We start from the raw sequence: 72,089 nt of genomic DNA on the forward strand, positions 1-72,089 counted from the left end.
GTCATTCACCTTGAAGCTGTTTCTCAGACAGTGCATTGCTTTGTTCTGTGTTTAAAATCCTCTGTTTTGTATTCAAAGCCCTTCATACCCCGCCTGCTCCCACCTTTCCATTCTTCTTATACTTTCCATCTCCTCTGTCCCCATATGCTCTGTGATCTAGTGACACTGGCCTCTTTGATGTTGGAGATGACACTCTATCTCCCAAATCTAGGCATTTTCATTGGCTGTCTCCTCATCCCCAGTGGATACTCTTTTCTTATTTCTGCTTCCTGGCTTTCCTGGCTTTCCCTGGAGTTCCAGCTAACCTCCCACCTTCTACAGAAAGCTTTTCCCAATCCCCCTTAATTTTTATGCCTTCAAAATTTTTTTTCTTTTATGCCTTCTAAAAAAAAATTCTTTTATGCCTTCTATCTGTTGATTATTTCTGAATATATATATTTGCTGAGGCAATTGGGTTAAGTGACTTGCCCAGGGTCATACAGCTAGGAAGTGTTAAGATTATATTTTGCATATATCTTGTTTGTACATTTCTCCCCGATTAGACAACTATATTTCTTTGTATTTCTAGTGCGGAGAATAGTGACTGACACATAGTAGATGTTTAATAAGTGTTTGACTCATTGGACCGAAGTGCCTGAAATTAGTGCTTACCCCTCCCTTCATTAAAAATCACTTTGTATTTGCTTTAGATATAATTATTTATGTATACATGCTCCCTTGATAGAATGTAAGCTCCTTGAGGGTAGATACTGTTTCATTTTTTTGGTCATTATATTCCCAGCATCTAGGAAATAGCAAGTGGAAAAAAGCATCCCCTCCAAACTGAAGATTTCAATAAGTATTTACCACTTTGGTCCCTAGGAAGGGTGGGCTCAAACTTAAATTGTTTCTAGTAAACATTTACCCAACCAAATTCATATTTGGGTGTGCTGGAGCTGTTGGACAAATCATTGCCTTGCTTATAAAACAGTATCTTGGTTGCTTGGTCAAACCGTTGCTGGAATGGGTCAAGGAGATTACTTACTCTTCAGAGTTGTAGTGATTACAGCTACTGGCAAATTCTGCTAGTTTTTCAAATCATTCCTCACACTGCCCATACCAAAAGAAAGATGATAAACCATCTTAGACACAGGCTGAGAGGCCATGTACCCAAAGACCAACTCAATAGGGATGGGGTGGTAGGGAAAGGTCGCCTAGAGCTCAGAGAGTCATCCTTATACCCTGTGGCCAGCACAGAGAAATGAGAACATTTTTTTTTCCTTCAGAACTGTTTATGTAAACTCTTTGCTCTAACTCAATAGCTAATCAAAAGTCTTCTCTTTATCACACATTAAGTGGACAGGAAATAATCAAAGAATACCTGCCCATGCTCTGAGATAGATTACAAAACCCCCAGTGCATCTCATTCTTCCTGAACCAAAGTCATCAAATATCTATGTGGGTTGTCAGTGGGCAAAATCTAGTACATATGTCCCCCGAACTAGGCACTCATTGGCAAGTGCCCTGATACACTCTGAAAGACAGTGTGATATAAAGAAAAATTTAGGAAATCTGGATTTTAATCTTAGCTTTATCATCCATTAGCTTTATGACTTGTGGCAAGTCATGTAAATTCTCTTGGACTCAATTAATTAATATTTAAAATGAGGGAATTGTATTAGAAAATGTCTCAAGTTTTCCTCAGTAAAGTTTTGTAGATAAATGATATAGATAATGTGCTTTGTAAACCTTGAAGTTCTATATAAATGTTAGCTACTCTTTCATGTGGTAGTCATTATTATTTAATTAACCGTAATTTTGCTTGCTTTTTTAAATTTTAGAAGCATTTAAAGAATATGATTTGGATGTTCCTCTCTCTTAAAAGTGCTGTCCAGGGAAATCTGAACTGATGCTTTCTTTTGCTCTTTACAATTTCTCTGGAGCAAGCAGAGGTATTTGAAATCATTGCATTGATCATTTCCCCCAAAGTACTCATTGCAGCAGCTAAATATTTGAAGTCCTCACTAAAGGCTCCTTATGGCTATATATACCTCTCTCAAGCTGAACACACACATACACAGGCTTCCTGATCATTATGTTTTAGTGTAGCAAGGGGAAATGATAATACTTTGTGATACTCAATTTCAAATGGCACTAGAACACTTGCCAAAAAAAAAAAAAAAAAAAAAAAAAAAAAAAAAAAAAAAGCAATCTTGCCTGGGTAGAGGAATAAACTGGATGAATAAAATAATGTTTCCCTCTAGACAAAAGGCTTAAGTATCCATGGCAGAAAAAGGGGTAAATTAAAAGAAATCTTGACTGGTGCCACTGACTTTGAAAAAGGGAGGGGATATTTGGTCAGTTTTCATTCCTTTATACCCACCTAACTACATGCTAATCTCTTTCCCTTCTCATCTTAATCATTATTCTATATTTTCCTGTGGAAAGGACTCAAGTAATGCTGTGGTTTTTCTTCCTCTGGACCAAAGTCTAATACTTGAAAGAAATTGGAGATGCTAATTCAAAATTCCACTTTTTAGTCACTTAAAAAAATGCTCTCTTTATTTTTCTCTTCTCTCCTGAATATAGAAGATATATAAGACTTACTTAAACTAAACTTCCATATTTATCAGTGTCTGAAAAAAGAAGAAATATTAAGAGATTTAGATTAATTGTGCCAGTGACTTTATTATACTATTTATTTACAGTATTTTATTATACAGTATTTTTTTTTAAAACATTAATAATGACTTCTCTATTTCTAGTAAATGCAAATGAGAATTTCAAAGAGGATAAGACAGTTAAATAAAATTCTAATAATTCAAAACCTTCATATTGCTACATTCCATTTTACATGCATAGAATAATTTTATACACATACATATGCATATATGTGTGTGTGTGTGTGTGTGTGTGTGTGTGTGTATACATACTCACAGAGGTAGTGATGAAATGATGGGAAGAGAAGGATGGAAGACAGAAATGATGTAAACAAAAAAGATTTTTATTAAGACTTCTGACAATGGCCACAGGGTAAGTGGAATAAACAGTTGAGATTTAACACTAAAATAGACTCTAGGAAAATAAATTGCAGGTTTGATGGAATGAGAATATAGGGAGTTGGATTTTAATGGAGAAAATATATTACTCTTTGAGAAACCAGATAGTGGAGTAAGTAGAGTAATGGATTTGGAGTCAGGAAGACCTGATTTCAAATTTTACCTTAGCCCCTTGATATGTGTGTCATACTGAGCAAGTCACTTAAACTTTTCCCTTCATTCAGTTTTCTCAAATATGTATAGAATAATTTAATACACACACACATAAACATATTTGTGAAGGTCAAATAAGATAATATTTATAAAATGCTTAGCACCATGTCTGGTGCATAGCAAGTACTCAATAAATGCTTGTAAATTACTTATCCTGTCAATGCCTTGAATTGACTTTCTAAGATTAAAAGTTGCAAAGAAGATTCCAATTTTAATTGGTAGAGAAAAATGTCACTGGCAGTTCCCTATACCAAACATCACAGATATAATAATAATAACAGTAACAGCAGTTAGTTCATAGGATTGTTGTGAGAATCAAATGAAATAGTATATTAGGTGCTTTTAAAACCTTAAAAGTTCAATTTAAATGTGACCTATTATTAATATTAACAATCTGTTAATATACTATGATATAATTCTATTAATACTATTTAATAATACCAATTATTTTTATAATGACCAATAGTCATTATGTGGCATGTGTTACCAAAAACACCCACAAAGACTGATTTTTGAACTTATGCCTTCAAGACAAAATATTTTAAGTTTTACTATCCGTCAGGGGCCCAACAAGGACTTGGGGTTATATGTTAAAAGTCCCTGTTGTGAAGAAGTTTATACTTTAACAGATGAACCAAAAGAAATACACATACAGTGTTCACCTGTATGTATATCATTGAACATCTGAAATCATTAAAAGTATTATTCTGCCCTTTCTACATATGGAGCTTCACCTATTCCTCAGCTCTAATCTTTTTTTAAAAATGCATTTACTTAATATTGTTCTCCAGTTATATTTAAAACCATTTTTTACATTTAAATTTTTTTTGAGTTCTAGGTTCTCTCCCTTATCTTCACCCCTAATTGAGAAACCACATGTGAATTTGTGCAAAACATTCCCATAAAAGTTATGTTGTGAGAGAAGACATAGATTTCTGTGTAATGAAAAAAAAAAAAGCCTTCAAAAAATAAAGTTAAAGAGAGAGAGAAAGAGAGAGAGAGAGAGAGAGAGAGAGAGAGAGAGAGAGAGAGAGAGAGAGAGAGAGTCTGTGCTTTCAAGAATTCATATTCTACTGGGGAAGGCAATACCAAAAAAACTATGTACAATCAAGTTATATATTGGATTAAGTTGGAAATAATCAATAGAGGGAAAGCATTAAGGTTAAGGAGGACTGGGAAAGACTTCTCATAAAAAGATGAGAGTAGTTGAAACTTGAGGAAGCTAGGGAAGACAGTCAGATGAGGAGGGAGAGTTCTTGGCACAGGGGACAGCCACTGAAAATACCTGAGTTTGAGAGATAGTATGTCTTGTGGGAGGAATAAGTTTCACTGATTGTAGAATCTATGTAGGGTACTGAGGTATAAGGGGAATGATTTTCTCCTTAGCTCTTAGAAATATTCATAATATCCTCATATATACTTACAGTACTGTTCCTCTCAGCCTCAGGAGTCGAATTGAATATTTTAGATATATTGGAATTACATTTGAATAATTTGGATATATGTTTTGTAAGAATCAAAGGTTCTGGTCAATCTTCAAAGAAAGTTTCTGGTCCCATTTTTTTTTTCTTTTCTCTTTTCTTTTCTTTTTTTTAAATTAAAACTTTTATTTTTAAGATATATGCATAGATACTTTTTCAACATTGACTCTTACAAAACCTTGTGTTCCAAATTTTTCCCTCCTTTCCCCATTTTGTTTTTCTATTATCTGTCCTCTTTTGTGCCTCAGCATCTCTATGTATAAAATGGGATTAATGATATATTCACCTCTGTACCCCAAAGATTTGCAATTAAGTCTGATTACATGATGAAAGAAAATAATTCGGATTTTTTAAATCATTTATTCAATAAACATTTCAGAAGCACTTTCAGGGAGGTGGGGTGGGGAGGTATGTTTATATATTTATTTTCTAAATAAATTATATAACATATAATTTTCTAATTTTCTAAATAAATGGCATACATTATTTATTTATTTTTAATTGAAAATTTAGAATAAGATCTTCATCTTATTCATGGTATTTAATAAGGAAATAGATAGTCATTCCATGACATTCATGTTAACATTATTACCTATATCATGTCAGATTTTGATTAAAGATGAAGGTGAGATGGCAATGATTATAGTAACCCTGAAAATAAAATGAGATTTCCAAAACCAAGCATTTTTTTTTCATTTAAATGAGATTTTAAAAAATCAAAAGCAATTTTGCTTTTAAAGGTTAATCCACTTACAGGGGACATAGGGAACAGAAAATAATTGTGTATAACTATGTTTCCATTGATTTTCTAGCTGTAATTTTATCTTTCACACCCCCTACTGGCTCGCCTTATGGTTCTAATGTTATCACCTTAAACATAAAAATGAAAAACAAACCAAAAAAAGAGAAGATAGAGATTTGTGATTTGATTAAAAGTCTGTTCCCTTCCCTACAAAGTGAGGAAGAAATTTGTAAAAGACAGCAGGATTCTATCTCAATTACTGCTTGACTTCCTAATTTTTTCCTTGCAAATGAAAAACTGAAATAAGGCATCTCATGGTTAATGGATTCAAGACTTACCCATTCAACATATTCATTTTAAAGAATCTTTCTGTTCTCAGAATTGAGCATCACTAATTTAACCTGGGTGGAATCAGTGTATCAAAATCTAGGTGGGGTCATCTGAAGATTGTCTTAATGTTTTATGTAGAATGTAATATGTAGATGGCCTTACTTATGTATACATATATGTAATGTCTTAATATGTAGAGGCCTTCAGCCTCCTTCTCTTGCCCACCGCTGGAAGATTGGGATGAGGAAATGGGTTGCCCCCCCCCCTTTTTTTTTTTGGTATGCTTGTAGGTCAGACTGTCTTTACTGGGAGGGAGCATGTATCATTCTGTATCATCTGAATCTGTCCAAATATCTAGATTTCTTGGCTATATTTCTGTCCTGGTGCTCTGCCTAGCTTTGGCATATTTACATTACCTTTCTGACCAAGATCTCTTAGTAGGCTTTTAGCATTTTCTTCTAGAATGCCTGTCCTCCTATGGCATATCTCTACCCTTTATGTCCTTCCTAACCAGACCTTCTCTTACCTCTGTTTTTTGAAGCCTTTCTCAATCTCACCAATTTCCTCCATGAAATGATGTAAGTGATAGAGTGCCAAGTCTGGAGTCAGAAAAACTCATCTTCCTGAGCCCCAATCTGGCCTCAGACACTAGTTCTCATCTTGGGCAGGTCAATAAATCCTATTTAGTTTCCTTATCTGAAGCTGAAGAGGAAATGGCAAACTACTCTAGTATCTTTGCCAAGAAAACTCCAAAACAGGTCATGAAGAGTTGGACATGACTGAAAGGACTACAACTGAATTCCTGATATTAAGACTCTTCAACCTTTTATCTATTCCTGCTATTAACTTATTCAGATGAAAACCAACTAAAGATTTATTTCATAAAAGCTGTCTAACTCTGCCTTTTCTGTCTTCCATTGTGAAATGGAATTTTAAGCCCAATTGTAAAATTTTACATTTATCCCTATTCTATTTATTTTATTTACTCATTTGTTGGAAGCAATTGGGCTTAAGTTACTTGCTCAGAGTCACATAGTTAGGGTCTGAGACTAGATTTAAACTCAGGTCCTCCTGACTCCAGAGCCAGTGCTCTAACCCAAATTGCACTTAACTGCCTCTCAGTTTTAATCTTATTAGATTCTATCCAATATTGATTCATTATATTAGCCTCTTCTCCAACATCCTCCTTCTAGGGTTTGCCCTTTAAGATTATTGCCCATTTCACTGATGATATTGTGTGGTGTTCTCTTCTTTTGTATAATATATGATGGTTCTCTGGGAGCAGATTTCTTGGGGAGGTTTTCTGGAGGCAGCCTTAGTTTCAGTTCAAAGTAATAATCACTTCAAATGCATCCAGGAATTAAAATTCAGTCCTTTATTGTGTCCTTCAAAGTCCTGAGCTTCAGCCCCTAGCTCCCTCCGAATGTCTCCAGCCAACACAAAGGTAGAATATGGAATGACTCTTGTCTCCACCTCCGAGAATGGGCTTCTGGCCCTGAGAGCTTCTTGATTATATGCTGTACACTGAGTACACACCAATCATTATATCACTGGGAAACCATTATTTGTTGTAGGATTAAATCAATTCTAAACTAGATTTAAACATTGTCTCCTCAATTCCACTTAGTACATTGTTTCAAGTTCTGGCCCATAACATCTCCTTGTAGGATCAGATCAATCATACTGAACTATGCTAAATTAGATAATTATTGTCTCTATCAATTCTAATGACTTAACACTTTGTAAGGATTCCAACAATATTGTATATGTATGTAACTGTTGTTTCCCCTGCTGAAATGTAAGCTTGAAGGGAGAAACCAATTTTTTTCTTTCTTTCATTGTATTTTCAGCAATTAGCACAATGGTCGTTTGACATAGGAGGCATTTACTACATATTTATAGATCTACTGTTTAGTACATAATACATACTTAGAAAAATGCTTGTTGATTTGCTGTTCTGTGGAAATAAAAAAGTCTCTACTCTCAATAATCTTATATTCTAATGAGGAAAACAAGGTAAAAAACTAGGTACATCCAAGATATGTACGGGATAGGTGAAAAGGGCTCTGAGAGAAGAAGGGATTAACTGCTGAGGAGGACCAAGAAAATCCTCTAGAGTAGGTAGAATTTGATCTTTTATATATATGTGTGTGTGTGTGTGTGTGTGTGTGTGTGTGTATACATACATACATACATATATATATATATATATATATAATTTATTTATTTTTACTTATTTAAAAAAAAATTTAGTTACACATTTTCTCTATACCTTAATATCCTTCTTTAGCCATTAAAAAAGCAAGCAACATGATATCAGTTATACAAGTGAAATCATGCAAACCATATTTTCATATTAGCCATGGTGCAAAAGGAAAAAAAAAACAAGAGAAATAAAGAAATTTTTTAAAATGATACTTGATTTTCTCTCAGAGATCATCTCTTCTCTCTCTGGAGGTGGTTTGCTTTTTTCATCAGGACCCCTTTGAAACTGCCTTAGGTTACTGTATCTATCAGAATTGGAGCTCAGTCTTGAAAGAAGGCAGGAAAATTCAGGTGTGGGGATAAGGATGGAGAGCATTCCAGGCAGCAGTAATAACTAGTGAAAAATCACAGAGAAGGGAGATAGAGTGTTGAGTTGGAGGAACTGCAAGTTGATTAGAATTGAAGGAATGAAGAGTACGGGGAGGGGAATGAATCATAAAAAGACCAGAAAGGAAAGGAGGTTAAGTGTCAAACAGACCTGGAACCCATTGAGTATGGGAGTGACATAGTCAAAGCTATGCCTTATAAGTTTTTTTTTTTTTTTTTATCTCGAGTAGATGATGGATCAAAATAGAGGAGAAACCTGACTCAAAGGAGCTAACAAAAAGCTATTGCAGTAGTCCAGGTGTGAGATAAGGAAAGCTTGTTTGCTCTAGGGTATTGACTGTGTAAGTGGAGATAAGTGGAGAAAAATAAGGATGAGAGAGAAATAGTGAAGTTAGAAATGACAACACTTGGCAACAGAATAACATATCGGGGTTGAAAATGAATATTTGAGAAGAAATGGGATAGAATGGATAGAAAAATAGCTATTAAGTCAAGAAGATCTGGCTTCAAATTCCAGAATTCTGACAAGGCATTTAATGTGTTTCACTATTCTTAGACAACTCAGGTAATGATCTCCATTGGTAAAGGGAATTTCCTCATTGGGAGTTCCTAAACACAGGAGGTCTTAGAAGGTCCAGTAAAAACAACAACAATAACAAAAGCCAAAAAAACCAAACTCTGAATATATTTCAATTTTTTCAAAGTTAGACAAACAGCATGAAATTAGTATTCCCAGATTATGGTTGCTTGATGACTCCTTATGAATCTCATTACACCTTTCTTTTATTCAGATCATTATTATACTCCTTAACCTGGGGCATCTCATTACTGCTCTTTCATATACAGATCTCATTATATGTTTTAAATATGCACATTTTCTTACACCTTTCATTTCACAGCTCATTACTTTCTTAAACACACATCTCATTACTTTGATTTATGTAACTCACTACAACCTTTAAACATGCTCATCTTTTTACAGCCTTCCATTTCTCATTACACCACCCATTTAAGCATGTTATTATGATTCTTGAAACATGCACATCTCATTTTAGCTTTCTTTTTACACATCTCATTTTGAAATTCTTCTTATGCATATCATTATACTCTTTAATATACACAGTCCATTACACCCTCCTATTAAGAAATCTTAGTATCTCCTTTCTTTACATAGCTCATGATTCTCTTCCATACATGTCACTGTGCCTTTGTTCTAGTACTTCCAAAGATCTGTGATTTGAATAGCAAGTCTTCCTCTCCATAGAAGTTTCCTCATTGTGTGGTCACTGGTGTGTGGAGTTAAAAATATCATTGAATGGAAATAGACTCGTATCAAAATAGCTTTATATTTTGGTAGGAAATCTGACAAAGTTTGCATTCTATCCATAAAGCTTTCAAGAGCTCAGAGTAATTTCAGTTCTTCCACTGGAGAAGAGTTTCATAAAGTAAACTTTTCCCCATAAGTTGCTAGATAGATGGATGGATGGATGGATGATGGATAGATAGCTAAAGAGAACATTTATTAAGAGCTTTTTATGTTTCAGGCACTATGCTAAGTACTAGGGATATAAACCCAAACAACAACAACAAAAATAGTCCAGTAAGAAGCTGCTTTAGGAGCTTAAGTTTTTTTTTTTTTTTTTGGGGGGGGGACTTTTTTTTCAACTTCTCTCTCTCTCTCTCTCTCTCTCTCTTTTTTTAAAAAATAATTTTTTATTGATAGAACGCATGCCAGGGTAATTTTTTACAGCATTATCCCTTGCATTCATTTCTACATGTTGAATGGGTTGCAGTATATGCTAGATACAATATATGTGTGCAGAACCAAACAGTTTTCTTGTTGCACAGGGAGAATTGAATTCAGAAGATATAAATAACCCGGGAGGAAAAACATAAATGCAAGCAGTTTATATTCATTTCCAGTGTTCTTTCTCTGGGTGTAGCTGCTTCTGTCCATCTTTGATCAATTAAGGCTCTCTTTATCAAAGAGGTCCACTTCCATCAGAATACATCCTCAAACAGTATCATTGTTGAGGTATATAATGATCTAGGAGCTTAAGTTTTAATAAGGGAAGAGAATACAGTAGAGATGGAAGATTCTGGCAGAGAAGTAGAGAGAACCAGAGAGTGAGGAATGAAGTAGGGAATAAAGAGAGATTGGTTTGAAAGATATGGGCCGGACTCATCAATCAGGAGAGCCTTAGAACAGAAGTATCTCCAGAGTGGTAAAGTTGATTTTTGGTTAGGAGGGGAAGAAGTCCAGAGAGTGAGAAGTGGAGCTAGTAGGAGTATATTCATGTTATTCCTTTTTCTATCCTTTAAACTTTACCAAAAATGACTCTATAAGAATCATATATAAATTTTACCAAAAATGATCAAATGAGACTCCACTTGAAGGCCTCCCTGTAATGAGAAACCCCGACATTTAGAGAGTACTTGTTATATACTGAGAAGTTAACATGTAAAGGACATAATTGTCAGGAAGTTAACGTGTGTATTACTTGATACTGTCCATATAAACATGGGATTATACAGATGATATTTTTTATCCTTTCTTCTTTAAGAGGACCAATGACATCAGGAAGCTGAGGTCTCTGCTTCAGAGTTATGAGTCCAATGGCAAGATAAAAGTTAAGATGACTGGTGATTGCCCCAGTTCAAAGAAAATATATGGAATAATAATAGTTAACGAAGTCATTGACAAAACTATGAATGAGATAGCTAAGAATAGAGTAATATAACAAACACCCTCCAAATATAGGGGTTTCTCACTACAGAGAGGGGGGTCTTCAAGTGGAGTCTCATTGGCCAGGCACACAATTGTAAAGGTGATTTCTGATCAAGTCCATTAGGAGGTCTCTCCTAACTCTGAGATTCAGTCACTTTTAGTAAGGTTTAAAGGGTAGAAAAAGGAATAATTCCTTCTGGCTACACATTTCACTCTTTGGACTTCTTCCCCTCCTAACCAAAAATCAGTGTAACCACTCTGGAGATAGTTAACATTTAGATAACACTTGAAAGTTTGCAAGGCACTTTATAGGTAGGTATTCCTATTATTCACATTTAACTGATAAGGAAAATGTCTTAGTAAAGATAAATTTTGTGTCACACAGTGGCTAAGTATTTGAGGTAGGAATCAAAACTCTAGTATTCCCCATTGCTTACCAGCACTAGCTGCTAACCACCTAGTTACTTCCTACATCTCACATAATATCCCTTAAAGGGGATATTATCTATAATCCAATCAAAATTGATTTTTTTTAAACTCTCATTGTGATCTATGCTACATATCTTATCAATTTAACAAGTGAGTGTTTTCAAATATTGTTGTGAACAAGAAAAAGGAGCATGAATTATATGGTACAGTGAGCTGGGTTCTCTAAAGTTTGAGCTATTCACAAAGAATGTTGACTATTGAACCTGTTTAGTTCTAGCCTAGTAAGAGATCTCTAGTCCTATGCAGCAGTACGCTATTGTTGGCTCTGTCTCATTCTTAGTTTTGTCAATGACTTGGTTGAAGACACAGATGGCATGCTTATCTGATCTGCCTATGACATAAAGTTGGAAGGCAAAATTAACACATTGGATGATAGAATTTGGATGAAAGATTTTGACATGCTGGCTATGGGCCAGTTTAGAGATTTAGAAGTAAAATTATAATATAAATTAAAATTCAGGGCAGCTGGATGGGCTCACTAGATAGAGTGTCAGGTCTAAAATCAAGAAGGTACAGCTTTCTGAGTTCAAATATGGCCTTGGATATTTATCAGCTGAACCAGTTATTTCATCCTTTTTGCCTCATTTTCCTGATCTGTAAAGTGAAGAAGAAAATGGCAAATGACTCCAGTATCTCTATCAAGAAAACTCCAAATGGGGCAAAGAATTGGACCCAATTGAAAAACAACAAAATTAAAATGTGAAATTTAGAATGATCGTTGTGAAAATGTGAAAAAACTATACTTAGAATAAAACAATCATTTGCATAAATATAGGATGGAGTAAATATGGCTATCCAGTAATTCATGTGGGAAAATACTCAGGTTTTTTTCCAGCTAGAATTACATTCCCACAGGAATTTTCTAGGAGGTGATAGGATGATCTATCCTTCTATATATTGATAAGATAACATCTGCACATTGAGGTTTCCTCTGGCCACTTTTAAGAGGAATTTTGACCTTGTCACATGAGATTCAACTGATTAAATTGTGAATATTTATTTTAGGAAAAAGATTACTTGAGGTGGAGTTGAGGGGCAAGATAGTTGTCTTCAAGTATTAGAAAGGCTGCCTAGTGGAAATGAGATTAAATTTCTTATTATTATTGTTTCTTATTTTCAGTAGAATACAAGCTGCTTGAGGTCAGGGACTATATATATATTGATGTTTGTATTTCCAGTGCCTAAAACATTGTAAATATTTAATAAATTAAAAAAAAAAACAATTGAACAAAAGTTCCAAAAAAGAAAAATTTGTTTCCATATAAAGGAAGAACTTTTTGACAATCTGAGTTGTTCAGAAATGATATGGGATTGTCTTGTGATATAGTGAGCTCTGACAGGAATAACACAGAAGGGATTTCTGCATATCAGGAGCTTGTCATGATTGTTAAGGTCTCTCCTATCCTAAGATTTTTTGTGGTTTTGTTTCTTAGTCATATTATGAACTACATAAAACCAGTATCCCTCTCTTACTTTACTGTTCCCAAAGCAAGGACCAAGTACTTAGTACTGATGGACAGTTGCCACTTAAATAAACTTGATAACAAATATCATTGTCCAAGGCAAAGGCTGGCCTCCTCATAAGTTAGTTCTCCCTTCTCTCCCACAACTTTTCTTACATTGTCAAGAAACCTGGGTACCAATTTGGACTTTAGCACTAACTCACTCATGTGTGACCAATCAAATGCATTCCTCTAAATTTCCAGGGGAAACACACACACACACACACATACACACACACACACACACACACACGGTATGTGTGTATACATACATATATACATTACAATACTCATGCATTATATAACACACTATATATTAATGTATGGTATATTAATATTAATTAAATATTATTTATATATTATAATACAGAGCAGAAATATCATAAAGTGATATAAATTATACATTTATACATGTACACATACATGTATACTACATACACATATGGTTATTTTGGGGAGATTGATTTGTAACACAACATAGATGTATTATTATTAATAATAATTATCAGTTGATGTTTTCTTTCTTGGTCAAAGTCTATACCCTTCTGCTAGATTAAGGAGTTCTTAACCTGAGGTACATGAAGTTGTTTTTTAATTTTTAATTTTTGATAAATATTTCAGTGTAATTCTACATATTTTATGCATTTAAAAACTTTTTTTTTTGATCATAAGATGGCCATTGGCTTTATAGATAAAATAGGTTAAGAACCCTTGGACTTAGGAGCATTGCTTTTGTCTTTTAAAATACTCTGGGAGTTTGACTTTGTATAAAAAGATTGGATTAAAAATATGGAAAGAGCCAAACAAAGGAGCTGAAATATCACTCATTTATTTTTGGTTCTTGGAATTAGGAGAAAGGGCTAAATCCCTTAGGGTGGGGAAATTACTGGAGTAGGCATGTTTTGTTTACCTGGGAAGCTGAGTTCACTGCAGGCGAAAGGATTCCCTCTATCATCTCAGCTTTGATCTAGGAATCTTAATCTGTAAGTGTTAATTCATAACTTTGACTATTTAAAGTGGTCCTATTTCTTGAATTTTAGAGACAAAATGAAAACAAAATTTTATAGAAGGACTTAGGGTTGGTTGGGTCTCTCCTGTCACTAACTGAATTAGAGCTGAAAAAATCTTTAGAGATACTTTTTTTTTTAAATCCCTTCTGTGGAGTTCTTGTTCTTCTTCTTTAATATAACAATTCTCTCTGCGAGAGAAGGTTTCTTGGGGAGGTTTTCTGGAGGCAGCCTTAGTTTCAGTTCAAATCAATAATCACCCCAAATGCAGCCAGCTGGTAAAAATACAAATGTTTATTTCTCCTTCCAAGTCTTGTCTCTTTACTTGGGTCCGGATAGCTAGATTCTTAGAGGCCTATCTCTGTGCTTGATTCCAAGAGCTCCCTCCGAATGTCTCCAAATTTTGTCCTTCAGCCTCTGCCTCTGCTTTCTTCAGCCTCCAGCCAGTTCCACTCTTCATGTAATTCTGCTGAAATCTGTCCGAGAGCCTCTGTCTATTTCTTTTATATGAGAGAGAGGAATTGTGGCCCTAAGAGCTTCAAGGGAGGTGTGAATTCACAAAGTTACACAGTTAACTTTGTGAATCTCTCATACTTGTAAACTCCAATGAGTAAAGGTGTGAACACAAGCATTGTATCAATTAGTTCTACTTAGTACCTTGTTTCAGGTTTTGGCCCAAAACATCTTCTTGTAAGATCAGATCAATAATCTATCAACTCTAATGAGTTAGCAGTTTGTAAAGATTCCAACACCTTCATTTTACAAAAGAGGAAACTAAGGCAAAGGATGTTATTATAAAGTTTATTTGGCATTGATTGTAGGAACAATTCTAGAGCATGTTATTAAATAGATGACTTGCCCTACAAAGAAAATGGTGATCATTAGGAGCCCCAATGAGTTCACTAAGTCATGCCAATTCAATCACATTTCATTTTTTGATTAATCTGATAGATCAAGGAAAGCTATAGATCTGTTATAGTTAAATATTAGCAGAGCTTTTGAAAAATAATTCATGATATCTTGTGGACAAAGTAGAGGATAGGTGATGATATAGCATAGCATATTCACAGCTCTCTGAACAGTTATGCCAAAGGAATGTTAATTAATGGATTAATATTACCCTAGAGGAAGATCTTTTATCCCATGCAGCAGGATTCTGTCTTTAGTCTTAATTTGTTTGACATTTTTATTAATGACTAGGAGGAAGACATAGATAGTTTGTCAAATTGACAAATGATGCACTCTTGGGAAGGATAGCTAATGTATTTGAAATAAAATCAATATTTAAAAAAATCCCAATAGGCTGGAGAAATGGGCTAAAATGAATTAAGTTGAATAGAAATGTCTAGAAAGTTTTGCCTTCAGCTTAAAATAAATTCTATACATATTAATTGTTTGAGGGTCTTGCTTTAAAAAGTGTTTACACACACACACAAAAAATGAGTTTTTATTTGACTATTACTCAAATTAGATTGGATACTTGACTGTGGAAGAGGCTAGTCAGATTTGATTAGATTGAAGAACTCCTTTGTTCTATCCTTATAACTGCTTATAAGAAGGAAAACTAGAGAAAGTATTGTCTGTCCAGAATCTGGGCAAGCATATCATCATGAAATTGATGTCCTATACTGATGAAATTCTTTGGGCAACCTAATTTTGGCATAATTTTCCATAAACTCTCATGACTGACAGTATCAAAAGCCTTGGTCAGATTTAGAAATGTTGTATAGAGACCTCTGTTCTGCTTCTGGAATCTCTCTTGGAGTTGTTGGGCAACAAACACCACATCGACTGTTCTTCAGCCCCTTCTGAAGCTACATTGGCTCTCAGGTTGACCTTCTTCTGAAGGTAAGATCTGCCTATTACGGAGGACTCTGAAAAAATCTTTCCCAGCAATGACTAAAAGAGAGATATCCTTGTAATTGTCACAAGACAATCTTTTTTCCTTTTCAGATTCAGTTTCCTCATCTGTAATATGGGGGTAATAATAGCATTATTGGAAGTTGTTTTATTTATTCCTTTTTTTTGAGGGAGGGGGAGGAAGGGGACTGAGGCAATTGGGGTTAAGTGAGTTGCCCAGGGTCACACAGCTAGAAAGTGTTAAATGTCTGAGTTCAGATTTGAACTCAGCTCCTCCTGACTTCAGGGCTGGTGCTCTATCCACTGTGCCACCTAGTTGCCCCTCTCCCAGAGTTGTTTTAAGACTCAAAAGAGGTAATATACATAAAGCACTTGGCAAACTTTAAATTACTATATAAATGTTAGCATAGGTATGTCTATGTATTTTGCACATAGGTTATTTGTATTCATTCACATAGATTGTCTAAGTGGAGAGACTTTGATCAGCTATCTCAGGAATCTTACCCATATCTCTCCAAGGAATACTTTGATTTCTGTATGAAAAAGAAGAGAAAAAGCCACTGTTCTCTATTTGGAGATGGAATATCAGACTAAAATTGTATCTATTTGCATATTATATTACTGGTTTAGGGGATTTTTATTTATTTAATTATTATATTATTTTTTGTTAGGTTCATGCTACTTTCCTGGTCATTATTCCCTTAAAGAGGAAAGATCACTTATAAAGATTATCCTAAAGCTTAGTTTTTTTCAACCCATTTGATCCAAAAGGTTGTAAAATTCATAATAGAGTTCATAAGAGAGAGGGATAGGAACTGAATTTGTGTATGGGAAATGAAGGAGGAAAATTCCCAATTCAAGCAAGTATCTTTTTTTTTTTTTTTTTTTGGCACCTTATAATCTTAGAGAATTGCTTAGAGTACTGTGAGAAATGATTATAGCAAGTATGTATCTGAGGCAGAATTTGAATCCAGGTCTTCCTATTTTCCACACTGATTTCATAAAATGGAAACTGCCAAGAATTTCACATCATACTGAAGACATTTCTTTCTTTTTTCTTTTTAAAATTTTAAATTAAATTTTTTTAGTAATTTAGTATTTTCAAAATATATACAAAGATAATTTTCAATGCTGATTCCTGCAAAACCTTGTGTTCCAATTTTTTCCTCCTCTGTACTCCACTCTCCTCCCCTAGAGAGCAAGTATTCCAAGATAAATTAAACATGTGCAATCTGAAGACATTTCTTGATACTTGTTCTTGGCTGGCCTAAATACTGTCTTCTATTAATCTTCCTCATACTTCTAAGTTAGGTGGTAATAATAAAAATGATGATGATGACGACTAACATTTATATAAGTACTTACCATGTATGATCCTCATAACATCCCTAGGAAGTAGGTATTATTATTATTCTCATTTTACAGATTAGAAAACTGAGATAGACAAAGGTTAAATGTTTTAACCCAGGATCAAAAAGATAGGTGTTTGACACTGAATTTGAACTCAGCTCTCAGGATACAGGAGAAAAGTTTAGCTTTAAAGGAAACTCATCAATTCCCCTCCCTCTTTTTTTTTTAATCTGTCACCCTTTTAGACACAAGTTCGGGGAATTCTAATTATTACTGTGGCCTGCTGACAGAAAGTAGAAGAAAAACATGGCTCCATTAGACTGCTGTCAGTTCTGGTTTAGGTTCTCCTAAATGGCATGGACTTTTCAAGACTGAGAGACAGCTGAAAGGGAAGACTTTGGAACTGGAAGACCAATTGCACCCATCTCATAGTGAAAGTAGAGCTAAGGGTAACTCACATTGATAGAAGTAGCATGAAAGAGCACTAGGTTTGGGATGAAAGAATCTCTGCCACTTACTACCTGTCTGATCTTGGTATCTCACTTAGTTTCTGGGCACCTTGCTTTCTTTGTAAAGTTGGGGCACTACTGGATTAGAACTAGTGTAGCCAATCAGTCAATAACTATTTATTAAGTTCCTACTATGGTTATCTTTTACTGGAAGTTAGTCAAGAACAATTTATTAAGCACCTACTATGGGTATATTTTACTGGTGTAGACCACCAGTCAATAACTATTTATTAAGCTCTTACTATGGGTATATTTTACTGGAAGTTAGTCAAGAATAATTTTTTAAGCATTTATAATATATTTCACTTGTGTAGATAGTCAAGAACAATTTAGTAAGCATCTACTATATGAATATTTCATTAGTGTAGCCAGTCAGTCAGTAACTATTTATTAAACTCCTACTTTGGGTAAATTTCACTGGTGAAGCCAGCGAGTCAAGAACAATTTAGTAAGCATCTATTATGTGAATATTTCACAGCTGTAGCCAGTTACTCAATAACTATTTATTAAGCTCCTATTTTGGGTAAATTTCACTGGTGTAGCCAGAGAGTCAATAACAATTTAGTAAGCATCTATTATGTGAATATTTCACTGCTTGTAGCCAGTCAGTCAGTAACTATTAAGCTCCTACTTTGGGTAAATTTCACTGGTGTAGCCAGTAAGTCAAGAACAATTTAGTAAGCATCTACTATGTGAATATTTCACTGCTGTAGCCAGTTACTCGATAACTATTTATTAAGCTCCTACTTTGGGTAAATTTCACTGGTGTAGCCAGCGAGTCAATAACAATTTAGTAAGCATCTACTATGTGAATATTTCACTGCTGTAGCCAGTCAGACAATAACTATTTATTAAACTCCTACTTTGGGTAAATTTCACTGGTGTAGCCAGCAAGTTAATAACTATTTATTAAGCACCTACTATGGGTAAATTTCACTGGTATAACCCAGTCAGCCAATAACTGTTTATTAAGTACCTACTATGGGTATATTTCACTGGTGTGGTCAGTCAAGAAAATTTAGTAAGCATATACAATGTGACTATTTCACTGGTGTTGCCAATCAGTCAATAACTATTAAGTACCTACTATGAATATATTTCACTGGTATAGACGGTTAGTCAAGAACAATTTATCGTGTTTACTATGTGTCAGGCACTGTGTAGAGCTCCCTAGTAAGGAAATTCCTTCTGTCAAAGTGGGATCAGCACCTTCTTTCAACTCAGAGTCCTAAGAACTCCTGATTATTGTTGTGCTTTGTTCTTGAAGAGGACCAAAATGACAAAACTGTGTTTGAGTCAAGTTAGTGTGTCTAACTGTTGCTGGTCAGACTAATATGAGTTCAGAATGTTCTGTCACAGGTTGGACCTGTGAACATTTTGGGGGATAGCCTCTCTAACTTTGTACATCTTGAGTTTCTTCTGAACTAATTCTGCTTTGTTCATAGAGCACAGCACCTTCTCTGATGAGGGCACACCATGCTGGGCAGGCCTGTGCCAATTTCTCCCATATTCTACAATCAATTCTAAAGTTCTTAAGAGAGACCTTGAGAGTGTCCTTGTATCACTTTTTCTAACCACCTTGTGAGCACTTGTCCTAGGTGAGTTCTCCATATAATAGTCTCTTTGGCAAGTATAAATTTGGCATTCCAACAATGTGGCCAGCCCAATGGAGGTATGCTTTCTGCAGTAGAATTTAAATGCTTGGCAGTTTAGTTTGAGAAAGAACCTCAGTATCTGATGCTTTATCCTGCCACGTGATCTTTAGAATCTTCCTAAGACAATTCAAATGGAAGCCATTTCATTTGCTGGCATGACACCGGTACACGTTCAGTTTCACAGGCATACAACCATGAGGTCAGCACAATAAATAACTCTGGAGTTTCAGTCTGGCAATCTGTCTAATACCTCTCCTCACCTACACTTTCCTTTGCAGCTTTCCAACCTCATTATCAATGTGTATGTCCCTGGAAAGTATTTTGCCAAGGTAAGTGAACTTATTCACAGCATTCACAACTTCTCCATTTGCTATAACCGACGGTTGCACATGTAGTCCTGGTGTGGTGCTGGCAGAGGCAAAAGTTTAAAAAGAGCTCACATTTATGTCTCATGCATATGAAGGTCTGCTTAGGTCTCACACATATTATGTTTGATCCAGAATATGGGGATATAGAGATTAAACTAAATTAGCCCTATGCCCTCAAGGAGTTTATATTCTACGGGGGAGAGAGAGGAGGGGACATCTATACATAAAAGTTAATATGAATTATATACAAATTAAATAGAAAATACAAAGTAATTTGAATGGGAAGATTATTAATGGAAAGGGGGAATAGGGCAACATGAAGAGAGCAGAGATGATTTGAGCTCTACAAAGATTTCATATAAATTCATCATGTGAGAAGTATGAGAACATGGGTCAAAACAGGATGAAGGGAGAGGTAAAGTATTTTGTTAAGATATCTCCAACCACTTACTGTGTGAGTCAAGGAACTGGCCAAACAGCAAAGTTCCTGAAAAGGGGCCTAGGCTTAAACCATCCCAAATTAAGATCAATGACAGGGCACAAGCCTTTTGACATATGGAATGGGGAAATAAAAGGGATTATAAATCTGACCAATTGTAACTAGCTCTGACTGTAAATCCAACCAATCTGAACCTTGAAGGCAGGAGTAAGGAAAGAAACTAATAGGATTAAGCTTGCTCCCATTTTAGTATTTGGTTTATGTCATCCATGACTTCCTTCTTGCCATTCATCTTGCTTCTCATGAGAATTGCTGAATAAAGGATTCTTCTTTTACCCTAAAAGAGTATTGGTTGTAATATTACTCTTGTTGTAACTATTCCTAGACTAGGTTGGGGAAGCATTGAACAGTGGCAGCTCCTCCCAGGCTTATTTCCCAATCTTGCTGAATTCCACAGAGCCTTTTGATAATAATTATTTCCCATAAAAATTAGCCTGGCATGGGTTCTGTCAACAAAAAGTTATTATAATAAAAAATTATTATTATTATTATTTCCCCTAGGTATGTGTTTTTTTTTTTAATTTAAAAAAATTATTTAAAATTTTTTATTATTTTTTATTTTAAAGCTTTTTATTTTCAAAATATATGCATAAATAGTTTTCAACATTCATCCTTGCAAAACTTTATATTCCAAATTTTTTCTCCCTTCCTCCCACCCAGTCATCTAGATGGCAAGTAATCCAGTATGTTATATATTTCCACAATTATTAACATGCTGCACAAGAAGAAACAGGTCAAAAAGGGAAAAAAATATTCCATAACATTCACATAACAATCATCATAACTTATTCAGCCATTTCCCAACTGAAGGGAATCCACTCAGTTTCCAGTTCCTTGCCATTACAAAAAGGGTGGCTGCAAACCCTCTTGCATATATGTGAATTCTTTTCCCTTTTTTTATAACCTCTTTGGAATATAAGCCCAGTAGAAACACTGCTGGATCAAAGGGTATGCAGGGTTTGATAGCCCTTTGAGATAATTCCATACCAGTCTCCAGAATGGTTGGATCAGTTCACAACTCCATCAACAATGTATTAGTGTCCCATTTTTCCCACATCCCCTCCAACATTCATCATTATTTTTGCCTGTCATCTTAGCCAGTCTGAGGAATATGTAGTGGTTAGATATGTGTTTTTATATCCAACCTCTGATCCCATCTTCCAGAATCCCCTAACTTGGTCATAGATAGCTAGATCTGCTGGTGCTATTGCTCTCTAAGGAAATGGTTATTTCTAAGTAGGGCTAGGCAGGTAATAGGTGAAAATCACCCAAAATATAGAATAGTAGGAATCTAGATGCCTCATTTCACTGTGTATGGCTAAGATGGGGGAAGCTGTGGGATTAATAGAGGGGAAAGAATGCTGGGCTAAAAGCAAGAGAACCTGGGTTCAAATCCTGCCCTTCCCACTTACCATATGACTTTATATTTTGAATCCTCAATTTTATCATCTATAAAATCCTCAGTTTTTCCTGGCTCTAAATCTATGATCCTATGAGTTGTAGGTGGGAAAGTCAGGGACTAACACTGAATGGTAGAGTTGTGGATGGAGAAGCATTTCTTAAATGCTTTATTGTGTGCCAGGTATTATGCCAAATACTTGGGATACAAAGAGACAAAAAAAAAAGTCCTTTTCCTTGAAAAGTTCACATTTTAATGGGGGAATGATATGCAAATAACTGGGCACATAGAGGATGTATACAAAATAGATGGAAAGTGATTTCAGAGAGGAAGACATTTGCATCTGGGAGTGATTGGAGAAGGTCCAGAAAAGAACTTCTATAGAGCACAGTAAACAATGTGGCTTTGTGAGCTCTGGTTTTCTAGAGTTGTGTGTGTGTGTGTGTGTGTGTGTGTGTGTGTGTGTGTGTGTGTGTGTGTGTGTTTTAAGGGCATATTTAGCTCTTTTCATATCTTGGACCTAAAAGCCCAGAAGGGCCAGGAAGGATGACTCTGTGTTATGAAATCAGGAATAGTTGATCTAGGATGCTAAAACTTGACAAAATCTTCAGAGTCTCCCTCTACTCTCACTATAAGTTTGGCTGTATTAATCAGTAATCAGGAGATGCTGGCAGTCAGAAGTAGGGGATCCTTAAAATTCTGTCTGAATTCTGCCATGGGATGCTTGTTTCAAAAATTCTCTCTGAACTCCATGTATATGAGGAGGAGTAGGAAGCCAGTTCTAACAGAGTTTTTGAGTTTTTGGAGATATTGTTAGTGGTGTCCCCATTTGTGGTTTTCTCTGCAAAGATACTGGGGTGGTTTGCCATTTCTTTCTCCAGCCTATTTAACAAATAAGGAAACTGAGGCAAATAGGTTAAGCAATTTGTCTAGGGTCTTATAACTATTAAGTGACTGGGATCAGATTTGAACTCAAGAAAATGAGTTTTCCTGACTCTAGGTTCAGCACTCTATCCACTGTACCATTTAGCTGCCCCTAGTGGGGTCCTTGGGGATGGATATATGTTTTTATTCTCAGAAATAAAAATGGAAATGATCCTCACCATTCTCTGATCTCCTCCCACCTCTTAGTATCTACCAGGACACTATATTAAACTATTTGTATCCTTGATCTGAGTAGAACTTCCTAACTTCTTCATTAGCATGGATTCACTGCCTCTCCTTTGGTGTAATGGAGATCAAGCTGGTAACTAGACAGAGAAAGACTATTTATGCCTCCTTCTCCCTCTTTACATGTGATTTCCCAGTGGTCAACATGCAGGAAGTGTGTGCAAATTGGGTAGCATGCTGCTGTACAACATGTTGCAAATTCTGGGGGAAACATGGAGGATGCTGGCTGTGGAACGGGAATCTGGTGGATTCTGTGCTCCGCATCCCATCATTTCCCAGTGTGGCTCCATTTATACTTGGTGGAAGGTGAAATGGCTCTTATTTGCTGCCCCCATCAAGCATTGGTAATATCTCTTCCCCATTTGTGTCTAAGACACCAGCTGTATTTGATAGCTACTGAAGGAAGCATTCTGAAATAGAACTCCATGATAACTTTGGTGTTCCAAAGCTGGTTCATATACAGATCCTTAGATATACATAGAGGTACAGCAGAAGGGTGCCCATATTTAAGCCCAGGAGAAACATCATTTGATCTGCAATATCCCTGAATTCATAAGGCAACTAATGATTCAGTAAATAGAATATTAGGTCTGGAGTCAGAAGAGTAGCCATGTGACCCTTGGCAAGTCATTTAACCATGTCTGCCATAGTTTCCTCATCTGTAAAAAATAAGCTGGAGAAGGAAATGGCCAGCCACTCCAATATCTCTGCCAAGAAAACCCAAATGGGGTCATGAAGGATTGGACATGACTGAAAAATGACTGAACAATAAAAAATTATTATGGAGCCCATGGTCTTTTGAAATTCTTTAGCTAGGAGTGGGGATAGGATATGTGATTTTATTCATAATAGCAAAGTCTCAGGCAGTCAATCAACCAGGCTTTTATTTATTAAGTGCTCATTCCTTGCCAAGCACTGCTCTGGGGAAACAAGAAAGGCAAAGACACAGACCATGACCTCAAAGACCTTATATTTTAAAGAATGGTGTGTGTGTGGGGGAGAGGAAAACAACACAAAAATAGCTCTGTACATATAAGAAATAAATAGTGTATAAATGGAAGGTAGTATTAGGAGGAAAGTGCTAATAGTGAGAGGAAGTAGGGGACAAAGCTTCTTGTAGAAGGTAAGATTCGGGCTGAGTCTCTGATGAATGATTAAAAGTCATGATCATGTATTATTGAATGGGTCAGTAACTAATAGCTTATCATAAACTAACTGTTTAAATTAATTCAGAGTTATTAATCTGACTAACTTCCTTTACAAAAACAGGTCAGCACCTTCCTCTGCTGCAATTTATAGTATTAGAGAATCCCTTATTACACTGAGATATTAAGGGATGTATCCAGCTCCCACAGCCAATATTTGTCAGAGTCTGGATGTCCTGGCTCTGAGGTCAACTCTCTATTCATAATACCATGTTCCTATTATGGGGACCATGCATCTCTGCTTTTTTCAAAGCTTATCTTACATACACATAGATTCATGAGATACATGTGGGGTTTGATTAGTGAAAGTTTACCTTAAATATTTTGGCTCTCAGTAAAAAACAGACGGTATAAAAGTGCAAAAGTTCTAATCCTTGATTAAAAAGTAGGACAAGTCTTTTCCAATTTCTTTTCAAGAATACTATCTCCAAGTCAATCTGAAGAGTCAAATTCTGATAAAGTATCACACAGTTATTAGTCCATTCGATGATATACATAAACTTTCGAGTTTTAATTATTCATCAGAGGTTGACCCTAATGTGGGTTATTGGTCCAAGATATTTGGAAGCAGATTAACTCTTACCTCCTCAATGGCTCTCTAGTGTCTCCAAGGTCAAATATAAAATCTTCTTTTTGGTTTTAAACTCCCTTATGATCTGCTCCCCTCCTACCTTTTCAGACTTTTAAAACTTTACTTCCCTTCACAATCCAGTGACATTGTTCTCCTGGAGATTCTTTCCACAAGACATTCTATCTTTTTAATAAAACTCTCTCCTCCTCTCTGCCTTCTGTCTTCCCTGGTTCCTTTCAAGTCTCAGCTCTACCTTCTGTAAGAAGCCTTTCCCAATCTCCCTTAATGTTAGTGCATCTCTGAGATTAACTCCAATCCTGATTGTACCCTATAGTTTCTTGTCTTACCCAATAGAGCTGTCTGATAGTAGGAACTGTATTTTTGCCTTTCTTTGTATCCCCAGCATTTAGCACAGATCCTGGGACATAATAGACCAATGATATTTGGCTATCTCTCAGAAATGACAAAGAGTAATTCACTCTAGAGCAATAAATAAATACTCAATGATGTTAAAAAGAAGTTTTAGGGCCTGGAGTGACTAGAGGAATCACCTAGTTCAAACCCTTTTACATATGAGTAAACTGAGATCCAGAAAAGTAAAATTACTCACCCAAAGTTACACAGGTAATAAATTGAAACGTTGGTATTTGAACTCAGGTCCTCTAATGCCAAATCCAGTAATAAGAATAATAAACATTTCCAATAACAACAACAATAATAATAAGCAAGTAGCATTGATATAGTGCTTTAAGATTTATAAAACACTTTACAAAAATCATCTCATTTGATCCTCACAATAGCTGTGAGAGGTAGGTGCTGTTATTTTGCCCATTTTTACAAATGAAGAAACTGAGACAAATAGAAGTTGATTTGCTTAGTCAGTATCCTAATCAGGTTCTTCTGACTCAAGTCCAGTACTCTAGTTGTCTCTAAGCCCTCATAAGTGTTGCTGCTATCCAAGTAGACCTTTGTCCATCTTAAGAGATCCTGGAAGGTAAGAAGAGCCATGAAATTAACCTGAAGTCGCATCGGTATAATTGGTAGACTCTGCCCTGCTTCCAGAAGCTACTAAATATAGTAAATTATATTTCTATTGTTATCAGGGACTTCCAGGAAAGCATAAAATCCTACACTTACCTAAACCTGCCCAAGGGCTAATCCTTTAAATTTTTAGTTTCCAGCTGAATTCATGGTCAATTTACTGCTTTGTCTTCTCCAGGACCAATCAGGGAGAAGATTGGAAGTTGGAGAATTCCATAGACTGTATGGGAGGGATGTGATATGCTTGGGATTGAGGGGACAGAAATAAAACTTCTGTCTTAAATTTAGAACCAAGAAGGGATGACAGAGACTGTTAAATCTAACTCATTTTATAGATGAGGAATCAGAGGAAGCATCTTTCTGGGGGTCTTAAAAGCCTCAGGTTTTCCTGACTTTCAGTCTAGCCACTGCATTGTTTCATCCAGCATCACAGGAAGAAGGTAGACAAGAGAGTAAGAACCATTAGACATGTCCAAGATCTGGAAATCCAGTTTGACCATTTGTTGCCCAATACCTGCCTGGCAGGTGTGCTGGAGGGTTCGTCACAAATACAAGGGCCAAGATATTCATGATGTATTTGAATTCCTCCCAAAATCAGGCATCTTGATTTGAATCTTCTGCTTCAGTGATGCAGCCCTAGCCCCTGGCTCTAGCCCCAACTCTTATCATATTCTCCTACTCCAGCCCCAGTTGTATATAGGTCCCTGTCCCTGCTAGCATTTTCTATATGGAAATAGCTAGCAGCAGCTTATCCTATTAAGGATTAATTACTTTTTCCGCTTCAGCTTAGAGAAAGTATAAAGGGAAGTGGCGATCAAATTAGGGTCAGTGAGAATAATTGACTTATTTTAATTTATTAATTTTTGAGGCAGAGTAATGAAGAGGAGAGAGTGTCTGACTTGGATTTGTATCTTCAACTGAAAAATGGGCCATTCCCATTCTAGATCTATGATCCTTTGAAGTTCAGAGGGGGATAGAATGTCAGGCTTGGAGCCCTTCAAGAAGACCTGAGTTCAAATGTCACTTCTGATACTTAGTAGCTACTTAGTAGCTATGTGATCCTTAGCAAGTGACTTAACTTCAATTTGTCTCAGTCTCCTCATCTGTAAAATGGGGCTAAACATAGTACCAACCTTCCAGGATTCTTGTGAGTATAAAATGAGGTAGTATTTGTAAAAGGAGGACAGCTAGATGACATAGTGTGTACAGTGTCTGGCCTAGAATCAGGAAGACTTTTCCAGCGTTCACATCTAGCCTCAGCAAATCTGGGCTAATCATTTAACCCTGTGTGCCTCAGTTCCTGTAAAATGAATGAGCAAAGGAAAGAGCAAACCATTGCAATGTCTCTGCCAACAAAACCCCAAATGAAGTCACAAAGAGTCGGACATAACTGGAATGACTGAGCAACAACAAAAATTATTATTGTTTATATTATCAGTAGTAGTAGTAATGATGGTAGTTGTAGTTGAAGTCGTCGTAGTAGTAATTGTAGTAGTAGTAGCAGGGTAGTAGTAGTAGTGGTAGTAATAATTGTAGTAATGGTGGTGATAGTAGTGTAGTAGTAGTAATGGTGGTGGTAGTAATAGTAGTAATTATAGTGGTAGTAGTAGTTGTAGTAAAGGTGATGGTAATAATGTAGTAGTAGTAGTAGTAGCAGTAGTAATAATTGTAGTAGTAGTAGTAGTAATAATTGTAGTAGTAATGGTGGTGGTAGTAGTAGTAGTAGTAGTAGTGGGAGTATTTAGTTCCTTTAAGGGGTGTAAGGTACTTTCAAGAAAGACTAACACCTCCAGTGGGAGGGCTGCTGAGCCTTTTTCAGAGCTGCTTTCACCCATGACTCCAAGAAGTTGAGTGTGCACAAAGGCTACATACACACCAGTAAATCATTTCGGCACACGGGCTAACCCCCAGGGTAAGTGAGGGGTCCCAAACCCTTCACTGAGTTAAGGGAATGCCCATTCCATACATGTGAAGACTCCCCCCAGCAGAATGGACAGATGAGAACAAATTGCTCAACAGCTGGGAAGGTGAGGGCTGATGCCTTTGCACAACTCTATCTCACTTAAATCCAACTTATGATTGAGTCAAAAGACAGCACCTGAACTTATATTGAGGTGAGCAACCACAGCTGGCCAGACTTTACTTCGACCCCAAGATAATGGGGTCATTTTGCTCCTCTTCTCCTCTTCTAAAAGGAAGGACAACTACCAACCAGTTGAGAATTTTGTTATATAATTTATCCAATGGAATTACATATATATATGTAATTCCATTGGATAAATTATATATATATATATATATATATATATATATATATATATATAATATATATATATATATATATATATATATACACACACACACATATATAGTGTTCTTTTTGGCCCTTTTTTATTATTATTAAAGCTTTTTATTTTTAAAATATATGCATGGATAATTTTGTAACATTAACCTTGCAAAACCTTGTGTTCCAATTTTCCCCCTTTCCCCCACCCCTCCCCTAGATGGCAAGTAATGCAATATATGTTAAACATGGTAAAAAAAAAGTTAAATCTAACATATGCATACATATTTTTACAATTATCTTGCTGCACAAGAAAAAATCCGATCAAAAAGGGAAAAAAATGAGAAAAAAATGCAAGTAAACAACAGGAAAAAGAGTAAAAATGCTATGTTGTGATCCACAATCGGTTCCCACAATCCTCTCTCTGGTTGTAGATGATTCTCTTTATCACAAGATCATTGGAAATGAGTTCAATCATCTCATTGTTGAGAAGAGCCACATCTATCAGAATTAATCATTGTATAATCTTGCTGTTGCTATGTACAATGATCTTCTTGTTTTCTCATTTCACTTAGTATCAGTTCATGTAAGTCTCTCCAGACCTTTCTAAAACAATCCTGCTGACTGTTTCTTATAGAACAATAATATTCCATAACATTCATATGCCATAATTTATCCTGCCATTCTCCAACTGATGAGCATCCACTCAGTTTCCATTTTCTTGCCACTATAAAAAGGGCTTCCACAAACTTTCCTTCCTTTAAGATCTTTTTGGTTTATAAGCCCAGGAGAGACACTGTGGGATCAAAGGGTATGCACAGTTTTATGGCCCATTGGGCATAGTTCCAGATTGCTCTCCAGAATGGTTGAATAAGTTTACAACTCCATCAACAATGTATTAGTGTCCCAGTTTTCCCACATTCCTTCCAATATTCATCATTATCTTTTCCTGTCATCTCAGCCAATCTGAGAGGTGTGTAGTAGTACCTCAGAATTGTCTTAATTTGCATTTCTCTAATCAATAAATGATCTTTTCATATGACTAGAAATACTTTCAATTTCTTCATCTGAAAATTGTTCGTATCTTTTGACCATTTATCAATTGGATAATGGCTTGAATTCTTACAAATTTGAGTCAATTCTCTATATATTTTAGAAATGAGACCTTTATCAGAACCTTTGAATGTGAAAATGTTTTCCTAGTTTATTGCTTTCCTTCTAATCTTGTCTGCATTAGTTTTGTTTATACAAACCTTTTTAACTTAATATAATCAAAATTATCTATTTTGTGTTCAATAATGATGTCCAGTTCTTCTTTAGCCACAAATTCCTTCTTTCCCCACAGATTTGAGAAGTAAACTATCATTTGTTCTTCTATTTGCTTATAATGTCACTCTTTATGTCTAAATCATGACAATTTTATCTTGGTATAGGGTATTAGGTATGGGTTAGTGCCTGGTTTCTGCCATACTAGTTTCCAATGTTCCCAGTAGTTTTTGTCAAATAATGAGTTCTTATCCCAAAAGCTGGGGTCTTTAGATTTGTCAAACACTAGATTACTATAGTCATTGTCTATTTTGTTCTGTGAACCTAACCTATTGCACTGATTGACTACTCTGTTTCTTAGCCACTACCAAATGGTTTTGATGACCATTGCTTTATAATATAGTTTTAGGTCTGGTACAGCTAGACCTCCTTCATTTGCATGAAATTATATTTGTAAAAAATACTTTATACAATATTTGGTACAAAATAAATGCTATGCAATAAATGCTTATTCCTTTTCCTCTTCATTCTTATAAAAAAAACTGTGAGATGAATGCCTCAGGTATTATTACTCTCATCTTACAGTTGAGAAAACTGCAGCTGAGGGACGTGTTCAGGGTCATACAAACAATAAATGTCTGAAGTCATTATTCGAACCCACATCACTGCCTCCAGCTTTAGTGTTTGGCCCTCTGGGTTAAGTTCCATTTCCCTTCCCAGCTTCTGCTGAACTTACTAAGGCTCCAAGTACTGCTTCCCCCTTCCACTTTTTTTCCCCCGTATGCAATTGTGCCTTAGGAAATGTTGTTTTTAAGCACGGAGTTAAAACTTCAACATTCCTAGCAGTAATAACAAACTAGAACATATCCTCTGAGAAAGTTCACTGTACAGCACTTGAGAATAGTATGTTCCAGGCCAAAGTGCTTAAGTGCTATGGGACTGTGGCTCCTGGCGATACCCACAGGTGTTTACCAAATCCTGGGCTGTTCGCTCCTGGAGAGAGGAAGACTTTCTCCCTCCCTTCTGTCCCCACCCCATGGCAGTTCTGTCTGATTAAACAGTCTAGTGGTTTTAGGTTTGAGTCCACCCCTTACTGCTCTTGTTAAACTACTCCAGTTCCAATAAAGGCAGCTCTATTGAGGTCAGATTTCCATCTTTAGAAAGTGCTTTCTTTCATTGTGCTTAACCCTTTCATGTGTTTCCCTTCCAATAATGTCCACAAAATCATGTTATTCATTCCAGCCTCTGAGAGCTAGACCAGGATAGTATTTTTTCCCCTTCCTTTCTCTTTCCCTCTCTCCCTCCCTTTTTTCCTTCATTCCTCCTTCCCTCCTTTCTTCCCTCCATTCCTTTCTCCCTCCTTCCCTCCCTTCCTTCTTTCCTATCTTCCTTTCTTTTTTCCTCCCTTCTCTCCTCTCCTTCCTTCCCTCTTCTCTCCCTTCCTTTTCCTTCTTTCCCTTTCCCTTCCCTCTTCTCTCTTCTTTCCTTCCCTTTGTTTCCCTCTTCTCTCCCCTTCCCTTCATTTCCCCTTCCTCTCATTCCTTTTCTTTTCTTTCCCTTTTCTCTCCCATTTCTTTCCCTTTTCTTCTTTCTCAAAACTCATAAAGTTCTGTTCCCAAGGAGATTTTTTTTCTGAAGGGAGATCCAAAGTTCTGTCTGATTAAACAATTTAGTGGATGAATAGGAACAATTTGATAGTGGCTTTAGTTTGTGAGGAAGAACAATTTTCCAAGTTGGCATTTTAGTAGATAGAATTTTTACCCATTAAAGTTATATTTCATATTAAGCATGGGAGCTGGCTGTTTGACCTGGGGCATTTTGCCTTACTTTCATACAGGTCATATCTCTTCCCAATGTCTCTAATAGACCATAAACTCCTTTTGTTGTTCATTTATATCTTACTTCATACAGTTTTGGTTTTTTCTTGGAAGTGTTTTGCCATTTCCTTCTTCAGCTCATTTTACAGATAAGGAAATTGAGCCAAACAGGATTAAGTCTCTTATCCAGGGTCCCACAGCTAGTAAGTGTCTGAGGCAAGATTTGAACTCAGGAAGATGAATCTTCCTGATTCCAGCTCCAGCTCTCTATCTACTGTGCACTGTGTCACCTACCTGTCCCGTAAATTCCTAGAAAGCAGAAACTATTATTAATTTTTCATTAAAAGCTGCTAGGTGACTCAGTGGATAAATTGCTAGGCTCAGAGTCAGGAAAACCTGAGTTCCACTCTAATCCCAGACACTAGTGTGGCCCTTAGCAAGTCATTTAATACTCTGCCTCAGTTTCTTTATTTGTAAAATGGAAATAACAATAGCATTTATCTCCCAGGGTTGTTGTAAGATAAACAAATGAGATAATATTTATAAAGTGCTTTGTAAACATTAAAATGATATATAAATGTTAGCTATCATTATTATTAATTATATTTGTATCCTTAATATATTTATAAATCGCTTGTATGCCTCTCTAACTCCTTTAATTTAGAGATAAAGATACTAAAGCCTTGAGAGATTTAGCAAGGAACTCAAAGTCTGTTTGCCTCAGTTGCCTCATTTGTAAAATGAGACAGCGGAGGAAATGGCAAAGTACTCCAGTATCTTTACCAGGAAAATTCCAAGTTAGGGCACAAAGTTTCAATTTCATGACTGAAAAATGAGTCAACAACAAAATGAAGAGATTTCCCAGGTGATTTCTACTATCCGTTCCAACTCAGAATCTATGGTGCTATGATTCTACACAAGGGATCCTTTATCTATATCTCAGTTTTCTGTGAGAAAGGTTATAAGTTAAAGGTTATAGAAGGCATCATAGAGATCATTTATTCTGATAGGCCGCAGTCCTTAGAAAGGATGTAGCAATAGCCTTAAGGCCACCTGGCTTTAGGGGTGATGTAGTTACAAATGATATATTTCTTCCCCTAGGTTATCCTGCCTCAGTTTACTCTATATGACCAGGATGAGCCCATAGATAGTGTTGGCTGTCAGATAACAGTCTGTTGGTCAGTGATAATGGGTTTTCTGAGACTAAGGAGCAGCAATAATGAGGTGCTTAAAATTGATGCAAGCTTGGAATAAAATTGGGTGTCTGCCATTTGACCTAATGATGTTTCAAGCCTAAAACACACCTCAGGAAGGTTCCTTCTGTCTCTTACCCCAGTTCTGCCCAGGGAATTATGGATATTGCACCTGCGTACAAAGTCAGAACCAGATCACTTCTCAACTGCACCTTGAAGTATACCTATCATCTCTGGAAGTGTCGTAGTCTCTTTCTAGATAGCTCTAATTATTAGGAAGTTTTTGTTTTTTTTTTCCTTCTGAAATTAAGCTTAAATTTTCTCTATAGTAGCTTCCTCCTGTTGTTCCTGGCTTTGCCCTCTGTATCTAAGCAGAAGAGGTTGGTCAATAAGTTGCTACTTTTTTATTGGTTTTGAACTGATGTCCTGCTGACTAAACACTTCTTGTTCTTTCAGTTATATTATGTGTGCTCTTTTTGCTCACTGGTGAGACATCAAAAAGTTAAAGTAATAACTGACATTTACATAGTACTCTAAGATTTAAAAGGCGCTTTCATTACCATAGCCCTGGGAAGGCCATGTTAGTCAGTCAATAAACATTTGTTAAGTACCTGTTTTATCCCAAGCACTAGGCTAAGCCCTGGAGACATAAATACAAAATCAATTTGATATTAAGCACTACCGTGCCAGGCACTGTGCTAAGTGCTATAAATACAGAAAGAGGCAAAAAAAAAAAAAACCCAAAAAGCAAAAAAAACAGTTCCTGTCCTTAAGGAGCTCACAATATAATGGAAAACATACAAAAGGCTTTAAAAAGTGAAGGGGACAGCTGAGGAAAATACCTTAATCTAAGGTCCCAAAATAGTGTAACCATTGAGAAAGATGTTCTGAGCCAAACTTTCTCCAAAGATAAGTTTTAGAGTCCGTACCGCTGTCCTTCAATCAGAGGTCCAAAGAGTCTCAAGTCTGATGGAATTTGCAAGATAATGATGTTTTCCCAATAATGAGTTTCTTGGGGCATTGATAGAAAAACCAAAAGGCTCAAGAAGTGTAGCCAGATGAGAAATGAGAGGATGTCCTGAACTTTAGTTCCTTTCTGAAATGGAATGATGGGAGTGCCCCAAGACTGGTCACAGAAAGAGCTTTGAGTTCAGAGGTGGGAGATATCACAACTGGTTAGACCAGCCTATCAAGAGCTTCCCAGAGGAAATGTGACCCCAGACTCTCAGTAAGGAAGAAGTCACATAATTCTGCTGATTGGGTCCACTACAAATTGTTATTTGAGCTCATGTGGGCTCTTGCTTCAGCAAGACAATTCTTCTACTCCTTAGATGATTTCCTTTTGGTCCCCCATCAGCTGTTCCATTCCTTTTCTTTTTTCCTCAAGCTTCCCATAGCACCCTCTGAGCAGAGGCCTTTACCTCAACCTTTAGTAAAAGTAGAAATTATTAACCATCAACCCTCTCTTCTTCCCTATCATGCATCTTAAACTACTTTGACATCACCTGCCGTTCTCATCTCCTTTGCTATAGTCTCTAATAAAGGCCCTTCTCCCAAAGGTCAACTTGAGCCATTGGTCCTATCCACTTTGATCTCCTCATCATATTTGCCCCATAATTATCCGCTCTCTAATTTTCAACTACTGACTGCTTCTTTACTGACTACAAAGATGCCATTCTTCTTCACCCTCATCTTCCCAAAGCATCATCCTGAGCCTCTCCTTCCTTTCTCAGCCAAACTTCTTAGAATCGAGTTTTATCATTTCTACTTTCTCTCACTTCTCAACCTCTTTCAACATGGCTTCTGATCAACAACTTCTGGGGGCTACCTGTTTCACATACATGTCACCCCTTCCTCCACCCTCTCCAGGAAATCCTCCTACCTGTCTGGATGTCCCTCAGTCTCCTTTGCAATATGGCATCCTGTCCCACTCTTGTGTTTAGTTATAAGGCAAGACTCCGCCTTGGTTCCTCTTGATCTCTGTATTCTCTCAATGATCTCATCAGTTCTTAAGAGTTCAAATGCCTCTCTGCACATGAATGACTCCCAGATCTAGATATCTGTTCCTTAGAATCTCTCCTGAGTTCTAATCCTGTACCATCAATTTCTACCAGATATTTCCCATGGGATATCCCATAAGTATCTCAAACTTAAGACATCCAAAAAAAGTCTTCATGTTTATCCCCCCAAACCCATCTCCTTCCCTAACTTCCTTAATCATGTTTAAGGTACCACTATTACTTCCCAGTGGAATCCTCAGCTTCATTCTACCTTGTGCTCCCTCATCAGATGACAAACTGTCGATTCCATCTCCATGTCTGTTGCATCTACCCCCTTCTCTTTACTCATATGACCCTACACCTCCCATCACTTAACACTATTCCATTGACCTCTTAACAGGTTTCCCTGTAAATAGTCTCCTTTCTCTCTAAAGAAGCTGTCAAAAAGGTATTCTAAAAGCACAATTCTGACCTTCTTTGCTCAATGACTTTTGTCTTGTCTTTGGACTTCAGTGACTCAGGAAAAGAGAATGCTTAGCTTGGTCTCCCCTTCTACCCAGTTCATGTGCAAGTCACAGCATTCCCAGGGAAGTCCTCTTCAAAAACAAAGGATGAACAACAAAACAACAGCCTCCAGCTTCCAATGTAGATTCCTCTATTCAGCGTTAAAGCCTTTCCCAACTGGCTCTCACCTGCCTTCCGACGTTTATGGATCCTGATTGTTCCAAATGATGGCAGGTCAGCTTGCTATTCTTCCTAGACAACATTCCACCTCATGTCATTGCACAGTGAGCCCTCAGGCTTCTGCAGCAGCTAAAGCCTCCTTTCCAACTTACTTTGTAACTTAAAACAAAAAAAAAAACTTACTTTGTTAATATTTTGTATTTACTCATCTACACACACACTCATACACACACACATACACAATGTTTACTTCAACAGAATGTAAGCTTCTTGAGAGTAGGATCGCCTCTCTTTGTTTCTCTTCCCCTTTCTCTCTCCTTCCCCTTTTCCTCTCTTCCCTCCTTTCTCTCCTTTCTTCGCTTTCTCCCCTTCCTTTCCTCCTCTCTCTCCTCCCTCCCTCTCTCTCTCTCTTTCTCTCTCTATCTTTCTGTCTTTCTCTCCCTCTCTCTCTCTTCCCATATCTCTTTGTCTGTGTCTGTGTGTCTGTGTGTCTGTGTGTGTGTGTGTCCTTGTCTGTCTCTCTCATCTCTCTCTCCCCCTCATCTCTCTGTTTCTCTCATCTCTCTCTCCCCCATCTTTGTCTGTCTGTTTCTGTTTCGCTGTCTTTCAGTCTTTGTCTGTTTTCTGTCTCGCTGTCTTTCAGTCTTTGCCCCTCTGTCTCTATCTTTGTCTTTCTCCCCTTTCTCTACCCCCACTTTCTCTCTTTCCCCCACTTTCACTGTCTCCCTCCCTTTCTTTTTCTCTCTCTCTCTGTCTGTCCCTGTCTCTCTCTCTTTCTGTCTATCTCCCTCTGTCTCTGTGTCTGTTTCTTTTTCTCATCATCTCTCTCCATCTCTCTCTCTGTCTTTATCTGTCTCTATCTCTCCCCTTTTCCTCTCTCCATTTCTATCTCTCTCTTTTCATTTCTCTCTCTCTGTGTCTCTCTATCTCCCTCTGTCTCTGTCTCTCTGTTTATCACTCAGTCTCTCTCCTCTCTCTCTCTCCCCATCTCTCTGTCTCTGATTTTGTCTCTCTCCCTCCCTCCCTTCTTCTCTCTCTCTCTCTCTCTCTCTCTCTCTCTCTCTCTCTCTCTCTCTCTCTCTCTCTCACACACACACACACACACACACACACACACACCTGATTTCATGTGTGGCACATAATTGGCATTTCATTGACTTTAAGCTCTCTAAAATAGAAAGATTTAACCTTTTCTATGCCATGGATCCCTCTATCAGGCTTGTGAACATATGACCTCTTCTCAGGAAAATGGTTTGCTGCTTATAATTCAGTAAGTGCCAAGTTTGAGTCAGAATTTAATAAAATAAAAATATGTCCAAGTCCATAGACCCTCTCAAAATCTGTCCACAGACCCCAAGCTAAGAATCTTTGCTCTATCTAGTTGATACCTTCACAGAGTTAAGTGATCCTTATTTTTACTCATGGCTGTCCTCCCCAAATACACACATTTGTATGTAATCAGGACACTTTTAAAGCCAGAAAAAGCATTCTAGAACAAAAGAAATAAAATTAAATTCAAATGAACAGCCAAATTAGCAGCAATGTTCTAGAGCCAGAAAGAGCCTGCTCAAAACAAATGATGATTAAATTTTTATTGTGAGCACTTATACCTTGGAAATCTGCAAACAATACAAATCAGGACTTGCTTTTTTGTTTCATTGATTAAGAAAGTTAAGAAAAAATTTAAAAGTTAAGAAAACTGGATCTGCTTGTTAAACATTTACCGGCACACTACTGAGATTTTTATTTAGAATTCATCTAATCTAACCCCTAATTTTATGGGTGAGGAACTGAGACCAAAGTAAATTAAATGGTATTCTCAGTTACATAGGTAGTAAGTGAAGGGATTGTATTTGAAACTAAATAATAATGCAGATCAAACTGAAAAGTGCATTCTGTGTACTTTTCTCCACTTGGTGAGCCAGTTATTAAACATTTACCAATATACCCTTGATTAAGGGTCATTGTGTGAAACACTAGGAGTTACAAGGATTCTTTAGGATGATCTTTGCCTTTGTGAAACTTACATTCTAATACAGAGATGTAGTTCTATATTCTAGAAGACATTCAAAAATAATTACGAAATGAAATAACATATAAGTACTTCATGGAAGTTCAAGCAAAACATCATGTACAGTCACAGGGGAGAAAGACCCTCATCAAAAGCCCCCTTGGCAATCAAGGAGGATGGTATTTAGATAGTATATTTAAGTTGGCATCTGCAGGATGTTTGTTAAGTCAGCAGGCAGGAGAAAGAAAGGGGGAACTAAAATGATACTCCAATCCCATAGAGAATCATATTTTTAAAAAGGTGAGTTTTCTCCATTCCTCTCAATTTATGCTATGTAAGATGACTTTAGTTTCTTTTCCAATAAAGTCTGGTTCAAAAGGAGTTATTGTGCTTTCTCTTGGGTATTCTTCAAACCATTGTATAATCATTCTTGGGAATCTGGGGGGAGTGCTACTTTAAGGGATACCCGAGTCCAGCTGAGAAGTCCTTCCCTTTCCCAGCAGTGCATGAAGTGGCCAAAGAGCCATTATGTTGTAATCTGAGCTTTTGATAGCGAGTTCTGTTCCTCTGCCATTTATTGAACAGGGGGCGTGCACATACTGCCTTCTCAGACCACTGCTTGAGATTTTGTTCTTGTGCTAAATTGGCAAAGTAGAGATTAAAGAGTTATAGATGTTAAGTAGATTTATGGGGCTCATCACTGACTGGCTGAGTTGTCAATAATCATTAGACCAACCATGTAACAGCACATTAAAGTCCTTATTGGTTTGCCTGATGCTTTTGACAGCTCAAACCAGACAGTGATATTGGTTGAAAACAAAGCAAAACAAAACAGAAGTGATTTGTTCCTAGAACTAATTCATATGGGTCATAATTTTCTTGGGGTCCCAGTTAGTAAAATTTCTAATTGTAGGAGTATACCCTGGTTTATAGTCAGGTGACTGCATTTCCCCCTTAGAGTTCTAGGGATATCTCAAGGAATTGTGGGGTATTTCTTTGATATTATAGCCCAAGTTCTCATCTATTGTGTTTTACCCATTCTAAGCCAAGAAGACTATTGTATATTAAGCCATTAGCAACAACTAGCTTTTACAAAGAATTGTTTACTTAAAAGACATAGCAATAAAAAAGGTATAAACATCTCCCCCTTTTTCCCCCCTTCAACAAGTCCTTGGGGAACAGCACACCACTTCCACCACCTTGGTCTTTGAGGAGCTTGAGCTCATACTTAGAATAGTTTTTTACATAAAAATGTTTCCATTGAGACAGCTAGGTGGCACAGTGGTTAGAGTACTGGCTCTGGATACAAGAAGACCAGAGTTGAAATCTGACCTCAGATACTTTTAATAGCTGTATAACCCTTGGTATATCACTTGTTTGTCCCAGTTTGCTCAACTGTAGAATGGAAATAATAATAGCACCTATTCCCAGCTTGTTCTAAGGATCAAATGAGATAATTTGGTAAAAAGCATTGAGCACAGTGTTGGGACAGAGTAATTGCTGTTATTGTTGTTTTTATTATTTTTATATTCATTTCCAGAAGCTGCATGAAGGCTGGATTATTTCACTGCCACTGGCCTGCACCTGAAAGTCACTCCCAAGGTCACCCTCCTTTCTCTTAACATTGCTATTGGATACAATTCCTGGACTTACACTCCTGAACTCTCAGAATTTCTCTTTCCTGAAGCTTATAATGTCAAAGCCTCTAGATTAAATTTCTTCATGTTTAAAAAAATAAAATAAGGATCAATGGCCATATTCAAGGGGTCACTTCTTGGCCTAAAAAAGGGAGAAGGCCCAAGTCCCTCCCTCCACCATCTTATAGCATTGTCTCTTAACAGACACTGTCAACAAAGGAGTCAAACTGAGAGAGAGAAGCTGAAGAGGATGGTCAATCAATGAATGCCCTTTGAAATCAGTTTCAGTTTCAGATCCACAACCACAGCCACTCAGAGACTGATGGTCATCATCATAGATGGAACTAGTTAGAGACCACTTGAGGCAGCTTGGTTGTACAGAACAGAGAGTACCAGACCTAGAGTCAGGAAGACTCATCTTCATGAGTTCAAATCTGGCTTCAGACACTTAGTAGCTGTGTGATCTTGGACAAGCCACTTTATTTTGTTTGCCCTAGTTTCCTCAACTGCAAAATGAGCTGGAGAAGGAAATTGGAAACTACTGCAGGATCTTTGCCAAAAAATAACCAAATGGTGTCATGAAGAGTTGGACACAACTGAAAAATGACCGAACAACAACAATAAAATAGATGCATTCTCTAGTATCTCTTCAATGCACTTCCATTAGATATCATCATGACTTTCCTGGAATCAGATTTTCATCCACTTCTTCATGGGGAGATGCTATCAGAGATAAAATGCATGTGCCGATCCCTTTTACTCTCACATAACTCTACTTCCAAAGAATTTTCTGTGCTGGAGAACTGATTTATTTTCATACATATTTGACCTGAAGTCCAAGCTGAATTGGTAATGATCTCTTTGGCAGAATATGGAGATGTAAGGAATGTAGGATTATTTCAAGCTTCACAGCATGGGACATTAAGTACAAATAGAAACGAGCTAAGAAGAAGGAGTGATTAAGCCAAACAAGAACTGACCTAAACTTTGGACTCAATGGAAGAACTGACTCAAACTATTTTGGTGCTTTGAAAATAAATCTATTACCTTCTTTTTCCATTTCTTCTGGCAAAAAAGTCAAATGGTTGTCATTATCAGTGTCTGTTGATTTTTATTGAGATTCCAAAATGTGTTAGATCCTTTCCTGAAGCAGTTGGAGACATTGCTTTAAGGAACTTTACATTCTCCACTTTTTTATTATTTTAACTATTGTTTTTGGCATTGACAACCTAGATGGATCTTTATAATTTGCAAAGTGATTGTATGCCTATTCTATGTACTGTAGTACTTTGTAGTATATGGTACTTTGGAAAGGGTCAGAAAAAGGATAAAGAACTTTGGATTTGGAGTCAGGAAACCAAAATTCAAGTCTCCTGTCTACCATTATGTGTGATTGTGAACAAATCATTTAGCCTCTCCTAACTCCGGTTCCTGTGTCTCTAAAATGGGGATAATATCCACTCAACTACCTCATGGGTAGCTAAGATCAGATGACTACCTGCGTGAGCATGTATTGGAAATAATAAATCCTCACTGTGAAATATTATTGTTACTCTTATTTCTCTTATTATTGTTTGATTCTTTCAATAGCCAATCAAGGGAAGCAAGACAGGTGTTGTTGCCCTCAAATTTAAGTTGAATTCCTTAAAAGAAATCTTCAGTAAAGGGGAAAAGACTATATACTGAAAAATATCATCTATTGTTAGCCACACTCAAATTACATCAGACTTGGAGGAAAAGTGAGGTTATATTTAATGGCATTACTTATTTATTCATTTAATTAATGGAATTTTATGACTTTTATTTTGATCTAAATTTTTTTTGTTTTTTATATCACAATCATTTTATACTTCTTCCTTCCATATTTTGCTGTAGCAAAGAAAAAAGTAAACAAAAATGTCCAGTTCAATGATTTTATTTGGCACTTTATATCATATTCTGTCCTAGCTGTCCCTATCTCTCTGCCTTGAGACAGATATGTTCATTATTTGTCCATCCTGGATGTTGTTTTTTAAAGTTATTCAGAGTTTTACTTTCTTTTAGTGATCCTTTCATTTATATTGTTGTTGAAATTGTTAATAATGTATCAGTTTGGAAATTGAGTGGATGCCCATCAATTGGGCTGGAGAAGGATACATGAATATAATGGAATATTATTGTTCTATAAGAAATGATGAGCAGGTTGATTTCAAAAAAGCCCGAAAAGACTTGCACAGACTGATGCTAAGTAAAGTGAATAAAACCAAGAGAACATCGTACAGAGCAACAATAAGATTATGTGGCTCTTTTCAACAATGAACTGATTCAAGGAAATTCCAATATACTTGTGATGGAAAGAGCCATCTACATTCAAAGAGAGAACTATGGTGACTGAATATGGATCAAAGCAGAGTATTATCACTTTTTGTTGTTGTTTGTTTGCTTGCTTTTTCTAGTGTTTTTTCTTTCTTTCACCTTTTGATAGGATCTTTCTTATGCAGCATGACAGTCATGGAAATCTATTTAGAAGAATCCACATGTTTAACCTATATTGGATTGCTTGCTATCTATAAGAGGGAGTAGGGGAGCGGGAGGGAGAAAAATTTGGAGCATAAGTTTTTGCAAAGGTGAACGTTAAAACTATCTTTGCATGTATTTGGAAAAATAAAAAGCTATGTATCAGTTTGCAGAATTCTTCACTTAAATCTACACATTTTTTAGATTTATCCTTTCTTACTGCAGTTATGGTCCATTATATTTGCATACTTTGAGGTTTTCTTCTCTAATTGGTGGGGAATGAAGGAGACAATAAGCATTTATATAATACTCTATGCCAAACACCTTGCTAAGCACTTTTTATTTTTACAAATATTATCTCATTTGATCCTCACAACAATCCTATGTGGTAGGTGTTATCCATATATTTACAGTTGGAGAAACTGAGGCAGAGAGGTTAAGATGCTCTTCCAGGGCTACACAACTACTAAGTGTTTGGGGCTGTATTTGAGTTTAGGTTTTCCTGATTCCAGACATAGCACTTTATCTATTGAGCTGCCAGTTCTATGAGGAGGTTGTTTCTAACTCTGTTCTTTGCTACTACAAAGAAAATGGATGTGATGAATATTTTGGTATCCACTCCCCTTCTGCTGTTTCTGATGAGTGTAGGATAGAAGTGTATTATTCAAATTTCTTTCCTTTGTATTCAAAGCTCTTTTTCCTCCTGCTCACATACAGAATTTCTTATTACTGGAATTGTTAAATTCAACTACTATGACCAATGCAACCAAAATTAAAAGAAAAGCAGAAAACTGGGGGGAAATTTTTGCAACAAGTATCTCTCAAAAGACCTCATTTCTTTTTTTCTGTATTTTTTATTAAAGGTTTTTATTTTCAAAACATATGCATAGATAATTTTCAACATTCACCCTTGCAAAACCTTGTGTTCCACATTATCTCCCTCCCATCTCCCACTTCCCTTCTCTAGATGGCAAATAATCCAATATATATTAAACATGTGCAATTGCTCTATACATATTTCCACAAATATCATGCTGCACAAAAAAAAAAATCAGATCAAAAAGGGAAAAAAATGAAAAAAATAAACAAAATGCAAGCAAACAACAACAAAAAGAGTGAAAATACCATGTGATCCACACTCAGTCCCCAGTTCTTCTTTCTGGGTGCAGATGGTTCTCTTCATCACAAGAAAAATGCCTCATTTCTTAAATAAGTAGAGAACTGAGTCAAATTTATAAAAATACAACTCATTCTCAAATTGGTAAATAGTCAAAGGATATGAACAAGCACTTTTCACACAAGAAATCAAAGCTATCTATAGTCATATTTTAAAAATCTAAATCACTCTTGATTAGAGAAATGCAAATTAAAACAACTGTGAGGTACCACCTCATCTATCAGATTTGCTAATATGATAAAAAAAGAAAAAAGAAAAAAAAAACTGACAAATGGTGAAGGGTTGTGGGAAAATTGAGACACTAATGACCCCGGTTGGTGGTTTCTGAGTCTGGAGCCCATTTGGATCCTGGACTCTTCCTTCAGGATTAGTGGACTGCTAGCCATACACATATATACTAATTTACACAAATACACATGTATCCTACTCCAGTTCCCTTTGTTCCTTGGTTCTCTGATGAGACTCTCTTGCAGCACAGCATATTGCTATTGTCCCACTTAGGAGGAGCTCCTGCTTTTTGATTTTCTTTGGTATTGGGTGAGGGTAAAGGAAGTAGAGATGAGTTTTGTTGTAAACTGGGACAGTTTGTTCTGCTATACCTGATTTGGTGTAATATATGGGAAGGGAGGCTATGTGATCACTTTAGATTTAACATATAGTCTTTTCTATTGTTAATTCATCAAATTAGTACTTTGTTAAAGATTTTGGTGTCCTAGACTATGTAGACAACTGAAATTGCTTAATCTCTTGCATATAATTCCTATTTTGGAGAAGTTTGGGGAGTTGCAAAGATTAGAATAAATTGTCTACTTTTTTTTTTTAATCACATGATCTAGAAAGCTAAGTATTTTGCTATCTATTAGACTTTTAGTTCTGTCTTTTGACTTCTTTAAGAATATATCCCGTGTAGTGAGATCATTGTTGGGAATGGACAATGTAATCACTATCTTGCATAATTTCAAATTGATAAATGTAATGTTTTAGATCACTTGAAAATACCACCAACATCCGTCAGTGTGCCCATCTTCCCTAGCCCCTCCAATAATGATTGTTCTCATCCTTTGTCAATTTTATACAATGAGAACTTAAACCTCAGAATTGCTATAATTTTTATTTTTCTTGCCATTAGTGATTGATAGCATGTCTTCAAGTGATTATTTGTAGTTTACAATTCATGTTTTGAAAACTCTATTCATAACCTTTAATCACGTATCTATTAGGAAATATTATTATTCTCTGATAGATGAAGAAATGAAGGCTTACAAAGTGACTTACTAGATAACTTTCTGCAAGACTGGCATTGCTAAGATAAAAGTATAGATTTCCTTTCACATTATGATTTCTACCACAAGATCCTGCCTCCCTTATTCTCTCATGCTGCTCTCCTATCTCTTTCTCTCCTTGACTCTCACTCTTTTTCTCCCTCCCTCTCTTTCTTTTATAATTGCCTTTATCCTAAAATAGATGGCAGAGAATTGAATTTTATGCCCAAATAACCAGCATTCTGCCTGGATAAGAAGGTTACAGAAATTCAGAACATGGTTGTTAAGAATGCTGTTCTGTAGCAGTGCTGACAATCCCCTGCTCCTTCCCAAAGTTAATTTGTTTTCATTTTGTATACAAATTTTGCTTATATTTGTATTACTCTAAGTTGCCCTCTCCTATTGAAATGTAAGCTTCTAGAAGGCAGATATTGTTTTATTTTTGTCTTTATATCTCTAATATGGGTCCTGGCATATAGTAAGTGCTTAATAAATGTTTGTGAATTGATTGAATGTATCTATTTACCCCATAAAATATGAAGTAATGCTGGACCCGACTAGATATTATAAGTATTTAGCCATATGAGTTTGTACTCTCAATGCTAATTTATCGAAAGTGATAGGAAAAAGTATCTCTTATAATATATATCTTTTATAATATAATATATAATATATCCTTATAATATAATACATCCTTTTCTACCTTGGACCCTGGATGACTCTTGGGCTCAATTACCCTTTATCTTTTCTTTATCCAGAGATCACTAGAAAGTGAGTTTGAGAGATTAGGCAAGTAGCAGTGACAGCCAAGCTCCCAAGTACAGTGTGAGGAAAGTGGTCCCAATTGTATTCCTTACTCTTCTGGGAATTCCAATAAACTTAGATCAAGGGATTGTGGCCAAGAGAAGTGAGTCTCCCAAATAGTCCGCAAGTCTGGTTTTCTCACAAAATGTATGTCTTGGATAATTCAAACATCTATAATAAATATAAACAATTTTGATTAACAAGGGCCCTGTAATTCAGACAGTACCTCTCACTAAAACAACAAAAAATGAAAGCTTAACAATAGAAGTGTAAACAGAAACACAATTCATTCATTGAGAGATTGTTCTTTCCGCTTGTATATATCAATCAGCATTCTTTCTTTAGTCATGACATTTATATGTAAATGCTTGCTTGAATTTATATTTGGTTTGTAGTATAGTAGAGATGTGATTAGATGTGATTTTCCTCACCAAGAACTTTGTGGTAATGGATGAAATTGAAATATGGTTCAGAAATACTCACATGACAGATACTCGAGATTTGTTTGTGCCAATATAAGCTGAAATTCCAGTTCTATTGGTGACCTTCAGGTGCATTAGTGGACTGAAGAAGACAGAGAACACATTAATCATGCCAGAAAGCATGGCAGATTACAAAGTGACAGCTGACAACAGCATGCCTCCATTGGCTTTCATACCAAGGCACAAAGCCAAGACTTCTGTGTCCAGCATGTCCAGGAGTGTGTTCGGGATAATTAGTCTCAGCACCTTTTAAAATGAGCAAAGAAAATCTCAGAAAATAGCACAATTGGATAGATGAAGCCAGGGATACTTAGGTTCATTTATCCTACCTCTCCTTTTGACACTTTCTAAGTATGGGACCATAAGTAAGTGATATAACCTCTTTAAGACTCAGTTTGTTCCTCTATAAAATAATATTAATACCTGGAATATCTGCCTCATAGAGCTGTGAACATCAAATGAGATGGTAATTTTTAAGCATCATCAAAGCTTTAAAGACATACATATATGTGTAGATATATATGTATAAATACATATGCTTATCTATGTATCTATCTATCTTTGTCTACCTATCTACTTAACTATCATCTACTTATTTCTCTATGTGTCTATCTACCTACTTACCTATCTATCTATCTGTCTATCTACCTATTACCTACCTACTTACTTATCTAGCTATCTATCAATTACCTACCTACCATTTACTTACCTACCTACTTATCTATCTATCTACTTATTTACCTATCTGCTTACCTACCTACCTACTCACCTATCTACCTACCTACCTATCTATCTGTGTCAGGTTTGGTTTGATTTTGTACTGGGTCTGTGATTTCATTGGTATAGAAAACTTTCAGTGGAGAATGCTTCCCCAAGAAATGCAGAGTGATATTTGCTTTGCAACACCTAAAATTAGAAAATTTTTACAGATCCTAGAGCAGCTAGCTGGCATGGTAGATAGAGTACTGGAGTCAGGACCTGACCTCAGACACTTACTAGCTGAATAACCTTCCACAAGTCACTTAACACAATTTATCTCAATTTCTTCAAATGTAAAATGAGCTGAAGAAGGAAATGGCAAACTACTCCAATACCTCTGCCAAGAAAATCCCAACTGAGGTCATGAAGAGTCGGACACGACTGAAACAGTGCAACTACAACAATGATAACAATGTCAGAGAGAGTGATTTGTTTAGGGTTACATATTCAGTATGCAGCAGAGATCAGACTTGATTCCAGATCTCTATTGTCTGCTTTCTATCTACTGCATCATGATTTCCTCTCACTATGTTGGTTTTCATCATCATCATCATCCCCATTACTATTATTATTTCTAATAGTCCAATGGATAGTCACTGGAAAATGTATGTATAGTATTTTAAAAATAGCATTCCTCTGTGAATTGATCCAGTCATTCTAAAAGCAATTTGGATTTGTGCTAAAAAAAAGTGACTAAAATGTTCTTGCTCTTTGACCACAGAATCCTATTGTGAGGTATATTACCCCAAGAAGTCAATAATTAAAATATTAAAAATAATTAAAAGAATAAAGATAAAAAATAAAAAAGATGGTCCATATAGATCAAAGTATTTATAATACCATCTTTTGTAGTAGCAAAGAATTGGAAACAAACTACATTCCCATCAATTGGGAAATGACTAAACTGCTTCTTGGGAAATTATGTATATGAAGGATGCTGACAAGAATCTGAGAAGAATATGAAGTGATACAAAGTGAAGTAAACAAAGGCAGAAAAATATACCTAATGACTTCAACAGTGAAAATGGAAAGGATGACAATAAAGCAACTGAAGATGAAGGCTATTAAATTATAATAACAAAGTCTGGTCTCAAAGAAGAGAAATGAGAACATCCCCCTCTCTTCTTCGTAGCCAGGGAAGACTATGGGTGTGGAGCACTACATATTAGACTTGGTTGATATATTGGAAAATATATAGTTTTACCAAACTTAAAAAAAATTATTATTCTTTGTAATTTTTTAAAAAATGGCTTATTGGGGGAAGACAGAAAACACATATTAGCAAATACATCCTATATGTTCAGCTGAACATATTAATCAATTGCCTGAGGATTCCAATCCAATCCATCTATCTTCAATAGTCAAATGGATAAACTCTAGGTTATATACATGTGTATGTACACAATTATACACATGTATATTGTGACATGTATATACATAATATACTTATTTATCCATAAGCACTTTATTCTTGATCCATTTCTCATTACACAGCAGATTTTGGCACATAGATATTATGAGGGAGCCGAAGAAATACTTTTTCATTCATGTGAGTACATGCTCTTGTAATGGGTTAAACACTATACTACCCAAATTCTTGCAGTTTCAGTAAAACTTTGTATAAGTTTCCCACAGGACTAGTTCATCCCCCCATTTTACTGCAAAATATCTTCTCTGATAGGATCTGATAGGAAGGAAATGAGGCACTTGACTCAGGTGATAAGGTTGCTCATCAGTATTTAAAGACATACTGCTAAGCAAGAATTCAGATCTGAATCTCTCTGTTTAGAGCAGGCAGATGCTTTCTTTAAGTTACTTCTCATTGCCAATGGGAGACAAACCCACTTCACTGCCAGTGCCCATTTGAGGAGGTATTTTCATGGGAGATGCAACTTGAGCCAACCAATGGGAGGCCAGAGCCCATTATCTATGTTTTGCAGACACCCCGTTATCCGATACTTTAGTCTTACAGCCAGTATATTTAGCTTTAGACTGGTGCTAGGGAAGAGCTCCATTCATCTATGGGATTGGTTACTCTCAATAAGCCTCCATTTTCAAATAAGAAATAAATTGTAAACTTGTCTCCAACTCATTCATTGAACTACATTGTAGCACACTTCCAAAACCTTAACCTTTTCATCAATGGTATTTATTATTTGGCTTTTATGGAGGGGAAAAGACACAGAGAATTGTTGCCAGGGAAGCAAAATAGAGAGGGAATCTGTGAAAAAGTAATAATTAATCACTTACTATGTCCCAGGCACTGTGCCAAGGCAGACACACATGTATAGATGCATATACATACATATATACATTTGCAAATATTGCAAATATTGCAATACTTACACAAGCAAGCAAAACAATCCAACCAATACAACTTAACAATCTACTAGGAAAATACAAAATATAGTGAAGAATGATGGCCAGAAAGGAGTTTGGGGCAAAGAAGCCAGAGTAAATATTATTAAAATCATAGGGCCATTGATATTTTTGGACCGGGAAGGCTAATATTTGATTACTGTTCTCAGAGACAGAAAGGAGAGTAGTGGAGAAACAGAGAGTATACATGTGGTGGCTTGGCATGGAGATGACTTTGAAGTAGCATACCTGAGACTAAGAAAAAGTAAGGTAAAAGTTCATTCACCAATTCACTGATCCTGGCTTGGTCCTGCCATTTGTGAAGAGTGACATCTGTTTTATGCTAACAGGGCTATTATGCTAAAAGGCCATTAATGTCACTTGATCATTCCAAGGGACCAGGGCTTCAACCATAAGTATGGTTTCCTGATCATCTGAAGCATAAAAATCTTCACTCACAAATTGGGATCCCTTAGTCTCAAAGGAACTCCTATGGCCTTGGGAGTTCATTCTCCTACTTGACTGTAAACTGTCACTTTGATGAATAGTGAGACAGAGGAATACTACTGTGTTTATATCAATGATGACATCCTTTTACAAGATTGTTAAGGCTTTGTGGTATGGTGGATAGGGAGGCTACTTTATTGTTGTAAGGAAAATGTACATTCAGATTTTTCTTCCGTGTTCTCTCAGTATTCTGGACAAATCTCTAAAACCATAAAATGCAGAAAAGGTGCTGACTTGTACTAGTAGAGGAAGTTTTCTCATTCAAGGGGTTCCCTATACTAGTAAAATCCTAGGTCTGGTCCCTACCAGTATTGCTGAATAAATCTTTTTCTATTGATCTTATATAGTTCAAGAGTATTTCTCTGCATTTTAATCCTGAGCCTAAATCATTAGACTAACCTGAGTTAGATTTGGTCCAGGGCATCATCACAGCCTTTTATCCTACCTATGTGTATATATCAGCCACTAGTCAGAAAACAGAAATACATATAGCACTTTATATTGGATTAAATGAACTGTAAGGTCCCTACCAGTTCTAAAAAATCTATGAAATTATGACTCCATGGCTATAAACAACACAATTCCCTTGATGCTATTCCCAGAGGGAGGATAACAGGAAGAATACATAAGACCTCAAGCATGATGGATACAAGGGATTCAGCCACTATTCTGATCTTCTCCTGCTCATCATCTCAATCAGCTCTCCTCCCCTACTTTATGAAAGTAGGCTCTCCTCCATGCCCTTTCTCAAGAATTCATAAAATACTGTAGTATCCCCTAAAGCATCCTTTCTTGAGTTTATTTTCCTCAAGTGTTCTGGCTCCCACAGACCCAGGCAGAAGCTTCACAGTAATCACTTGACTTCACAGATGCTGTACTTATGTGTAGTCTCTTGGGACAATCTCTCTCTAGCTCTCTTCTTCCTCCATGTCCTATTGCATTTTTCTGTTTTCACTTTATATACCAAACTAATGATTGAATTTTGGGGCAATCATTGATGGGACTGATGGGTTTATAATATGAAGGACAGAACTCTGAACAGGGAGAAAAGGAAATACTCTGAAAAAGTGGGAGGAATCCTTAACTACTCCTAGAATTAGAGAAAAACAACATGAGGAATAGCAGAGAAGTTATTGAAAGGACTCACACCCAAATGGCATGGGGAAATGAGTCTAAGGTCATCATTCTAGCTCCCAGGATTTCCTTCTCAAAGGTACTTCCTAATCTCCTGTTTCTCTTTTCATTTCTCCATATCTACAACTCAAGTGCCATTATGGTAGGAAGAAGAGGAAAAAAAATTCTGGCAGATGACATATTTTATATTAGCTAAATTAAGACTCTTCCTTTCTATTAGTTTGATAACTCAGAGCTGACTAGTATTTTATCTCCTCTAGGGAGTAGTTATGGAAATATATTCCTGCTGACCTGAATTTCAAACCCCAACTCCCTGTGTTACCAGTGGGAAACCAGTAAATCATGGAGTCAGAGAGTTAGAAAGGACCTTAGAGGCCATTTAGTTCAATGTAACCTAGATCAAGAATTCCTTTAACAGTGACCCCCATAGATGATTACCTGACTTCTGCTTGAAGATCTCACTACCTGATGAGGCAGCTTGTTCTACTTTGGGACAGCTCTTTTTATTACACAATTTCCCCTCAATTTTAACCTAAATTTGTCCTACAACTTATGCCCTTTGATTGAAGGTCTTCCCTCTGAGAACAAGCAAAAACATGTCTAATCTATTGCTCATGTGTCATTTCTTCAAATTCTTAAAAAGAGTTGTCAAGTGTGCTCTCCATATTAGCCCATTTCCCATCCAAATCTTTCCTTCTTCAAGTAAAACATCCCCAGTTGTTTCAGTGAATCCTAGAAATCCTCCTATGGCATGTTTCTTAGTCCCTTTCTCATCTTGATTACTCTTATTTGGTTTTGTTTCAGCTTGTCAAAATATGGTAACCCAATTGGAATATAACATGCTAGATGAGAACACTAGGTAGGATCCCACCACAGTAGAGTATTATTTAAAACTAAAACTAAAACAAAACATTGTTTTGTATACTCACTGCTTTTATTTTTAAATGTATCAATATATTTTCTTTTTACCTCACCTCCATTTCCAATATATCCCTTCCCATTCAACTGTCCATTAAATCATCTCTTATAATAAAGCGTAAAAAAAAAGAGAGGAGAAAAGGCTGTTACACAAAACTGAGCAAAGCTTCAATGGAGTTTGACAATGTTTGCATTGTCCAACACTCATATTTTCTACCTCTCCAAAGAAAGGAGAGTGGAGAATTATTTTTATTTCTTCTCTGACGCTGAGCTTGTCATTAATAATGACATGGCATTTCATGGTTCCATGATTTTATCACCAAATAGGTAATCCTTTCATGAGGTCAGATTACACACTGAAGATTCCCTTATATCTGCTGTGACTTTGCACATGTCCTTCTACTTAGTCTTCCACAGAAGATCCATTCAACATGCTGAAGGTTTTCCTCTGATGGTTCTCTGGGTCAAGAGTCAGGTAGACCTGAGATCAAATCCTCCCTCAGACACTTATGAGCTGTGTGGTTCTAGTCAAGAGATTTAACCTTTGTAAGCCTCAACTATAAAATAAGGGAAGTAACAATACATATGCTACGGTTGTTCTGAAGATCAAATGAGATAATATTTATAAACCACTTAATATACTGTATGTCACACAGTAGATCCTATATACATCCTTCCTTTCCCTCTAGTCAGAGATTCTTAACCTGAGTCTGTGACCATGGTTTTGGTTTAGTTTACTGTTGTTTTTTGGTTTTTTAAAAATATATTTAGGCAATAATATTTCAATATAACCAAATTCCTTTATAATCATATTATTTGATTATGCATTTAAAAACAGGATTCTGAGAAGGGACCAAAAATTTCACTAGAATACCAAAAAAATTCACACACACATATACACACACACACAAAGCTAACAACTTCCACTCCAGGTCTTTAATGTGCTGCTACCTGGAACATGCAAGCTGTTTCTCAGTGAACCCTTGATTTCTTTTTGTGGCCAGCCTGTTTCCTATTCTAGTCTAAGTGCTTTTGATAAGCTCTTTTATTTCATTTAACACACTATATTTCTGTTGATACAACTTGAGGGTACTTTATCTGTCAGGTCACATTGTCTATTCATGTTGACCTTGAAATTCACTAAAAACTTTAGATCTTTCCACATAAACTGTATTTAGCTGTCCTTCCTCTATCCTATATTTATACAGTTAACTTTTTGTGTTTATCATATTTATATGATCAATTTAACATATTTTTGCATTAATCATTATTAAATTCTTACAATCAGATCAACATTTCAGGCTCTCTGTATTTTTTGGGATCCAAGATTTTGTTACACAACTAGCCATTCTTCATTTTGTATCATCCACAAGTTTGATAAGTTTGCCATCTGTATCTTTGCTCTTCATTGAAAAAACAAAAGGTACAAGACCATGGACAGATTTCATAGGGATTCCCATCCCAGCCTATCTCTGGGTTTGACATTGATCCATACATTGCCACTTCTTGTGTCTGTTATTCATACAGTTCTAAACTTACTAAAACTGTGCTGTAATCTATACTTTCTCTTCTCATCTTGTCCACACCTGCATCATGAGAGCCTGTTAAATGCCTTGCATACTCTATTTATAGAATTCTGATATTTCAGTCTACTGACCCTGTTAAGAAAGGAAATGAGGCTAGTGTAGTATGGCTTATACTTGATGAGCCCATACTGATTGCCAGAGTAGGCAGACACTAGTCCATGAAACATTAAGTTCATGTGCATACATGTTTCTTGGTAGGATATTATTTTACAGAAATGTAAATATCATTAAATCTCTGAATTAAAATTTGAAGGCTGGACTTGCTTTTTTTCCTGTGGCTCTGAGGATTCATTCTTGTGAATTTCAGAGCTAGAAATGCTGATGAATGGATTTTTTTCATTAATCAACATAATTATTTAAAAACTTAAGAGGTGAGATATGGTAGTGAGGATCCCATCATTAAAAATATTCAAATAAACTGATCATATGTTGAGAGTGCTGAATGGTTCATTGAGGTTGTTTTCAATTCTAAGAGTTTCTAATATTTTAAATTGCATAATTCCCCCCCCCCAAAAAAAATTAGAAAACAGGTTAGTAGAATTGAAAGAGAACTACATTTAGAGTCAGGGAACCTGGGCTTAAATCCTGCTTTTGTCATTTATTATCTGTGAGATCTTGAGCAAATGATTTAACTTGGAACCAGTTACCTTATTTGTAAAATAAAATAAATATCTTGTGGATAGGGTATATATGTATGAGAGATCTGCACTTCAGTTGTAAAGAGAGAATATCTACTTGCCAATGCCATTCTGTGAGCATAAAATGAAATAATATTTATATAGTGCCTTGTAAAACTTAAACTGCTACATAAATGCAAGCTATCATTACTGTTATTGTTGTCATCATCATTGTCATTATCATCATTATGGACCTCTCTGGCAGTCTACTGAAACCTATGGATTGTTTCTCAGGATAATGTTTTTAAATGCATAAAGCAAAATACTTAGGATCAAAAGAAAACCAATTACATTGAAATGAAGTTATCAAAATATTTTTAAAAATAAAAACAACTCAAGTTCACAGTCTAAGTTAAGAACTTATGGACTAGATGATTAGCTTTAAATGGGTGATCCTAGGATCCACCACCACTGCCCACCCACCCACCCACCCTCTTTTTCATTCTATACATTTCTTTTGGGAACAGTTGAGAGAACATCATTAGATAACAAAGAAAATCTTATTTCCCCCTTAAAATGATCAAAATCTAAAAATGTATAGATGTGACAGTGATTGAATAACAATAACTAAGTGATTGAAAACAGATGCTGAAATAGACTTTGCCATGAATAATAAACCATGCATTAGACATACTCAGAATTATGCATCTCTTTGTACTGCCAAAGGAATTTCTATTTCTTCATCTTTTTTTTTTAAACCTTCTGCCCTTTCCTTGTCAGCCCATAATAGGCTATTTGCTACTAGAACACAGACATTCCGTCTCCTGCTGTGACTCTTCCTTCCAGCTTTTTTTCTTTTGCCTTAACTCCAAAAAAATTTCAACCTAATATACTGCATCTTCTCCATCTCTTTCTCTTTCCAGCTCTGGGAATTAAATGTTATGTTGTTTGTCCTTTGTTTTAGAAGAGGACCAATGACTTCTGGGCTGATGTCTTGAATTTTAAGTGAATTGGATTTAAATGAGTCAGAGTTGCTCAAAAATTATCAATCTTAGTCTCTCTTCCAGAGTCATTGATGTCCAGTGGCAGGACAAAAGTCAAGCTGGGGATGCGGTGGACAACCTTGGCATCTATGATGTCTGATTAAGCTTTAAATGCTCCACAGCACTGACTTTTGCCATCTTTTTGGTCATTGGAACAAATTCTTTTCACTTGTCCATTCTGCTGGGGAAAATCTTCACATACTTGGGGTAGATCTTCCCCTAACTCACCCATGGATATGAGGCCAGTTGGTTATTCAACCTGGTTTAGTCCCTCTGCCAAGACAGGTTTAAGTGACATATGGCATTTGTGCATGCTACAGCTTGTTGGAAGCACCAATGAGAGCTGGGAAGAAGGTGGACACCAAAGGTGGATAAGCAGCCCTGAAAAGTACTCGGCACCAAACCTTTCCACCAGAGTTGTTAGTCTCTGAACACTCCATATATCCTGGGAAGTAAATAACACCTTTGTATTACTTAATCAATCAGTAAATATTAAACATCTCTTGTGTGCCAGGTACTGTGCTAAATTATAGATACAAAAAGAGGCAAAAAAGAGGTCCCTGTCCTTACATTCTAATGGGGGAGACAAAATGCAAGCAAATTTACACAAATCAAATTGTAGAAAAGATAAATAGAAGTTAATCAAAGGAAGGCACTAGAATTGAGAAGAGTCAGGGAAAGCTTCCTGTTGAAGATGAGATTTTAGTTGCAACTTGAAGGAAACCAGAGATCTCATTAGTCAAACTGAGGAGGGAGAGTGTTTCAGGCATGAGGCATATATAACCAGAGAAAATTCAGGAATTAGCCAATGTCAAAAGATCAAAAAGTACATATTGGGGAGTAAGTTTTAAGAAAACTGTAAAGGTGGGAGGGGACTGGGTTATGAAAGTCTTTGGATTCCAAATATTAATATCTTATATTTGTTCCCGGGGGCAAAAGGGAGCAACTGGATATTATAGAGTAAGGGATGTGTGACATGATCAAATCCTCACTTTGGGAAAATCATTTTAGTGGTTGAATGGAGGATGAATTATTATGGCGAGGGACTTGAGAAAGGCAGATCCAAGAATAGGCAGCCATTGTAATAATTTAACCATGGAGTGATGAGTATTTGTACTAGAGTAGTGACAGTGTAAGAAAAGAGAAGGGATGCAAGAGATGTTACAAAGGTAACAGATTGGATAGGGGAGCAAGAGAAGGAGAAATCCAGACTAACTCTTAGATCATGAATTTGGGGGGACTGTGTTTTCTCTTTGGTAATAGGAAAAGTAGGAGGGGAGAAGGTTTTAGAGGGGAAAATAATGTTTCACTTTGAACTTATTGCCTTTGAGATGTCTATTACACATCCACTTCTAGATGTCTGAAAGATAATAGAAAATATGAGACTGTATTTCAACGGTGAGATTGAGGCAATAAAGGCATATTTGCAAATCATCAGCATAAAGATAGAAATGAAATCTATGAGAGTTGATAAGATCACTAGGTAGTATAGAAAGAGAAGAGAAGAAGTCCCGAGACAGAACCTTGAGGGACACTTATGGAAGAGGATCCAAAAAAGGAGTTGGAGAAGGAATGGTTTGTTAGGTAGGTAGAACTCCAAGAGAGAGTGGTATTCAGAAAACCTATACAGAAGAGAGTTTCAAGAAAGAGAGAGGGCTCAACACTGTCTAAAGCTGCACAGAGGTAAAGGAGAATGATAATTTTTTAAAGGTCATTGAATCTGGCAACTAATAGCTCTTTAGTAACTTTGGAGAGAGCAGCTTTGGTGGAATAATAAGGTCAGAATACAGATTTTAAGAGTCTGAGAGTGGGAGGAGAAAAAAAGGGAGGTGTGTATTGTAGAGAATCTTTTCAAGGAGTTTAATTGAAAAAGGAACGAGATAAAAGATGATAGCTGGGATGGAGGGAGAAATTGAGGAGTTTGAGGGGATGGAGGAGAAATGGGTATGTTTGTAGGTAATAGGGAAGGAGCCAGTAGACAGGGAGAGATTGGAAATAGCTGAAAAAGTTGGGATAATTGTAGAGGGCTGGAACTCTGGAAAAATATATTTGAAACAAAGATACTTACAACAAGTTGTTAACTCAGTGGAATTGATAAGATGATGGTTCTTTAGTACATATATTTAGTACTTAGGATGATGATGTAATAGTCTTCTAGTTCACACAGAGTGTGTTGTAATGATGTAATCATACCAAGGTATGTAAGGGCTGAGAAGACTGGAAATGAGACCATCCTCCTGGTGGCTCTCTGCCTCCTGCACTTCTCCACAAGATCAAAGCTGGTCCCGAGGTTCTCCAGAAAGCCAACCCAAACATTACAGATAATAGAGAAGACAATCTGTTGGAGGAAATGGATTGGAATAAGGTCACTTGAACAAGTAGAAGGGTTGGCCTTGGTAAGGAATAAGGCCATTTCATTATGTGAGACAGGAATGAAGGAGATTATGACAGAGACATCTGAGTGATGGGACATGAAGAAGAATGGAGAAGAGGGAGTCCACTAGCATCTTTGTAACTCACTGTTCCCCTCCTCAAAGGTCATAAGTAATAGCTTTTAAAATCTTCTATCCTTATAGGCATCTAGATAAACTGCTTCCCTTTATATGTGTGGTTCTGTCTGTATTTGGCCAAAGAGATCCCTCGCTGGCAATCTTGAGAGCTATTTTTATCGGTTTTGTCCTTTGTTCTCAAAGAGGATGCTGACATGGATGAGGTGACGCCATGACATGCAAGTGAGTTGGATTTAAGTGAAGGGGGCTGTGCAAGGTCACTTGCCTCACTTTCCCCTCCAGAGCCATCTGAGTCCAGTGGCTCTAGTGGATGACTAGAGATGGTCCCAGATGCAGTGTAAGACTTTGGTCTTTTTAAGCTAAGGTTTTTGATAGGTCTCAGTTTGACTGAAGCAATACCCACTCAGTGATTAAGGCTAGGTAGCAATTGAGGCAAAGAATCTCCTCTTTCACCTAGTTAAAAAACAAACAAACACACAAATAAAAACAAACACATACATGCATACATACGTAGACAGAGACAAATAGACACATAGATAAATAAATAAGTAAATTCAGAAGGTTTCAGAGGCAAAGAGAATGAGTTCTATTTTGGACAGATTGCATTTGAGGGACATATTGCATTGTACATCTAATTCTAGATGTCTGAAAGGTGGTTGGAGATATGAGATGGAGGTCAACAGTGAGATTGGGGGCAAGAAAAGCATATTTGAGAATCATCAGCATAAAGATAGAAGTAAAATCTATGGGAGCTGACAAGATCAGATAGCATAGAGGGAGAAGAAAGACAGCACCCTAAGGGACACCTATTGAATCCAAAATCAAAGATCCAAAAAAGAAAACTATAGCAGACTGAGATAGTGACTTATCCCAGGTCACACAGAGGTAGGATTTAAACTTGAGTTTTCCTGATTCCAGGGCCAGTGTTCTATCTACTGCATCACCAAGCTGCTGTATATGTATATGAATATACACATGTATGCATATATGTATGTATGTTTGTGGACAGTGAGGCAGTACCATGGATAACACACCAGGCCTGAGTTCAAATCCAGCCTCAGACACTATGTGACCCTGAACAAGTCACTTTACCTGTTTGCCTCAGTTTCCTCATCTGTAAAATGAGCTGGAGGAAGAAATGGCAAACCATTCCAAAACCAACTGCATTGACCAGTTCCGATATGTTAAGATTACTTTCTTTTATAGTTAGTAAACTAATAAACATAGTTTAGCACCTATGATGTCCTAGGCATTGTACTAAGCATGAGGATACCATTTCAAAAAAAGATAATTCTTGCCTTCAAGGAGCTTACAATCTATCTAAAGTGAGAAAACAACATACAAAAGGAAGCTAAAAAAAAAAAAAAAAAAAAGATGGTATGAGGCAGAGAAAAGATACCCTACACTAGAACACGATGGAAAAAAATTAAAGGAGTGTAGCCAGTTGGGAAATAAAGAGTGGCTATCCTAGGTACCCTTCCTAAATGGAGGTCATTGTTTTAATCTCCATTCTGAAGAGAGAAAGTCCTGATGAGCTGTGAGTCCCAAAACTGATTTGATCTTGCAGGAGGTTGAGATCGCCTTGGGAAGAGAATGTTAAAGCTAGAGGGGTGTTTAGTGACTTCTTATCTAATTCCCTCATATTGCAGATGAGGAAATGGATGCCAGAGAGATGGCTTGATTTGCTTCAGATCACATAACTAGTTTGTGGCAGAACTAGAAACAAGAAATCCTGAATCCCCGCCTGGAGTTTTTCTCCCTACTGCTGCTTCAGGTTGGGGAATGAGCACTGAGTTGAATTCTCTGAGTATTTTGTCTTTTTCATTAGACTAACAGCTCATTATAAGGCCAGGAAGAATTTTTTTTTTAATCTCTGTAGTGGTCTGCATAGCAGCAGATGACTATAACCACTTAAATATTATTACACTGATTCATGCATCAGCAGCAAACTTAAAATATTTAAGGACCTAACTGTGCCCAGTGTGTTGTGTTGAATATTCAAAAGATGGAATCCTTGGTCTATGAGAGTTTATTTCTTAAACAACAATATATTCCAACACATTTAGGTGATCTTAGGTAAATTACCTAACATGTCAGCTTTCCCAAATTACCTCCTTGTGACCCTGTGTCAATCTAATTTCTGCTCCTGAGGATTTGCTGTTGGGAAATATGCCACAAATCAGAGGGATTGACTTTTTATTTAAATTCAGCTTCCTTATCCACAAAACAAAACAAAACAACCAAACAAACAAAAAAAAGAAAAAATTGGACTAAATGCTTCCTTCTAGCTGTAAAGTTTAAATTCTTCTAAAATGTAAACTTCTTGAGGCCAGAGAGTCTTGTTTTCACTTTTGCACCTCCACCCCCTTCTCCCATCTCTCATAATGCTTATCACTACTTAAAGTATTAAAGCTTAATAAATGTTTATTGAGTTAAATTGAATTCTCTTCCTAAGGGGAAAACAAAATATGAAATACACAAGATATATACTAACACAGGACCTAAGAAGATAAACTTAATGAACATTTATTGAGTTGAGTTGAATTGAATTCTCTCTCCAAGGGGAAAATGAAATATTATGCAATAAAGATGTATATAACATAGGACCTGAGAAGATAAACCAGTAAGGACTGGTTTCCATTTCTGAGGAAGGGGTGGAAACTATTTATAGGATTACTTTGGACAATTCATAGGAGGTTGGGGTGATGATCTCAGAAGGGATGACCTACACACAGGGAGAGTCATTAATGAGGAGTGATCCTATCCTTGTTTCTAACCTCAGCTAGCCAAAGATCCCACTTCCTCTCCCTCTCCCTGAGGGTATCCACTATCTCCATGGCCCTTGTAGAAGGTGCAATCAGGGAATCTTTTATGAAACTGATTCTGGCTTTATTCAGAAGGAAACATGCCCTTCATCCCAATGCTTAGGAAAAGCCCCACTGCTCCACCCCAGTTATGACGGACAAAGAAGATTGGATTGGGAACTGCATTGCAGTGACTGAATAAATCCAGGGAGGCAGAAGAAGAAAATATATGTCAGCTTTCCCACCTAGTCTCCTAATGACCCTGTGTCAATCTAATTTCAGCTCCTGATGTTGGGGAATATGCCACAAGTCAGAGGGACTGACTTCTTCTTTAAAAAAAAAAAAAAGTAAAAAAAAAAGTTGAGAAAGAGCCAAGCATAAAACTCACACTGCGTACTGTCTCTTCTTGTTTCAAAATAAATCTGCCCTCTGCCGCTGACATTTTTTTTTAGGACTCCTTCTGTATGTTATTTTCATTCCAAGCTTCATGCAAAGAAAATGGCCAGTCCCTGTGGTAATACCTATGTCTGGATTCTGTTCTGCCATAGGAGAAACAGCACAAAGTCTCTTTCATCTCTGGATTTCCAAAAGCCTTTGTGTGCTTCTGAAACTGGTTATTAGTGCATTATTCAAGCCTCAGTGAAGCAAGGCCAAGGCATGGATACACTAGAGCTGTCCCAGGCAGCTTCAGCTAGTTCTCATCTTGTGACCTAATGTGGCTCCTTGCCTGCCACTGTATACAGTGGGGGCGGGCGCTGGGGTGATGGTAGTGAATGAGCAAGGGCATCACTTTGATGAAGAGGGCCACAGTGCTGCCCACAGAGCTCGAGTCCAGCCAGTTCTTGGGAGTGATTCAGCTCTGAAACCCTTCGGCTGATATTGTATTTCCTAAGGCTCCAGCAGAGGAAAGAAAGGAATGGGGAAAAAGGTTACGTAATAACGGTATATTTGAAACCAGATTTTGCTGGGTATGGCAAGCTAAGACACTCAGACCGGCTGAGGAAGGCTCCTGTTCAGTTTTTCAGGGTTTTGTTCTTTAAAGGGATAGAGACAGTTTTGGGATGGAAGGGGAGGATGGTATGTTCCTTTCCACAATCAGAAAATCCTGGAATTAAGGATCATCCAGGACAAGTTTCTGATTTTCTCTTGTTCACAGATGAGGAAATTGAACCTGGGAACTAAGGGATTCTACACCGTCACAAACAGCTCCTAAGGATCAGAGCTTGTCAGTTTTTATGAGCCTGATTTAAGGGCTTCTATGTACCTTCTATGATATAATGTTACAGTTAAGAGAAGAATTTCAACCACATCAGATTGTTTATCATCTCAGGAAGGTGGGAGGGGAGGGAAGAAGGGATAGAACTGGGAACTCAAAACTTAAAAAAAAAAAAAAGTTTAAGAATGATTTTAATATGTAATTGGGGTGGGGCATCTAGATGGTGCAATAAATTGAGCACCAGCCCTGAAGTCAGGGGGACCTGAGTTCAAAATCTGACCTCAGACACTTAACACTTCCTAGCTGTATGACCCTGAGCAAATCACTTAACCCCAATTGCCTCAGGGAAAAAATGTGATTGGGGAAAAAATAAAATATTATGTCAAGAGAAGCGGAGTCAAGATGGTGGATCAAAGGCAGGAACTCACCCAATCTCTCCTCCAGACTGCTCCAAATAAATAATGACTAAAAAAATTTATTCCCCCAAAAAAGGAGACCTCAGAGAGAAGGCAGTTCAATCTATTAATGTAAAGGTTAAATTAATGTCCAGAAATGAAATTGAGGCCCATAGAGATGACATGATTTATTAATAATAACAACAAAAATATTGCTTGCATTTCCCTGTAATTTTGAGATTTGCATTGCATTATGTAGAACATGGAGTCTAACTTAGGAAGATCTGAGCTAAAATCCAGCTTCAGACCCTTACTAGCTATGTGATTCTGGGTAAGCCACGTAACTGTCCTCTGCCTCAGTTTCCTCATCTGTAAAATGGGAATAATAATAGCATCTACCTCCCAGCATTGTGAGGAACAAGTGAAATAATAATTGTAAAGTATTTGGCATAGTGCCCCTACACGAGTGCTTATGTAAATGTTTTGTTGTTATTTTTTTCATTTTTTCAGTCATGTCTGACCCATTTGGTACTGCCATGGCAAAGATACTGGAATGGTTTGCTATTTCCTTCTCTAGCTCATCTTACAGATGAGGAAATTGAGTCAGACAAAGTTAAATGACTTACCAAAGGTCACATAGCCAGGAAATGTTTGAGTATAAGTTTTCCTGATTCCAGGCCCATTGCTCTCTCCACTGAGCCACTGAAATATCTTATATTAATATTGCCTTTATATACCACTTTAGGTATTTCAACATACCTTATCAATATTATCTTATTTGATCCTCACAACAAACAAAGATCTATTTTTATCCTCATTTTATAGTGGAGGAAATGAGGCAGACTGAGATTGTGACTTGTCCAGGGTCACATAGAGGTGGGATTTAAACTTGGATCCTCCTTTCTGGGGCCAGTGTTCTATCCCCTGCATCCCCTAGCTGCTGTATATGTATATGAATATACACATGTATGCATATATGTGGGCAGAGAGGTGCTGCCATGGAGTTCAATTCAGTCTCTTGACTGACACTCTTGACATGTCACTTTACCCTGTTTGCCTCAGTTTCCTCATCTGTAAAATGAGCTGGAGAAAGAAATGGCAAACCACTACAGTATCTTTGCCAAAAACAAAAATAAAACCCCCCAACCCAAATGGGATTATGAAGAGTTGGACATATGGGGATTAAAATTATCCTATTGAGGTGGTGCTCTGAATTAGTGGAACTTTATTAAGGGGTTTGTGGTACCTGCTAATAAAGTGGACTTCAGATCTTCCTTGGGATCCTTCCAGGACATGGAGGAAAGAGAAAATCCTAGGAGCCAAGGGATGGAATACCTCATTTGTGGAATAGTCAGGAGGTTAGAATCACTAGATTAAAGGTTTGAAGGAGTAAAGTATAAGAAGAGGAAAAATAAGAGAGTTAAGTTATGGAGGACTTTGAGTGCCAAAGAGAGCATTTTATATTTGATTCTAGAGGCGATAATAGGCCAGTGAAGTTTATTGAGCAGGGAAGTGACATGATTGGATTGGCGCTTTAGGAAAAATCATTTTGGTGACTGAATGGAGAATTAGCACCGTGCCTGGCACAGGCTGTCCCCCTGACTGCAATGTTCTTCCTCTTCACCATTTGGAATTCCTAGATCCCTTCAAAACTTAGCTCAAATGCTACCTCCTACACTAGAACTTTCTTAATTCCCCCAATTGTTGGTCTTTGCCTCCTCCTCCAAATTATGGTGTAGATATTTTTTACTTATTACCTATCAATCAAAAATCATTTATTGAGCTCTTATTGTGATTCTAGATGCTATACTAAGCATTGGGGTACAAAAAAATGCAAAAACAGTCCTGCCCTCAGGGGATTTACTTTCCAATGAGGAAGGCAACATCCAGATAACTAGGGGCACACCAGATATATTAGGAATAGAGGGAAGGTCATCTCCAAGGGAAAGCACTGTCATCAGACAGGACCTCCTGTGGAAGGACTCTGAGCTGCATCTGAGGGAATCTTGGGAAAGGAAAGTGAGGAGGGAAAGCAGTAGAGTATAACATCACAGGGATAAGGTGTTGTGTACAAGAAAGAGCATGAAGGACAGCATTGCTGGATTGTAAAAGCTGTGAAGTGGGAGAAAGTAAGGGAAGGATGCAAAGGTGGAGAGGGACTAAGTTATAAAAAGCATTAAGTGACAAAAACATAGATAGGTAGGTTGTACATTTATTACTGTGATACAAATATAAACAAGATGCACCCTGCCTTCAAGGCTCTCAGGAGGAGAAAAGATACCACAAAAAGCAAAGCAAGAAAGTAGAATAGAAATGTCCAGAATAGTGGTATGGATTTGGATCCCATAAATAGAGACCCAAAGCAAACTTCTCAGAGTCAAGAAATCCAGGAGAAAAGTCTGAGTTTCCAGTGGGAATAAGAAAAGATGATGGTCTCAGAGCAGAAAGTAGGGTAAAGAAGATGACTGAGAAGTAAAGTTTATTGCTTTTTGCAGAGGTAATAGGGTATCACTACAAATCATTAAGCAGGGAATGATGTGGTCATATCTGTACTCACTGTGGCAGCCGAATGGAGGATGGATGGGAGTGGCCAGAGACTCGAGGCAGGAAGAATGATTAGGAAGCTATTTCAATAATGCAGGGAGAGGCAATGAAGGCTTAAACTAGGGTTGTAGCTGTATGGGTAGAAAAAAGAAGATACATATGAGAGATTTTGTAAAGATAAACTTGATAAGACTTGGCAATGGATTAGATATGTGGTATGAATAGGAATGAGGAGTTGAGGATCTGGGAGACTAGAAGGAAAGTTTGGAAGAGGGACAGGATTAGGGATAAACATTAGGCATTCTATTTTGGATATTTTGACTTTAAGATGTCTGATAGGCATCAGTGATATGAAATCTTGGCTCTAAGACTGGATCTAATCTAAGACAGGATAAGTAGATCTGAGAATCATTTGCATTAAAGATCATTGAATCCACTGGAGTTGAGATGACCAATAAAGATAGTATATGGAGAGGAGGGCCCAGGATAGTACTTTAAGGGCTACTTATAATTAGTAGGTGTGTCTTGGATGAAGATCCAGCAAAGGAGATTAAAGAGTGATGTATCAGTAGGAGACCTAGGAGAGTAGTGTGCTGAAACCTAGAGAGGGGAAGGTGATTAATAGCTAAATGCTGAAGAAAGATCCATAAGGAGCAAAGATGAGAAGAGGTCATTAGGTTTAGCAATTAAAAACCCATTTTTACTTATTATTATTATTATTATTGCTGAGGCAATTTGGGGTTAAATGACTTGCCCAGGGTCACATAGCTAGGAAGTATTAAGTGTCTGAAAGCAGATTTGAACTCAGATCCTGACTTCAAGCCTGGTGCTCTATCCACTGCACCAACTAGCTGTCCCGCCAAAAGCCCATTTTTAACTTTAGAGAAAACACTTTCCAGTTGTAGCATCATTTGCAGTTGATAATATTGGAAGCTAGATTGAAAAGAGTTGAGAGATAAGAGAAGTAAGCCAATGAGGAAGGAGTTCTAAAGGAGTTTGGCCATGATAAAAAAGCACAGAATGATAGTCAGTCAGGAAAATTGTTAATATATAACAGGTTTGTAGCAGACCCAGCTACATTTCATGATTTCCATTTCATAATTTCCTCCAGCTCCATTCAACAGCAAAAGAAGTAGATGGTGAGAGATATCCAGGGTTGGGAATTGGTAAGATATGATGAGTGATAGACAGGGGGAAAAGGGACTCATGAATAGAGAGCTGAGCTGGTTCACCAAAGATAGGGAAGGGAGCAGAGCATGGCTAATACAGGAGTGATGGGATAGAATAGAAGAGTGAAGGGAGTACAAGTCATGACTCATAAAACAGAGGGAACATGAAATAATAAAGATTATGGTCAGATAAAAGAATTTTGAGGTTTGTGAACAAGGAACCGGAACACTCCTGGAAGATGGTAAGATCAAAGATTTAACTATCTCTGTATATGGCTGTGGTGAAAAGAAGATTGTGGGAAATGAATAAATTAAGGAAGTAAAAAGATAAGATATTTAAGAAAGAATCAATGTGTATAAGAACCCTAGTGTGAAAACAAATGATGGAGAGGAGGACAAAGATGGAGCCAAGTGTAGTATTCACTGGGGAAAGGAGATGTTGATGGGTAACAGCCAGCAGGGTCAGGATTGGGTAAGAAATTTAAGTAGGGTGAACCTCATTCTAATGTATTAAGATATTTATTAAAAGCCTACTGTGTGCCGGGTACTGTCCTAGGAACTGGAGATACAATTAATTAAAAGAAAGACAGTCCCTTGCCTGTAGGAACTTATAATCTAAAAGGGGAAACACCACCCAAAGTAGAGGCGAAATGGAAGGACACCAGATGGTACTGGATCCAAAACTATCAGGGCAGCAGGTGCAAATTGGAGTTGGCTCAGTTCCTATAAAGGAAGGCATTGGGAGGAGTTTGGTGTTCAAAGGGGAGACAGAGTCAGTCAGAGGGAAAAAGAGGCTGAGGGAAGTGACTTCTAGGCTTGGTGCGTGGTGATAAGTTTGGAAATGATGAACTTATCCTGGGAGGGACATCATTTCTGTGCATCTGAAACAAGGAGGAGCAGGAGATGTAAGGTGGAGTTCGAGGATGACAGTTTGCTTAGAAGAATGGGTAAGAGAGATTCTAGAAATGGCAGTGGGGAGCAAGTGAGTGACCAAGGAGTCCTCTCTTCTCATCCGGCTACACTACTCTGGGATTTCTCTGACTTGTCCACAAAGCCCCAATAAATTCATTATTGGGAAAACATCTTCATCTTGCAAGATCTCATCAGCCTATGGTGTTCTGCCTTATCGCTACCCTTTGCCTCTCTGATTAGAGAGTAGTGCTAGAAACTCCAAACCTCCTTGTAAGAAGAGTTAAGTTCCAATATCTCACTATTTTGAGACTTTTCTATTTTGCTGCCCCCCTGCTTGGGTGCCTTCTCTGATGAAACTTTCCCCTTCTATTTTCTAGCTCCCTTTTGTGTTTTGTCTTCCTTCATTAGATTGTAAGCTCCTGGAGAGCAGCTACTTTCTCTTTCTATTTGTTTCCCTAGGGCTTAATATAGTCCCTGGTATATGCATTATTATAATATATAATTACATATATTATTACAATATGTAGTGACACATTATGTTATATTCTGTATAATATATAAATATATTATGTAATATATATAATGTATACCAAAATATATAAAATACACCATTATAATATAAAATTACATGCATTAATAGAATACAAATAATAATGATACTTAATAAATATTTATTAACTGACTTGACTAAGAGAAAGATTAGGTAGTATTGGCATGGGTGGCTAGATTATTGGTGTTCTCAGGAAGGAAATGGGGTCTCAATGAGTACCAGAAGATGGTAGGATTGGGAAAGGAAGAGGTTCAAGATGAAAGGAAGTGTATGTAAGGTATTCCAGAGGATTTAACAGAAGGGATAGGCAAACAGGGAGTAGGACATCGAGGGGTAGACATGAGTCATATTGCATGAGGGAGCCCTGAGTTTCCACATAGAATAAATGTAAGCAACTTGAGGAGGGACATTGTTTTGGTTTTTATCCCCGGTGCCTAGTGCAGTGCCTGACATATTGGGAAGTATTTAATAAATTTTTGCTCCTCCCATCAACTTTTCAAACTAGAGAAGCAACCAGGTAGTACAGTGGATAGAGCACTGGGTATCCCCCAAGGATGCCTGAGTTCCAATCCAATCTCTGACTGCCTCAGTTTTCTCAAATGTAAACTGGGGATCATCACAGCATCTATTTCTCAAGATTGTTCTGAGGATCAAATTGTAAATCACTTAGCCCAATGTTTGGCACAGTAAGTGCTTTATCAATATTAGCTATCATCATCATCATTCATAGAAAGAATCTCTATCTAATCTATAGAATATGATAGTTCCTAATCCTGTTTTTGATCTTACTCCTGCACTAAGATATCTTATATAAAGGAGTCTTCACTCTTAATCCAATAGTTGGGTGTGGGTTCATGAAGGGTAAGTTGGACTTCAGGGCCAAATGTTACTGATATGGTAGTAGTGATGGGTAATGAAAATTAATGGGCACTTTAGGTGAGTTTCAAGAAATTATTGAAAAATCAGAGTTTACATTGTTTTATATATATATATATATATATATATATATATAAACTTTTAAATAACTTTTTATTGATAGAACCCATGCCAGGATAATTTTTTACAGTATTATCCTTTGCACTCACTTCTGTTCCGGTTTTTTCCCTCCATCCCTCCACCCCCTCCCCCAGATGGCAAGCAGTCCTTTACATGTTGAATAGGTTACAGTACATCCTAGATACAATATATGTGTGCAGAACCGAACAGTTTTCTTGTTGCACAGGGAGAATTGGATTCAGAAGGTATAAATAACCCAGGAAGAAAAACAAAAATGCAAGCAGTTTATATTCATTTCCCAGTGTTCTTTGGGTGTAGCTGCTTCTGTCCATCCTTGATCAATTGAAACTGAATTAGCTCTCTTTATTGAAGAGATCCACTTCCATCAGAATACATCCTCAAACAGTATCGTTGTTGAGGTATATAATGATCTCTTGGTTCTGCTCATTTCACTTAGCATCAGTTCATGTAAGTCTCGCCAGTCCTCTCTGTATTCATCCTGCTGGTCATTCTTTACAGAACAATAATATTCCATAACGTTCATATACCACAATTTACTGAACCATTCTCCAATTGATGGGCATCCATTCATTTTCCAGCTTCTACCCACTACAAACAGGGCTGCCACAAACATTTTGGCACATACAGGTCCCTTTCCCTTCTTTAGTATCTCTTTGGGGTATAAGCCCAGTAGTAACACTGCTGGATCAAAGGATATGCACAGTTTGTTAACTTTTTGAGCATAGTTCCAAATTGCTTTCCAGAATGGCTGGATGTGTTCACAATTCCACCAACAATGTATCAGTGTCCCTGTTTTCCCACATCCCCTCCAACATTCCACATTATCTTTCCCTGTCACTCTAGCCATTCTGACAGGTGTGTAGTGGTATCTCAGAGTTGTCTTAATTTGCATTTCTCTGATTAATAATGATTTGGAGCATATTTTCATATGTCTATAAATAGTTTCAATTTCTTTGTCTGAGAATTGTTTGTTCATATCCTTTGACCATTTACCAATTGGAGAATGGTTTGATTTCTTATAAATTAGAGTCAATTCTCTATATATTTTGGAAATGAGGCCTTTATCAGAACCTTTGATTGTAAAAATGTTTTCCCAGTTTATTGTTTCCCTTCTAATCTTGTCTGCATTTGTTTTGTTTGTACAAAAACTTTTCAATTTGATATAATCAAAATTTTCTATTTTGTGGTCAATAGTGATCTCTAATTCTTCTTTAGTCATAAATTCCTCCCTCTTCCACAGGTCTGCGAGGTAAACTATCCTATGCTCTTCCAATTTATTTATAATCTCATTCTTTATGCCTAGGTCATGAACCCATTTTGACCTTATCTTGGTGTACGGTGTTAAGTGTGGGTCAATACCTAGTTTCTGCCATATTAATTTCCAATTTTCCCAGCAATTTTTGTCAAATAATGCATTCTTATCCCCAAAATTGGGGTCTTTGGGTTTGTCAAACATTATATTATTAAAGTTATTGGCTGTTTTGTCCTTTGAACCTAACCTATTCCATTGATCAACTAATCTGTTTCTTAGCCAATACCAGATGGTTTTAGTAACTGCTGCTTTATAATATAATTTTAGATCTGATACAGCTAGGCCACCTTCATTTGATTTTTTTTCATTAATGCTCTTGAAATTCTTGACCTTTTGTTTTTCCATATGAACTTTGTTGTTATTTTTTCTAGTTCATCAAAGTAGATTTTTGCGAGTCTAATTGGTATAATGCTAAATAAATAGATTAATTTAGGTAGTATTGTCATCTTTAGTATATTTGCTTGCCCAATCCAAGAGCATTTAATATTTTTCCAGTTGGTTAAATCAGACTTAATTTGTGTGGAAAGTGTTTTGTAGTTTTGCTCATAAAGTTTCTGATTTTCCCTTGGCAGATAGATTCCTAAATATTTTATACAATCAGTAGTTACTTTAAATGGAATTTCTTTTTGTACCTCTAACTGTTGGGTTTTGTTAGTGATATATAAGAATGCTGATGACTTTTGTGGGTTTATTTTATATCCTGCAACTTTGCTGAAGGTGTGGATTGTTTCTAATAACTTTTTAATAGAGTCTCTGGGGTTCTCTAACTCTCTGGGATAAGTTTTTACCATCATATCATCAGCAAAGAGTGATAATTTGGTTTCCTCATTGCCTATTCTTATTCCTTTAATCTCTTTCTCAACTCTTATTGCCAAAGCTAGCATTTCTAATACAATATTAAATAGTAACAGTGATAGTGGGCAACCTTGTTTCACTTCTGATCTTCTTGGGAATGGTTGCAGTTTGTCCCCATTACATATGATGCTTACTGTTGGTTTTAAATAGATGCTACTGATTATTTTAAGAAAAAGTCCATTTATTCCTATACTCTCAAGAGTTTTTAATAGGAATGGATGTTGGATTTTATTAAATGCTTTTTCTGCATCTATTGAGATGATCATATGGTTTTTGTTAATTTGATTATTAATATGGCCAATTATACTGACAGTTTTCCTAATATTGAACCAGCCCTGCATTCCTGGTATAAATCCTACTTGATCGTGGTATATTATCCTGGGGATGATTTTCTGTAGTCTTTTTGCTAATATCTTATTTAAGATTTTAGCATCAATATTCATTAGGGAGATTGGTCTATAACTTTCTTTCGCTGTTTTCAACCTACCTGGTTTAGGTATCAGTACCATGTCTGTGTCATAAAAGGAATTTGGTAGGACTCCTTCATTCCCTATTTTTTCAAATAGTTTATAAAGCATTGGGGCTAATTGTTCTTTGAATGTTTGGTAGAATTCACATGTAAATCCATCTGGTCCCGGGGATTTTTTTTAGGGAGTTGATTAATAGCTTGTTCTATTTCTTTTTCTGAGATGGGACTATTTAAGCAATTTACTTCCTCCTCTGATAATCTGGGAAGCCTATATTTTCGGAGGTAGTCATCCATTTTGCTTAGGTTATCAAATTTATTGGCATAAAGTTGGGCAAAGTAACCCCTTATTATTTCTTTAATTTCCTCTTCATCAGTGGAAAGTTCTCCCTTTTCATTTTTAAGACTACTAATTTGATTTCCCTCTCTCCTTTTTCTAATCAGATTTACCAAAGGTTTATCAATTTTATTGGTTTTTTCATAAAATCAACTCTTAGTTTTATTAGTTCAATAGTTTTTTTGTTTTTTTTTGTTTTTTTTACTTTCTATATCATTAATTTCTCCTTTTAATTTTAGAATTTCAAGTTTAGTAATTGATTGGGGGTTTTTAATTTGGTCTTTTTCTAGCTTTTTAAGTTGCAGGCCCAATTCATTGATCTTCTCTTTTTCTATTTTATTCAAGTAAGCCTCTAAGGATATAAAATTTCCCCTTATTACTGCTTTGGCTGCATCCCATAAATTTTGATATGATGTCTCACCGTTGTCATTATCTTGAGTGAAATTATTAATTTTGTCTATAATTTGCTGTTTCACCCAATCATTCTTTAAGATGAGATTATTTAGTTTCCAATTACTTTTTGGTCTATTTACACCTAACTTTTTGTTAAATGTAGTTTTTATTGCATTGTGATCTGAAAAGAAAACATTTACTATTTCTGCCTTCCTGCATTTAATTTTGAGGTCTTTATGTCCTAATATATGGTCAATTTTTATGTAGGTTCCATGAACTGCTGAGAAGAAAGTATACTCCTTTCTGTCATCATTCAGTTTTCTCCAAAGATCTATCAGACCTAATTTTTCTAATATTCTATTTACCTCTTTAATTTCTTTCTTATTTGTTTTGTGATTTGATTTATTTAAATCTGAGAGTGCAAGATTGAGATCTCCCACTATTATAGTTTTGCTGTCTATTTCTTCTCGCAACTCTCTTAACTTCTCTTTAAGGAAGTTAGATGCTATACCATCTGGTGCATATATATTTAATACTGATATTGCTTTAATACGATATCTTGCTAAAGATATCGTTTCCTTCCTTATCTCTTTTAATTAGATCAATCTTTGCTTTTGCTTGATCTGAGATAAGGATGGGTACCCCTGCTTTTTTGACTTCGCCTGAAGCATAATAGATTCTGCTCCAGCCTTTTACCTTTACTCTGTATGTATCTCCCTGTTTTAAATGTGTTTCCTGTAAACAACAGATTGTAGGATTCTGACTTTTGATCCAGTCTGCCATCCACCTCCTCTTTATGGGAGAGTTCATCCCATTCACATTTATGGTTAAAATAACCAATTCTGTATTTCCTACCATCCTAATATCCCCAGATTACACTTTTCTTTTTCTTGCCCTCCTTCCCTTCTTCCCTAGTATTAAACTTATTGGCTCCACTAACGTCACGCAGTTCTCTCTCTTTAGTATCCCTCACTCCTCCCTTTGAATCCCTTTCCCTTTCTTGTACCCTTCCCTTATTACTCTTTTTCCTTCTCCCTTTTCCTCTCCCACTTTTTAATGAAGTGAGAGAAGAATCTCTGTAAAATAAATATGTCAATTGTTTCCTCTTTGAGCCAACTCTGATGAGAGTAGGATTCACACAATGTTCCTCCCCCTCTCTAAGTTCCCTCATATATGATAGGTTTCCTTTGCCTCATTGTCGCATGTGGTTTCCCTCTTTTTATCTCCCCTCTTCTCTTTTTCTGACACTATCCCCTCTCTATTTCTCCTTCCCTTTTTTATGTTATATCGGTAAAATCAAATTATACATATGGTTTTTATGTATAGCCACAACAGAAATACAGTTCTCAAGAGTTCCTTTTACCTTTTTCTACTTCTCTTGATTCCTGTTGTTGAAGATCAAATTTTTTGTTTAAGTCTGGTTTTTTCCTTAGAAACAGATGGAATTCCTCTATTTCATTAAATATCCATCTTCTTCCATGGAAAAAAATACTCAGCTTAGCTGGGTAGTTTATTCTTGGCTGCATTCCAAGCTCTTTTGCCTTTCGGAATATCTGATTCCAGGCCCTTCCATCCTTTAATGTTGAGGCAGCCAGATTTTGCGTGACCCTTATTGTGGCATTTCGGTATTTGAACTGTTTTTTTTTTTTTTTTTTTCTGGCTGCTTGTAAAATTTTTTCTTTAGTCTGAAAATTCTGAAGTTTGGCCACAATATTCCTCGGAGTCTTTATTTTAGGGTCTTTTTCAGAAGGTGTTCAATGAATTCTTTCAACGCCTATTTTCCCTTCTGGTTCTATTACTTCTGGGCAGTTCTCTTTGATGATTT

General features: G+C 36.6%; 1 long non-coding RNA gene across 1 annotated transcript; it reads left to right on the forward strand.

The window, feature by feature from the left end:
• Positions 1–19,182: 19,182 nt before the first annotated feature.
• Positions 19,183–40,187, forward strand: LOC127559257 (uncharacterized). Its single transcript, XR_007953093.1, has 3 exons — positions 19,183–19,439; positions 19,775–19,825; positions 38,545–40,187. It is a non-coding gene; the product is annotated as an uncharacterized LOC127559257 (long non-coding RNA).
• Positions 40,188–72,089: the final 31,902 nt, after the last annotated feature.

The sequence above is a fragment of the Antechinus flavipes genome, chromosome 4, assembly GCF_016432865.1.
Source record: "Antechinus flavipes isolate AdamAnt ecotype Samford, QLD, Australia chromosome 4, AdamAnt_v2, whole genome shotgun sequence".
NCBI lineage: Eukaryota > Metazoa > Chordata > Mammalia > Dasyuromorphia > Dasyuridae > Antechinus > Antechinus flavipes.